We start from the raw sequence: 72,089 nt of genomic DNA, 5'->3' as shown, positions 1-72,089 counted from the left end.
TTTCTTCTTCCTCCTTTCCACATTTTCCATTATTCTTTTATATTGAAAACGTAAGCGTAATTTCAAAAGAAAACAGCTATGTTAAAAGCCTTATCCCTGGTTAATGAGATCATGGGTGATATTTATGGGTGATATTTATGTATTTAGCTGAAACTATCTTTCAAAATTTTCCATCACAGCATGTATACCTATTTTATTAAAAGATTTTCAAAAGGGCTGGTAGCTCAGGGGAGGAGTGCATGCTTAGCATGCATAGGCTAGGTTTAATATGCAGCACTGAAAAAAAGGAAAGAAAAAAACCAAAATTTTCTAAAATAGCAGAGCAAAGAACACTTGGCAGTAGAACCATTAAAATTCACATCTTGGACTGGGATGTGGCTCAATGGTGGAGCATTAGCCTAGCATGGATGGCATTCTAAGTTCAATCCCCAGCACTACAATAAATAAGTAAATAAATTTAATGTCTTGCCACCACCGCTACACCCTAATGGTTTAGAAGATCCTTTAAGTCAAATATAGAAAGTTCTCTATGGAATTGCTCAAGATATTGCTTGGTCCAAATGATGGATTATTTGACAGGTATCATTGTTAGGTTACGAGGCAGACAGACTGTGAATAATTAAAGCAACAATAAAGTATAGTTATTTAATTCTAATGCTGGTTTGGTTTATAGGAGGCAGAAGCTTTCTTACATCTGTTTGTTGTAAGCTGTACAATCCAGGCCACACTGTTAGACCTAACAGCTAAATTTGATCTACTTAGAATTAACAGTAAAACATTTAGCATGAAGGCAGCTGTCAAAAGTCTCCACTCAGGGTTCCCTATGGAATTTTTCTAGCTTTTTCACCTCCTGACCACCTCTGAAGTGAAGGGCACTCCTGTTTGCCCTGCCTGGTCACTTGCTTTTCCCTCTGTTTCTGTCTCCCCACCACTTTTAGACTTCATAGGCGCCTTGCTTCTTGCTTGGTTGTTTCCCACAATTCTCCTGAGATCCATTGGCATCCTTTACTGCAGGGCCTCCTGTGAGCAGACAGTTCCTGTCTTGTTTTAAACAATCCTCTTTAAGTGTCTACTTTGCATAGCTCCTGGGTTCAATTAACCTTAATTTTTCTGGCAAGAAATCCACCCAGATCATTTCTAGTGGGATAAAATGGAACTTTCCCACTGAATAATAACAGAATAATAAGAAGGGTATACCCTAAAAGAGCATTAAGTTCTTGATTCCGCACAAAACAGAGAAGATTATTTGCAAACTTTAGGATTAATAATCAATGAATTAGAAAAATTCCTGATCCTACCAGAAATGCTAATCTCGTGAGAACAGAGAGAACCATTTAGGAAAAGAGCTAAGCTGCCAGGCTGTGCCTGGTCCCAGTGTCCTGGCTCTGAGAGCAAGGAAGGGGGAGGGGGAAGAACACTCACTGGGCACCCACTGCATTCCAGACATTGGGCCAGGGGCTCTCACATTCTTCAGGAAGTTAATTCTCCCTGCAATCCCTCAAGGCAGCATTATGATTAGCCCTTGTGTTTCCTGATGGAAAATGTAAAGATCCGTGAGATTAAGTGGACTGACCTGGGCCACACAGGCAGGAAATGGCACACCTGGAAGTGAGGACTTGAACTCAGGACTTTATGAGTCCAAAGTCTTTCATGGTCTTTCATTACAGCAGTTGCTGAGCTTCGTTAGATAGCTGACAGCAACATCTCAGGCTATAAAAGGTCAAAAAATGAGGTCCAGATTATTTCTCAGAGGTTGGTTCCTGCTCTCATAGCCTCCGGATTCCACCCCCTCCCCAACCATATCTCATACACCTGGGAGGAAAAGGTTTGTCATCCCTGATTGATTCCAGGAAGTCATAAGGTTAAGAATCAGAATTTATGGCCTCTGCCTTAGTCCTAACTGGCTGAACCCCTGTTGTGTGAGTAGGGACTGGCCCCCATGAGTAGAAGGGGCTTGAGGGCCAATGGCACTTTCTCTATCCCTAACTGTGTCTCTATTGGAAATTCCATCATTAAAAATCATTCCTGAGCACCCACTTTTCCCTTTTCAAAATAGCCTGTTGAAACACATAAACCCTTTAAAAGGCAATACTGGAAACTTCTTTTCCACCCAGCAACTTGGCAGAAGACAGTTGGGTGACCATAGCCCAGGTGTTTGAGTGGGGAACCAGGGGAGTGAGTTCTAGAAGACAGATTCTCCACGTTACCTTGCCTCTCACCTTGTATTGAGGCCGAACTTAACGATTCAATTTTCCTCTTGATAAAATACAATGATAATGAGACATCAGGAACAGGAGCATTAACCGACCATAAATTGAAACCTGAAATGAGCCCAAATTATTGGTTTTGTAGAACCTTGAGCCAAACCAACTTGGGCACTTATTACTAAATAAACACCTAATTTAGAATACTCAGATTTCACAGAAAAGTTGTGTAGCTGGCACTGAAGGCTTCCATATCTCCACGTCCAATCTGCCTATCGCTAACCTCTTATAAGTATATGTGCATTTGACACCACTAGAGAACCCAAACTGACACACTATTAGAGACGACAGCCCATATTTTATTCAGATTTCCTTAGTGTCCTTTTCTGTTCCAGGATCGCATCCAGGACTGCACATTACACTCAATTGTCAGGCCCTTAAAGCGCCTCAGGACTGTGACAGTTTTTCAGACTTCCTTTGTTTTGGGTGACCTTGAGGAACCCTGGTGAGGTAATTGGTAGAATGTTTTCCCATATGGGTTTATCAGATGTTTTTCCTCACAGTTAGACAGGGGTTATAGGTTTTTGAAAGGACAACTACAGAGGAAAAGTGACCTTCTAATCACATCCTATCAAGTGTATATTCTTATCACTGTTGATTTAACATTTATTTAAAAAAAATCATGGGAGCAAACCAGTCTGAGCCAGAACTGGATCTGTACATTTTCTCCAATAATTGAACTGCACAAAATCAGATTGCCCAACTATCTTGAAACAAACCGTGTTTCATTTAGTCCAAGTCACTGGTTGTAAGGTTGATGCAAACTTCTTTTACCAAAAACATTTGGAGTTCCTTAGAGAAAACGGCTGTCTTAAATATAGAATGTAGTTAGGAGGCCATGTATGAAGAATTTTACTGAACTGAGAGGGAACGAATGCTCAGTCATTGCACAATACCAGCTGTGGAACCCTGCCTGTTCAACCTACAGGCCCCAAATCCCCGGAAGACAATCTTAGCAATGAACCAGACTTTCACATTTCCTGCCTCCCCTGAATTCATAACATTTCCAAACGGCTGGGCTGCTCCTAGGAGCCTGCACCATTCATTACCTTGTAGGGAAAGCACTGGCAGAATTGCTTTCCATTTGTTGTATAAGAACATCATCTTCATTTCAGTGATTTAACCCTGATTAAATTTAGCTGTCAGCCTTTAAAGTTTTCTAAGAAGCATTCCAACTCAGAGGGAAGAGGCATGCCAGCAGGTTCTCTGAATCCTTTCCCTCCTACCTTCACACAAGTTCCTTTCCAAGCAGCTGGGCCAGACGTCATTGAGAGAGCAGTTCTTAGCCAGGCCTGGAGGTGCCTGGTATGAATGGATCCTCCCACGCTTGCAGCCCCACTGGGGAAAGTGATGGGGGCTCCCTAGACCGCCTGCCACTTTTACACCCTTCTAGTTTAAATTGCTTCCTTTACTTTCTTGTTTCCCAGGTAAATGCAGCCCATGGTATTTTGTCTTGTATTTTATTTTTATGTTTCCATTTTAGGGAGGCTGTTTTCTATTTTTGCTTTTTGGCTAAACCACCTTGTATTTTTCCCCTGTCTTCCTATTCTCTCTCTCTCTCCTACCCCCAGTCCTTTCACTGAATGTTCAGTTTTAAACATTGAGACTGAAAGAGCCGTTTCCCTAATGAGTGTCTTTTTGTGTGCTTTCCGCTGTCCTCCAGCCACTGGAATGAGTGCAGGGAAAAAAGGACAGGAGCTGGCATGTGGTGGGGCAGCCTTCCTGGAGAGGGCTGAACAGTCCCATCGAGGGGAGGCACACACAGTTCTGCAGGCCTTCTATCACATCCTTTTGAATTTGTTCTTTTAACAACTCCACGGGACTTACTGATGCAAATTTTGCATTACAGGTTTTTATTATTGTTGTTGTTAACCCAGGTGCGCTTTGCCACTGAGCCACATCCCCAGCTCTTATTTATTTATTTATTTATTTATTTATTTATTTATTTATTTATTTATTTATTTTTAAATTTTGCGACAGGGTCTCGCTAAATTGATTAGGACTTCTCTATATTGCTGAGGCTGGCCTTGAACTTGTGATCCTCCTATTTCAGTCCCTGGGATTACAGGCATGTGCCACCGTGCCCAGCAAGGTTTTCATCTCATGCTGTCCGTGTGCTCACTTTCTGGAAAATCAAGCTTAACAACTGAATGACCTAAACAGAAGTTCCAAGAATCCTTGAAGTGTACTATGGCCATTACAGACAACACTGTCCTCCACTCAATACTTATCCAAAAAGAATTTATAAGATAGCAGTTTGTAATCAGGTCCAGGCTTGGTTGGTTATCAGGGCCTATCTTAGATGTTACACAATCACCAACTACTTTGATCTTCTCTGTCCTAGTCAGGATACCCAGCTGGATAAATAACATTAGTCCAAGCACAGCTTTCTGAACAAATGGCAAAAATTGACAATGTCCTTTGTTTCTAGAAGCATAGGTGCTTCAGATCAATAGGGTTAATCTTGTGGGAAAACCCATACAAGACCTTTTTATAAAACGTAGCTTTTGTGCTTACAGATTCAGATTTGAAAACAAGCAGGAATTTTCTTGGGGCTAAAAATGTTTCCTTCAGAGCTAATGGATTGTTAATATTCAGTGTGGTTTATTGAGCTGTTAAAAAAAGAAGAAAAGGGGAAAAAACAATCAAAACAAAAGTAATAAAAACCTGAATTATCCCCATCAGCTTATTACAGCAGTTAACTTCCCGCTTATGAGTTTTTCAACGATGACTCCCCTGAAAGCTTGAGATAAATACACTATTATGAAACAGATAATCGTTCTCCAAGTTTGCTCTTATCAGAACAGGCCCAGGTGGAATTGGAAGCTTCTACTGGAATATGGCCAGTTTTTAGTCCTTTGGAAATGTTTCCTAGGATCAAATAGATAACCTCATAATTGAGTTTCTAAGTACAAGTTGGTCAAGATTCTACTCTACATTCTCTACTCAAATTCTCAGAAAATATTCCTCTGTACATTTACAGGCAAATAACCAAAAGACCCATTGTAGCTTCCCTCTGGTTGGGAGAGGTAATGTAGAAGCCAGTCTTTCTTTGATGATTAAGATATATCATGTGACTTTAAGTAGACCTTTTACCCACTAGCTAGTTCCTCTGCTCTGTAGTGTATAAAATAGGGATTCAAACTAAAGTTTGACCCTACAGAATGGCAATTATCAAGAATACAAATAACAAAAAATGTTGGCGAGGATATGGGACAAAAGTACAATCATACATTGCAAATTGGTGCAACCAATCTGGAAAGCAGAATGAAGATTTCTCAGAAAGTTTGGAATGGGGCCACCATTTGACCCATTGCTTGGTTATACCCAAAGGACTTAAAATCAGTATACTACAGTGATAGAACCACATCAATGTTTATAGAAGCTCAATTCACAATAGCTAAGCTATGGAACCAACCTAGGTGCCCTTCAACAGATACATGGATAAAGAAAATATGATACGTATACACAATAGAACATTACTCAGCCATAAAGGAGAATAAAATTATGGCATTTTCCAGTAAGTGGATGGAACTGGAGACTAAGTGAAATAAGCCAATTCCCCAACAAAACAAAGGCCAAATGTTCTCTCTGATGTGCAGAGGCTAACACACAGTAAGAGGGAGGAGGGAAGGGAGGGAAGAATAGAAATTCAGTGGATTATACAAAGGAGAATAAAGAAATGGGAATAGAAAAGACAATAGAATGAATTGGACATAACTTTCCTATGTTCATATATGAATACATGACCAGTGAAACTCCATACCACATACAACCACAAGAATGGGAAGTTATACTTCATGTATGTATAATATGTCAAAACACACTCTACTGTCATGTATATCTAAAAATAACAAAGTTTGACTCTAATATGAAAATGAATAGGAAAGAGGATTCTGCAATCAGATAGTCCTGGTTTCAAGCCCCAGTTTCACCAGTAATTTTTCTCTTACAAATAATAATCTCTGAAAAATGATGGTAGAAAATGTCACGCATGTGTAGTTTGTATAGGTATGTGTATGTCTATTTGTTTCCTAATCAAAATATTATGGGAACTGGGGATGTAGCTCAGGGTAGAGAACTTGCTTAGTGTGCACAAGGCCGTGGGTTTGATCCCTAACATTGTAAAAAATTACAAAATGCAAAATATGATAACTAATACAATCAAATTCATAGCAGCAGAGCACTTAATTATAGATGAAAAAGATGGAGAAGAAGTAAGTGGAAAGAGCTTCTAGTTATACTAAGGCAGCTGAGTGCATTCGAACCAGTCCTTTGAGTCTTTTTTCTCCTCCGTCAAAAGAGGATAATACCTACTCAGACCTTCTCACGGGACCAGATAAGATTATGTGCAGGAAGGGGCCTTCCGCAATCATAGAGTATTGCACAAATGCAAGCTATTCATTAAAAATTCCAAGTGAGAAAGAGGAAAGAAATACTGAAGTCCACAGAAATGAATGCTTCCATAAAAGATATTCTTTCTGTGAACTTACTTGAAATTCGCAATTTCCTGATTTGATTTTTCCTTGTCTGAAGCATGTGTCTAGTTGCTATTGTATACAAACAAACATTTCTACCTGGGAAGTAAGAATGTCAGAATCCCCTGCCCGTGGGTTAGGCCCAGGGGCCGCCTGTGGGATGAGCAGATCTATAATTATGATCTTTCGGTCTCCCTTGCTTGGAATGGAAGCTCCTAGAAGGCGAGGACTTTGCCTGCTTAGGTTACCAGTGCCTGGCACAAGAGATGGTGCCCGCCCTTTAATAAGCATTCAATAAATGTTTGTTGAGTGAAATTATACACAGGTGGCTTCCCCATCAGAAAGCTAGAGTGGTGCTCACAGCAAAAACAAAGAAGAGGAAGAAGAAGGAATGTCAAAGATGAAGGAAAATTCTAACGAATGCTTCGGGGACATCCATTCCTGTGTGTGCCTTCCCCTCTCCCATTTATTCCCCAAACTCCATGGGGAGAGGGCTGGAGATTGCTGATTTAGGATACTTTTCAAAGCAAAACTGAAAATAACTTCCAAAGACGGTGACATTCTAGGAATACAAAGTAGTACAACCTTGAGCTGCTGCTTAAAATAAAAGTAAAAAACATTCTAATTTTTTTTTTTTGGTTGCTTTGACAAAGACGGTAATTTTAGTTGACTTTAAAAACTGCTGCCCCAAACAAAAAACTGCCACCTAAATGAAGGGATGAGGATCTTCAGGAACATGTAGAAACCTCATGGAGGGTTGAGATCTGAAATTTTCCCATGCAGTGATTTTTTTTTTTTTTTTAATGTCTGTTGGTCTGACTACAGTGGTTGATTCTCCATCATAATTGGTTCTATAAATACTGTGTAACTTTGTCACTGCCTCTTACAAGACTTATTGAAACTTACCTACCTAGGCCAACATCACTGATATTGTTCCAGAATATGGGTCTCATTATAATTGAATTGGCAGAACCAGGAAATCTGGCTATTACAACTGAATTATTCCCAGGAAAATTAGCTCAGGGGTTCCTTTTTCTTCCCAGGTTTGTGCGGCCACCACTCTGTAAAGCACATGGTAAAGCCAACATTTGAGAGACAAATGGCTGGAGAAAAATTGAGTCTGGTGCATTAGTTAATGTTTCACTCCTCTCCCCACCCCTGAACTTTGACCTTAGCCTTGCACATTGGAGCCAGAAGCACGTGAGAAGAGAATTCTGGAATGTGAGTAACAGAAGCAGACTCTGGATATGTCAAGCAATCAAAAGTATTGAAAGTTTCTAGAGTCACTCACAGAGCAGAAGAAGCTAGAGTCTGCTTTATATAAAAGTACAAGAGAGGGGCTGGGATTGTGGCTCAGTGGTAGAGCATTTGGCTAGCAAGTGTGAGGCACTACATATAAATATATGAATAAAATCAAGGTCCATCAACGTCTAAGAAATTTTTTTAAAAAAAATGTGCAAGAGAAGCTAGGAATTTGGGTTTGGAGAGCAATGCAGTTCCTTTCCTACCAGAGTAAATGAGTTCCAACCATTCTTAGGTTTGGGTCACTTTGACATGAAAATTCCAGGTCAAGAGTATCTGATAGGCTATCTATAGGTAGGCATCTAGCGTCTCTTTGTCCAAGATAGTGGAAAGCACTGTGATGGACAGTGGCTTTTCCTAGGGGTAAAAGTGGGTCCCCAATGAAAAATCAAGTCTTTCTTTCCTCAGCCTGTTGTGGCATGGTGGCTGCCTGGAGGCTCTGTGCTGAAGAAAGAGGCATGGAAGTGGGAGATACTGTCTTCCAGTTCTACCTCTTACCTTCCTTCTCCTCCAACTGCTAATGAGCATCCAAAGGTATTTCACTCTGGGGAGAAGAACCAGAAAATCTGTCTCATTCTCCCCAAGAACAATCTTGGATGTGTGCACAGCTTAGAATTTTGGAGATGCAGAGGTAGAAGGGTTAAAGGTGTGGTGTGGGTAATGAGAGAAGGGTGGTTATCATGGCCTCCTTCTGAGCAACACCTGGTTTTACTTTTCACCCAGGACAGCATGGCTTTTGACTTAACGGAGAGAAACTTGAATTAGATTTCTGCTGATATACCTTGTTTGTGAGTTTTTTTAAGTGTGAAGGTAAAGCAAAGACATGATAAGAACAGACACTATTTCTTTCATTCCTTTTTCTAGAACTGACTTCTCTAAATTTTTTATTACATCATGTAGTATAACTAATTTAACATGTTCTTTTATCGACTGCACAAACAAAAGATAAAGTTAATAATTGATTCAGCCTGGTACAGTGGCACACACTTGCCATCCCTTTGGCTCAGGAGGCTGAAGCCAGAGGATCCCAAGTTCAAAGCTAGCGTCAGCAATTTTGCAAGGCCTTAAGCAACTTACTGAGACACTGACTCCAAAAAGAAAAAACAAACAACAACAACAATAACAAAAGGCTGAGAATGTAATATCTCTATTGTAAAGTGCCCCTGGTCTCAATACCTAGTGCCCCCCCCAAAAAAATTGAATGATTATGTAAGAGCAACTTAGTATGTTCTTTTTTTCTTTTCCTTAAAAAAAAAATCCCCCTTTCAGTTCCAATCACCTAATCTAGCATGCAGATTTCCCTCATGCCTCTATCTGTAAGCCACCAAAGCAGAATGGACCTGACACTCACCAAACCCCTGTTATATGTCAAGCATTATGACAACTGTCTTTGCATATGTTATTTCATTAACACCTGTGGTATCTTCAGTGGACATATGTGTAACCCAAGACTCAGAGAGGTTAAAAAATGTACCCAAGGTCACAAAGCTAGTAATTAGTGTGTTCATATTAGAACCCACATCTGTTTTCAAAGCACATTGCCAAATAAGAGAGATATTAGTTCATCACGAACTTCTAAACACCCCAGGGACAAATGCACATTAGGAGTCTATAAAATAGTGCTGGAAGAGAGAGAAGAATGTTATTGTAGGGCTCTTGTATGTGACTTGTCTCGTTGAACAGCAAGAGGGAGGAGGGAAAGAAGGCTGCTGGGCTCAGTGTGGGGCAGATCCAGGGAGAAGGGAGGATGACTGAAAGCTGAGGTTGGGGGACCAGAAAGTAGTTCTGAAAGCTTACAGACTGGTCAAAACAAAGCATTCTCTTACAGGAACATTGACTCATTCTTTCATACAATGAATATTTATTGTATGTGTCTATGAGTGTCTATGAGAGACCAGGCATACAAAGATGAACAAGGCATCATCTCATGAAGCCTTAGGAAGACCTTTCCTTCTTCGCTATTGAGAAATAAGGGAACCCACGATTGGAATAAATGAGATAAAATATAATGTCTACTGCACTTAGACGCCCCTTTCATAATCAACATGTTGTGGGCATGTGCTGATTTTTGACAATTCAGCATCTACTCCATGTTGATTTCTGATGACACTGTTAAATGTAGGTCCCCTCCACATTTCACTCATCAACAAAGAGCCATCTGACCCAAACTGAAGAAACTGTCATTTCTTACAGGGAGGAAAGAAGAAAAATCGGTCAATGCCAGGAGTGGTGGCGCATGACTGTAATCCCAAAGACTGGGGAGGCTGAGACAGGAGGATAGAAAGTTCGAGGCCAGTTGCAGCAACTTTCCTGTCTCAAAAAGGATTGGGAGCACTGCTTCTATAGCTCAGTTAAAAAAAAAAAAAAAAAAAGGATTGGGGATTGTAGCTCAGTGGTAAAGCATCCCTGGATTCAATCCCTAGTACCAAAAGACAGAGGGGGGGAGATAGAGAGTGGGGGGTGGGGGAGGGAGGAAAGAGAGAAACAAACAAACTTATATTTGGGACAGGAAACTGGCAACACTGTTGAATGGTCCCTAGATCTATCCCATTCCTACCCTACCAGTTTCTCTCTGAGTCTTCTGGTGCATCCTAAGAGCTGATGAAAATATCCCCCCCCCAAATTTCTATGGCTAAACAATGGAAAAATATAAAGATCCTCTTGGTGAGAAGTACACTGTTAAGGGGAGACTGAACACAAGGAGAGCAGATAGCAGCTATTGCAGTAGTCCGGGTGCATGATGGCAAGAGGCTGCACTCCTTGGCTGGAGAGATGGAGAAGGGAGGAGACTCCACAGTCAGACCAGATGGACCTAGCCAGTCTTGGGGATTTCTGGAGGCAGCAAGCCAAGTATCTAGACAAGTAAGGTGAGGAGTTTTTCAGTGAAACAATACTGGACGGCTCCCTTGACCTCCTGACTTTGAGTCGGTCTCAAGGTGCACACTGACCTGGCCTTGGTTTGGGTGGTGCTTTCTCACTGGCTCATCCGTCTTCTTCCACCTCCACCCTCCCAGCCCTGTAATGTACACGTCACTTCCTCCTAAAACATTATTTTCATTCCCTAGGAAACTTGGCAGGGACACCAAATTACTCTTTTATCTTGTCTCATAGGGCCCAAGGATACATGTTCAAGTAGATTCTTGGAAGCAGTCCTGACCAGCACATAGCACTCCAACATAACACGCATGCTCTAATGATGACTGCGTGTCACAAGGAGACTTAGTGAATCCATGATCCCATTTATACGGTCACCTTTGTGACCACTGCCCACACAGTTCGCACAGCCTCTTCACGTCTCTATAGGGATTCCCAGGGTGCTCTGTGCTGTCAGCTCTGCCACAGAGCAAAGGTGTTCAGGTACTTGTGGTCATGTGGAAAGAATTCAACAGTGCTTGGGCATGCAGAGCTGGACTTGGTGAACTGTGTTTTTCCCACCACAGAATCTCACAGGGCACGAGCAGACAGCAGCCCCTGTGAGTCAGAGCCCACTCTGCCTACTTGCCCTTTGCACCATGTCTTTTGAACCAATAAATACAGTAACACCCATATCTACAGCCTTTTGTCTGCAGGAAAATAGTCCCCTAGCCTATCTGTGTTAGTCATTGAACAAGCATCCACAAGAACCCAGGACTCTACCTTTCCTAGAAAGTCCCTAAACCCTGGATTTGAGAGACTCACCTTTGAGATCCAAAAGATCCATTGACCATCTGTTTGGGTCTTTCTCTAGTTTGTTATCTTAGAAGAGACCTTGGAAATTGGGTAAGTTAAAATAAAACACAACAACCAAACATTTCAACAAACACATTAGGGATATTTGGACTATTACATTATTTTTTGGGTGATCTTTTGAAATAAAAACAAGATGTTAGTGTAGTCTAGTAACTTTCAGAATCACAACATTGTCAAAATCATGCTGTTGAAAATCATATATATGGTTGCACAAGTAGACAATATGCTCTGGGTATCCAGGTTGTAAAGGAAATCTTGATGGATGATAGGGGGGAAAATAAAAAAAGAAACAAAATTTGTGCTCTCACACAATTTTGGTAGATGAGTAGATCATTGTATTCATTCCATTTTAATCACCTGTATTTCATCTTAAATAAACTTTCTTCACTTTCGTTGCCAACAGGGCATATTTGCTGCAAATGCCTCAAAATCAATTTATGCTGCTTCGCCAGTTTTATGCACTTTAAAATTTAAGGAAACAACAATTAGGATATTTTCAATGATGAAAAGAACTCCATTAAGCTGCCACAAATGTCAAAAGTTCCTGGCTATGCTAACACTTATGTAATTGTTCTGGAAACCCCACGCACTGGAATAGACCTACAACACCAAACATGACTCACTGAATATTTCTATGCACAAACTCTCTCTAAAATTCTCTCCAGTTGGGCTTTTTTTTTTCAAAGAAAAAAAAAATTACAAAATATGGTACATCAAATCAAAAATTCTTTCTGTGATTTTTTGGGAAGTTCTGTTGCCTTACACAAGAGCATTAGAAGATGCTGCTGTTTTCATTAATAAAGCAGCCAGATGGGCTAGCCTTAAAACAGGTTGAAACTTTGAAATTCTTTAAAAAAAAAAATAGAGAACATGTGGGTTCTCAGATTTCCAAATGGTCCTCTTGTGACTTTATTCTGAAGTTTGTTTTTTAAAAGTTGTGTCTGGTAGCATATGACTGGTGTCCCAATCTCCTAAGCAATTCTAAAGAAAATGATATGCCATAAAAAAAAAAAATGCTGATCAGCACATGCAGGCCTGGACCTACAATACCAAGTCTCATGGGTAGCATGCCCTCTAATAACTTTTATTAAATACCTTCTATATGTCTAAACACTTGGGGGGAGGGCTCACCCAATTATTTTGGCATTCTGATAGCCTGTATTCCCAAATGCATGTTTGGTGCAACCTCCAATTCTAAGGAACTGCATTTTTCATTAGCAAGATTCAGAATGGAGCTCAGAAATTCCATCAGTGGTGAGTCAAACCAGGCTTGACAAGGCAGTTCCGACAGGCAGCTGAAACAGGTTATAGATGGGAATTTATGTCTGGGCAGTAATGGAGGAGTTCAGCCATATGGTTGTTATCATGGACTTGCAACAAGAAGTCATCAGCCTGGGCTCCACCTGCAGAAGGGCAAAGAAAAGGAATCTGGCAGGCAGAAACAGCACTGGACAAACCAGTCTTGATGGGGCCCCTGGGACAAGGACTGGGTTCCATGCTGGACCCAGGCTCTAGGAAGGATTGATTTAAAAAAAAAAAAAAAAAAAGGCAGAATTCCAGGCTTAAGGAAATTGAGAGGTAGCATGTAGAGGAAGAAATAATCCTAAATCCCAATTATGGGATTTAGAACACAAGGTAGAGCTGTGGGGACTCAAGTGCAAGCCTTGAAGCTAGCAATGAAGAGGAGCCTGGAACAGACCCCAGAGCCTGGCTGACCCAGGACTGAGTGATGTGAGCTGCTGACATTTTCTGGCACCAAGAGAAGCTGGACTAGCACTCAGGGTAGGACTAAGCTGCAGGTAGGTCTACATACCCACTCCCTGAGGTTGAGCCTGAGCTCAGGAATTCGGGGGTTGGTTCCCGGAAAAATGGCCAAATACCACCCACACTAAAGTCCTCCTGGTTCCCAGCCCTGTTTGTCACAACTTAATCACTTTTTGCAAACTAGTTTTGTTACTTGGAATTCCCCAGCCCCGTTTTTTTGGGGGGCTGCTTATCCTTCAAGATCAAGTTCAAAAAGCAGCTTTGTTGGGAGGCACTTCCTGGTTCCTCTGGTTCCAAGAGTTTTATCCTGTCCTGTTTCTCCTCATATATCCCTTTCCCTGCTTGGCCTTGAAGCCTTTTTTTTTTTTTTTTTTTAAGAGAGAGTGAGAGAGGAGAGAGAAAGAGAGAGAGAATTTTTAATATTTATTTTTTAGTTCTCGGCAGACACAACATCTTTGTTGGTATGTGGTGCTGAGGATCGAACCCGGGCCGCACGCATGCCAGGCGAGCGCGCTACCACTTGAGCCACATCCCCAGCCCCACCTTGAAGCCTCTTGCCCAAGCAACTTCACTATCTCCTGAGTCTACCTAGCACCAGCATAGAAGAGGATCTCAAAAAATGGCTGATGATTGTCATGGTTTGGATCTGAAATGTCCCCCAAAGGCTCAGGTCTTGAAGGTTCTGTCTCCAATAAAGCAAGGTTCAGGGGTGGGGCTCTTGGGAACAAGGGCTGTGACCTCGTCAGTGGACTGATCCATTGATAGCTGAATGGACTATTGGGAGGTGGTGGAAATTGGAGGTGAAACCTAGTTGGAGGGAGTGGGTCCTTGGGGGTCTGCCTTGGCTACTACAGGTAGTCCACAGTCCCTTCTTCTCTGTCTGCTTCCTGGGCCCCATGAGATGAGCCACTTTCCTCTGCTCCATCTTTCCACCATGATGTTCTGCCTCACCTCAGGCCTAGAGCCATGGAACCAACTGACCTATATTTAAACTTCTAGTAAAAACATATCTTTCCTTTCTTAAATTGTTTTTATCAGGCTTTGTTTTCACGGTGATAAAAAGCTGACTAATGCAATGATAAGTAAATGAATGGAGTGGTTGAGAAAACAAATGGTCATCAAGTGAAAATCATTTATTGAAAAATCCATTTATTAAATGAAAATCTGTCAATTAGCAGGTTAATCAATACCACATATTGACTTGAAGTACAAAGTAATAGCAATAGATAACAATGTATGGATTATGGACTGTCCTGGGCCCTGGGCTCAGTCCTTTCCATAGGTTCTCTCATTTCATCATCATAACAACCTAAGGCAAGGGTGCTATTCTAACACCCATCTCACAGATGAGAAAATGTAGGCATCGTACCAGAGTCATGAGGAGCTTGGTCCGATCTGGGATCTGTGTGCTCTCCTTAGCAATAAGACCCATCCCTTGCTTTCTGCAAGTGATATGGTCACTATTGGGAGGGATAGTGAGGGTGTTATCTGGCTCTGTTTGTTTCTGGTTTTTTTTTTTCTTCTCCCCTGTGTCTTGGATTACAAAGGAGTGTATGTCCCATGCAATTCTATTGTCAGGTCCTACATATTTGCCTTTCCTCTGATAATGATAGAGGCCATTCTAGAATGGGACAGAGACCCCAATTCTCCCTAAAGCACTTTGCTAGGCTCAGGTTGTGGGATATGGCAGAAACTGAAGTGATAAGGAAATGAAAACACACACACACACACACACACATAGAAAGAAAAAAATGCAGGATTGGTGTGTAGCTCAGAGGTAGAGCACTTATCTAGCATGGTACAAGTCTCTGGGTTCTACCCCAGAAACAACACCAAAAAAAGAAAAAAAAACTCATATTCACCTGATAGTTGCTTAACTACCTTGTTTAAAGGATCACACGAAGCACTTTACATACATTATCCTCTTTAGTTCACTCCATTAACCGAATAGGTTTCCTTATCTGACGGCCTACATAAAAGGCACTTGATGTCCCCAGAGATTTTGCAACTTATCTAATATCCTAGAAGCTGGAAGCAGAACTAGGATTTGAACTGAGGCCCATTTGGCCCCATTCAATGCAATTCAATACCTACCAAAAACCTTCTCATGGATATACTCTTGTTCCTTCCACACAGAATACTGTCACCAATAATCCTTAGTGCCGGAGACTGGGCCAAAATCACCTTTTCTGACTTTTGTTCAAGATTTCCTTAAAAAGCATAATGTTAGTGGCACATTTTTGGTCTGGTTTTTTTTTTTTTTTTTGGGGGGGGGGAAGAAGTCACAAAGACCCCATTCGTTGGTTTCAGCATCACTTAGAGACAGAAGTGAGAAGAACAGGAGTTCCACTTGGAAAATCCAGGATCCTTCTGCCTTGCTCTCTTTTGCTCTTTAGCAACTCAGGTGCTCAATTTACATGCAGCCATTTTTGGTGACCTGTTCGTGATGGATGTTAACCTGTTGAAATGAGGCACCAGTAGGAGAGACAAGAACCCTGTCTGCATCCTACACTGTTTGCTTTGTGAAATTCCAGACTGTTTAATCTGCTCTACCTCATCCTAATAACTCCAGATTCCTCTTTTCTTAATGACTTTCCCCTCCTTAAATGCCTACACAGTTATCTTTGAAGAAGGAGAAAAAGCATAGATGAATCATGAGCAGGAAATGGGGGGGGGGGGGAGAGACATGTGGTTGGAACGGCAGATGGCTGAGCGTGTGGGCACATAGCTGTCTCTGTTGTTCCTTCCACCACCCTCTGGAAACAAGTCCTTTGGAAGTGTATATTCATTCCAGGGTGGGGGCTGCATCCGCTTTCAGGTACTAACATGTAAATCCACATCCGTTCGGATTCATCTTAGACATCCAAACTCCAGACTCCAGCCCAGGTTGGGCTATTTATCCTCTCCTTGAAGTTTTGACACTAAGCCTTCAAAAGATAAGGTGATAAACTACTTCAATGAGTGGTGACAGAATTTCTTATGCTGTCTGTTTTTGTTCCTACAGGATATGAAGTAACTATGTGAATATTCTTCATGTGCCACAAGCAAGCTTCTTGACCACATAAGGGCTGGGAGGTTCTTAGAAGCCAAAGGAAAGAGACGGTACATTCAGAGAAAAATATGGTTGAGCAGGAAAACAGATTGTTCTTGTTGGAGCTTTTGGTGATGGGGGTGTGGAAAGGACATAAAGAAAATGTACAACAGTCTTGGGGACAAGTGTCCATGTGTTGTTCCCCTAGGTTAGCTTTTTGCTACTGGGGCAGCAATAATTATGGTCATTTTGCTCAAATAATTGAAATAAATTTCTAGAATCTAAAAGAACATGAAGTTCAAAAGACTAACTTTCTCAGATGGTTTTATTCAATTCATTTAGTTTCATTTAAATTTCCAAATATTATCTGATTGTATTTGCTAAGAATTTGTTATCTTTACATGTATGAAACCTGTTTTATTTATTTATTGAAACTTATTTTATTGACAGACAGTGTTTCATTGTTTTTTTTTTTTTTTTTGCCCCATCATAATCTCTCAAGACTGCTGTCACAGCACACAAATATGCAGAAGAAGCATTGGTGATTTTTATCCTTAGTGCAATAGGTGTTTTAGTGAAATACATGCCTAGAAGTTGGGATACATGTCTTGGCACAAGTTATTATATTTGAGTTGGAATAAAGCACTGTGGTTATGAAAATTTTTTTTATTAATGAACACTCCTTTAAAAATCACTTATAATAATAAACACTGTCTGAAAAAGCATGAGTAAACTCAGCCCAGAAATCAATCTGAAGAATCGTAAAAAATATTTAAGCAATCATAAATCTTGTTAATAATACAATTAACACCGGTACCTATTATGAGTTGGTGATTCTTTTCATCTGAAAGTCATTCATGATAAACTCCACAAAACTTCCAATCCTTGGATCTTAAAAGGTTTTAAAATGATTCTTTATAATTTTAAGATAAAACTATGCCAGACCAATTTTTGTGCCTCTCAGATTTCCCAACTCCGGGGTCTGGGGATATAGCTCAGTTGGTAGAGTGCTTGCCTCACCTGCACAAGGCCCTGGGTTCAATCCCCAGCACCACTAAAAAAAAAAAAAAATTTCCTAGCCCCACCTGCCCATGATCGTTAGCCACTTCCTATGTAGACCTCTGCCCTGAAGGAGAGGGTGATAAGACCACATCTTACCTGCTGCAAAAGGAACCTCAGAACCTCAGTGGCTCTAGGCCATAGGCCGACCTGTACATTCCACTATGGCTGCCTTCTTCCCTGCTCCTGAAGGCAGTTTGGAGAGACATGGAATCTAACTTCTCCACAGACTCCCTTATGAAGTGACTGAGTTACAACCCGAAAGTGCAGGGAAGTTAAATTTTGCATCAAAGAGCTGGTAGCCAAGAAGATAAATCTTTCTTTGTTTCTCCATTGCCCCTTCCCATCCAGTGGTTGCAAGGCCACATGCAGGAACCAGCAAGTAGCTGTTTCCTTGTGAAGTTATGACCAGTTCCTTAACACACCACCCAGTATTTGCATTCCTTCCCTCCTGTCTCACCTCTCTCCCTCACTTTTATAGCCTTGAGAGACTACACCCTCCCTACTTAGCCTTAGCACATAATCTTTGCCTCAGGTTTTATTTTCTAGGGAATTTGGCTGATATATATATATACACACACACACACACACACACACACAAACACACACACACACACATACATACATATATACATACATATATTTAAAACCCAGGTTATACCTTCAATTTGGCTTTTTTTCTTCTTAATCAGACGGATAAATGAAGATCTATCCATCTTATGAAGGGTAACAAGAGTGGTTCCAATGAAGTGTCTCTGGGTTAAGAACAAGTTCCCTGATTCTCATCTAATTTTCCTGAATTTAACCTCACTACAGTATGATTGGATGTTTGCTGGGGGTGTAGGTCAGTGGCAGAGCATGTGCTTAGCATGGCCAAGGCCCTGGGTTCAATTCCCAGCACTAAAACCAAACCAAAACAAGAAGATCAAACATGATTTGATGCTAGCTGTTATTTTCTTGGATTGGTTGCTTTTGTCCAGTCTGGCATGGAAGCCATATCCGACTTGCAGGTGTTCACAAAACTGTCTCCTGGTCTCCATCTTGCTCTCTGTGTCACTGTCCTCTGTCTTCTTGGTGTCCTCACCACCCATTTCACACTTTTTCAAGATAGGTACCTAAGACAAAGCCAGTTCAAACTAATATTCACAAGCCTTTCCATGCAGTATATTCTACTTTGCGTAAAATACATTATCTGTTAGTCACCAGCTGAGAAATATCAGCTGCCAAGAGCAATGTGATATTTAGGGGTTGTAAACAGGCACTTTAAACCATCCCCAGACTGACAAAGCGGCAAAGGGACTTTTCCACTTCTCTCTTTAATGGGCAAGGTAATCTCTCCTAATGGAGGGTGGGAAGTAGAATAAAGGCTTTCAGATATTTAGTAGTATCATTTTCTTTTTTTCTGTTCATGCAAAGGCAGAAACTGTGATACCATGAAGGAATACTAAAGCTACTTTTTTCTTTCATAGCTTTTTATTATTCATCAGAGAACCACTTTTTACAGAGATGGCACTTGCACAAAATAGCCTTGGAATTCCACTGAATGAATTTTTGTTTGTCTGTTTGTGGTGCTGGGATTGAACCCAGGGCCTCATGCATGCTAGGCAAGCACTTACAATTGAGCCCAAGGCTTTATTTTTTATTTTTATTTATTTATTTTTTTAATATGGGGGATTGAACTCAGGGGCATTTGACCACTGAGTCACATTCCCAGCCCTATTTCGTATTTTATTTAGAGAAAAGGTGTCACTGAGTTGCTTAGGACCTTGCTAAATTGCTGATGCTGGCTTTGAACTTGTGATCTTCCTGCCTTAGCCTCCACGGGACACTGAAGCTACAGGTGAACTATGGGTGTGTGCCAACATGCCTAGCCCAAAGTTTTATTTTAATCACTCAAAATTCCTCAGAAAATGTGCTTAGATAATCTATTCCAGAAACAGTTTACCACAGATAACTCTTCCGGGATTAAAATAAAACAAACAAAACCCACATTCCACCCCCATGAGGACAGTTTTCTTTACAACTTAGAGGTTTAGAATGAGTTGAGAAAGACGATTCGGGCATGAGTACATTCTGTCTGAAGGTGTGCTTTTAGTCAATTGAGTGACTCTACACTTTTTCTGTGTGCAACTACTGACAAAGGGTACTTGAGTTCACTGGCTATAATGAAATTAAAGTTATTGTTGAAAAATAAGGTGTGAAAGTAGGATGAACAATCCGCTTTAAAGATGGGTCAAGAATGTAAATAGCTCACAGGAAAGGAAACTTGAATAGCCTTTAACCATATGGAAAATGGTCAACTTGACCCCTTAACAATGCTACCAAAATCTTGGTCCTTGTGCCAGATGCCAATCCAGGACATGGTTTTGAGTAAAAGGAAAAAGAATGCTTATTGCTTTGCTAGCAAAGGAGAAGCACAGAGGACTGACTCCTGTCCCAGGTGAATAGGGGGCTTTAAAGAGGTGATTCAAAGGCTACATTCCAGTATTCTCTGTCCAGAGCTGTAATTCACTTGTTAATTTGGAAGATAATCATTTCTGGGAATCTTCTGGTGCCATGCCCAAATTACTTCATTCCTGTGCTGGGTCTGTGCTCAAGGACAGATAACTCTGCTTAGAATGAGGAAGAAAGGTAATCCTGTTTCCCTGAGATTCAGGGTGGGGGCAGGGGTGTGTGTTTGTGGGGGGGGGGGTTGGGGATTAAGGTGGAAGAGAGAGAAAGCTAGAAAAAGAAACCTGTCCATTTAAAAAATAAGTTGCAGTAGCAGAGCAGCAAGGGCGACTTGCAAAACAAAGTGGACCACTGTTACAATAAAAGAAATGCAAATTGGAGTTGCCAAGAGGTATCAATATTCACCCACCAGATTAGCAAAAGAGTTTTGAACACAGTGTGTCACTAGGGTGTTGAGGAAATACATTACTGGCGGGATGCGAACCAGCAAGTTCCTGAAGAGGGCTCTTGGATGATACCCATAGCAATTATAAACTCACATGCTCTGACCAAACAATTCCACATTTAAGACTTTATCCTGGGCTGGGATGTAGCTCAGTGGCAAAGCGTCTGCCTTGCATTCGCAAAGCCCTGGGTTCGACCCCCAGTTCCAAAAAAAAAAAAGACTTTATCCTAAAGATATACTTACATAAAAAAGTGGATGAACGGGCTGGGGATGTGGCTCAAGCGGTAGCTCGCTTGCCTGGCATGCGTGGGGCCTGGGTTCTATCCTCAGCACCACATACAAACAAAGATGTTGTGTCCGCTGATAACTAAAAAATAAATATTAAAATTCTCTCTCTCTCTCCCTCTCTCACTCTCTCTTAAAAAAAAAAAAAAAGTGGATGAACATGGGGCTGGGGATATAGCTCAGTTGGTAGAGTGCTTCCCTTGCATGCACAAGGCCGTGGGTTCTAATCTCCAACACCAAAAAAAAAAAAAAAAAAAGTAGATGAATGTGTAAAAATGTCGTTTTTCAGTCATTGTTTGTTGTAGCAAAGCAGATTATGAGAAACTTTAGTATCCATCAGTAGGAAGACCGGGTAACTTTTACCTTTAATTGACACAAATTAATTGTCCATATTTATGGAGGACAATGTTATGTTTCAATGTTGCCCTGATTAAATCAGGTAATTAGCAAACCTATCACCTTAGACATTTATGATGTCTTTGTGGTGAGAACATTCAAAATTTCCTCTCTTCTAGCTATTTCAAAAATAACATTTTTTTAAGAGAAGAAAAAACCAGCATTATATGTGAAAACATTTGAAAGGGGCCTTCATCTAATTTGTGGGTAAATTATATTCTGTAGTTCCAAGTATCCTGGCAGCAGCAGACATATTTAAAAAAAAAAAAAAAAAGGAAATACTTAACTTACCTTTAAAAAAAATGTGCTCTCTCCTTATAACTGATTCTTCTTCTTAGCAGTACCATGTTTTTAGTTTCTTTCTTTCAGCTCTTTGCAGTAAAAAGGGATCTGTTAAGCTCATGGAAGAGTACATGCGTATGTGATATTCAAACTGTCCGTAAATTAAGAACTGAGTTGTGAAAGGATTAATAAAAGGTTTATTTTTCTGTACTTTGTAATCTCTCAATTGGTTTGTAACAAATTTCACCAGTAAGTTTTCCAAGAAATGCATGATAACAAAATAAACGAGAATCAGAATAATTTATTGCCATAGAGCAAATATTTCCATTTGAAAGAACTAATCATTCATTACTCATGGAAATGTACCTCAGAGAGGAGCATTATTATCTTCTTTGGATGTGTTTCTGGCACATGTCCTCTTTATATCACTGTAATACATTTTGTTATTTTATTTTATTATTATAATTTTGTGCTGGGCATGGAACCCAGGGTCTTATGCATGCGAGGCTTGTGTTCTACCACTGAGCTATACTCCCAGCCCTGTATCCATTTAGTTTTTTCATATATAAAATTAATCATCCCATATAGGAAGGAAGGACTCCATCAAGTCATCCAACACATCACCCTTGTGGGTTTTGAATATTGATGCTGTTTTAACACGGCATTGTGTGTTACCCTTATAACTTCTTGCTTAGATACAGTCCTACCTGTTAGTTTCTTGATGGCAGTATCCCCATATGATCTGGATTTTTTATTTTTGATTTTTTTTAATCGCTCAGAATATCTTTCCCCAATTCAGAAAGTATATTGAACAGTGATTTTTTTTTTTTTTTTTTTTTTTTTGGTGGGAGAAAATACTAGGGATTGAACCCAGGCTTACTTGACCACTGAGACACACCCTCCCATCCCTTTTTATGTATTTATATTTGAGATTAGGTCTTGCTAAGTTGCCCTAAACTTGTGATCCTTCTGCCTCAGCCTCCTGAGTCACTGTAATTACAGGGATGCTCCACAGTGCCTGGCTTGAGCATGGATCTTTTAAAAGGTAGATGACAAAGTCATTTTGGCAAAACTTAAAGCAGTTGCAGTCTGTTGCACATTTTGCAATAGACATGAATGATACTTTGCCAAAAAGAGGAGAGAATTCCAATGCAGTCCATGGCAGTGAAATGGAAGTCTAGTTGTGGGAAATGGCAGCAGAGGGCAAAGGCATGACCAGCTGCCCCTGGCTGTCAGAATGGACTCCAACCTTAAGGCCAAAGTGCAGTCTGAAAACATTATGCCCAACTCAGTGTGCCAACCTCCTTCTAATATATCCCCTCAACTCAGCAATAGGAATAACAGAAGCAATATCCCCCATACTGTTTTTTTTCCCCAGCAAGGTCACTTAAAAAATATTTTCAAATATTTTTATTAGCTATAGATGGACACAATGCCTTTATTTTATTTGTTTATTTTTTACGTGGTGCTGAGAATTGAACCCAGTGCCTCACACATGCTAGGCATGTGCTCTACCATGGAGCCACAACCTCAGCCTCCAGCCCCCACACTTTTGTTCGTAACTGAAAACAGCCCTTTCTTTTTTCTTTCTTTAATTTAATTACTTTTATTTTATTTTTTACACAAATGGAGCATAACTTTTCATTTCTTTGGTTGTACATGATGTAGAGTCATACCATCGCGCATGCTACAGTGATGCAGCCACCTCAGTGTTTATAGTAGCTCAATTCATAATAGCTAAACTGTGGAAACAGCCTAGATGCCCTTCAATAGATGAATGGATAAAAAAAAAACAGTGGTATATATACACAATGAAATACTACTCAGCCTTAAAAAAGAATGGAATTATGGCATTTACAGGTAAATGGACAGAGTTGGAGAATATCATGCTAAACAGTTCTTTCTTTACAAAAGCTCACTTTGGAGAGCAGTATTTCTAACCAAACAGACTACACTGGCACTTTCATCCAAAAGGCAATAGGCCCTGGGATTGAAAATGCTACTTCCCAGGTGGTGAGTACTGGGTATTTCTGTTCAAGCCCCTCTGCAAAGAGTTCCTTTGATGCTTTTACTTCCGTTGAAATTTTTTTTCTGTAAGTTTGAAATTTTTATAATAAATATTAGTGGGGAAAGCAGTTTCTTTCCTCTGAGCAGAATTACTGGGACTGGCATTTACAATAACATTTTCCCTCTTTTCCTGGCTGTAATTACAAGCATCTCTCAGTACCTCTCTGCATGAGGTAAGATAAGTATTTTGTCATCTCCTATTAATAGGGAGGGATTCTGAGTCACAGAAAGGCTAAGTGACTTTTCTAGCCCCAGAAATAAGAAAACAAAAACTAAGCAGGTTGATTACTAAGTACATTATTTTAGGAGGAGGACAACCGTGCCAAGATAGCCTCATTTTCCTGGACAATTATAATTGCTTCCTAATTGGCTTTCCTACCCTCAGTTTCTCTCTCCAATCTTCCCACCCCCTCATTACCAGTATTACATTCTGAAATCATGTCACACCCTTGTATAAATATCTTTGATGATTTCTCCCTGCCCAGAAAGAAAAGAAGGAAGGGAGGAAGGGAGGAAGGGAGGAAGGGAGGAAGGGAGGAAGGGAGGAAGGAAGGAAGGAAGGAAGGAAGGAAGGAAGGAAGGAAGGGAGGGAGGGAGGGAGGAAGGGGTCTTCCCAGGGCTCTAAACCACCTTGCCCATGCTCAGCTGTACTCCAGTGGTCATGCATGTCCATCACTCCAAACCTTGGCTCATGAAGTCTCTCTTTTTTGTGGAGAGTACATTTCTTCTCTTATCCCTCAGTGTTATGGTATAGATCCTGAATGTTCCCCTAAAGAGCATGAGTTAAAGGCTTAGCATCCCAGCCTATGGTAGTACTGGGAGATGGTAAAACCTTTCTGGTGGGGCCTAGTGGAAGGGAATTAAGTCAACAGTGCTTTTGAAGGAGATACTGGGATCCCCGCATTATCCCCCTCTACCCGCTCTCTGATTCCTGGATGTCCTGAGGTAAGCAGTCTCCTCTGCCCCACACTCCCACCACAATATTCTGCCTCACCACAGACCCAAGAGCAAAGGGGGCAGCTGACCATGATCGGAAACCATGAGCCCAAATAAACCTTCTCTCTTTTAGTTGATTTTTCTCAGGTATTTTGTCACAGTGACAGAAAGCTGACTAATACTCAGGGATGGGGAATTGGTATCTGCTTACTAATAGGGATCCAACTCAGATATTGCCTTTTCTGGGTCACTTCCCAATGCTACCCTGACTTCCCCATGGTAGATGAACTACTTCCTCCTCTTGTCCCACAGCACTTCCTTTCTATTGCAATTGCCACATACTATGTTACATTCTAGGTACCTAGGCATATGTCTAACTTCCCCAATTAGACTTTTTTTTTTTTTTTTTTTTTGTAACAGCAGGGCCTGAATCTTACTGATTTTCATTTGCTCTAGGAGTCAGTCACTTCAGTCCTAGTCATCCATTTGGTTCTCAATAAACATTTGTTCCTGTTATCTAGAGAGACTTTCTTTCAGTCAAACACCACAGGCAGATCTGGGTTGTTTCAGCCTTCCTGAATGAACTCAGAGCATATGTCAGTTCCTGAGCTGTACCTTCAAGGACAAGTGGATGACATCTGTTTAGCACTGTTTTCCTGTTATGAGGTTCAAGTACTTCTGATTCATTTTTCAGTGGACCTTCAAGAAAATTTCTATACTTGCTGACCAGAACTGATGGGTGAGGAATCCTAATGTTGGGGATATCAAAGTGTGGGCCACCTGTATAAATATTCCTGGCTGCTAGATAGGGGCCCTCCCCAGTTCTTCCGAATCACAGCTCTTGTGAGGGAGGCCAGGATGTGGACTGGAAGCAGGTACCTCCAGGTGCTGCTAGATATTTAATTTTGAGCCCCACTTGAGCCCCATTACTAGGAAGCTCTCATGCTCACTGGAGATGTCCCCCTGGACAAGAAATGAATGTAGATGAGTATCATGAATCTGCCTCAGTCAATGGTCTCAGCTCAGGTCACGTTAGCATTCTGCAGGAGCTTCTAAAAAGTACCTATATCTAAGATCTGCCATAGAACAATTTAATCAGAATTATTGGAGATGAGATTTGGGCATCTTTATTTTTTTAAATGCTTTTCTTCTGAGCTGATGTGGATGTAGGATAAATATGATTCTTCTAATCAAATTCAGGGTCCTTGAACTGAAATGGCTAGAGGTTCCAGATTTAGGTTATGCTCCACACTGTATACTGCCTCACTCTAAAAGTAAATCTCATAACAAATTTAATTGAATTTTTAAAAATTCCATCAGAAAGGTACGACCATATAGGTGGCTGGGAAACTGTCCTTCTCTGTGCCTCAGCACTCTGATTAACAGCTCTTTGCACAAAGAGCCCTGCTGAAGCTAACAGAGCAATGTTCCAAAGTCGAAGTTGAAGTCTTTTGGTCTCATTGGGGAAGGAGTCTAGGCTCCAAGGCCAGAGGCTACATTGTTATTAACATAGGTGGACTTATATCTGGTCATGTCACGTGTCATAAGCCCATCTATTTCCAACAATAGAAATGATTCTAACATCTTTTATGTTAAATTCAAAAGCCCTCAGGTCATCAAGCTGATTCACATTAAAGAATGTCATAGCTGGACTGGGGTTATAGCTCAGTGGTAGAGTGCTTGCCTAGCACATGTGAGGCACTGGGTTCAGCACCACATAAAAATAATAAAGGTATCATGTCCATCTACAACTAAAATATATATATATATATATATATATATATATATATATATATAGTTTTTTTTTTTTTTTTTAAAAAGAATGTCATAGCTAAACCAGGTGTGGTGGCCTATGTCTATAATTCCAGCTACTTAAGAGACTGGGGTAGGTGGATCTCAAGTTCAAGGCCAGCCTGGGCATTCATTGAGATCTTAAAAAACAAAGGTGGGTTCCAGGTGGGGTGTTGGGATGCAGCTCAGTGGTATACTACCACTAGGTTCAATCTCCAGTACCACAAAAGAAAAAAACAACTTTGAATCACATGAGTAAAAATTATTACAGAAACCACACGAAGCAGGTGGTTTGTGTACTTGAGGTTGGGGAAGCTTTAACATCATGGCTCCCAGCAGTCTTCTTCACCCACAAATGGAGAATTCCTTCCAGTCATGGGAGAGTGGTTCTCATACCCAGCTCTGAACTACCTCTTCCCTCCCCACCTACACCTGAAAAGCTTCTGAAGAGTATGAGGTCAGAGGGAGGAAGGAAATTCCCAGAGGGTGAGATTACTTATTGGCAGAACTAGAAAAGCTTTGTGTGCTCTCACAAGCAAAGGCGAACCCAGATCACTTAGAGAGGATGGACGCTTGGTTCAGGCCATATTTTCAATTTCCCTCTTGTAGAACATAAGAGTTTACAAGAGCATCTCTGAGCCAGCAGTGATGGAGGAGGGACAGTGCCTGCTACTTCAGCAGGCAGGTTTTTTTTTATTTTATTGATTTTATTTTTTTAAATACACGACAGTGGAATGTATTACAATTCTTATTACACATTTAGAGCACAATTTTTCATATCTTTGTATAAAGTATGTTCATACCAATTCATGTCTTTATACATGTACTTGGGTTTTTTTTTGCATAATTCTTGTTACACATATATACCACAATTTTTCATATCTCTATTTGTATATAAAGTAGGTTGACACCCAATTCGCATCTTCATACATGTACTTTGGATAATGATGTCCATCACATTCCACCATCCTTGCTAATCCCCTGCCTCCTCCCTTTCCCTCCCTCCCCTCTTCCCTATCTAGAATTCATCTATTTGTCCCACGTTCCCCCTTCCTACCCCACTATGAGACAGCCTCCTTATATCAGAGAAAACATTCAACATTTGTTTTTTTTTTTTTTGGATTGGCTAACTTCACTTATCATTATCTTCTCCAAAATCCGCAGGCAGTTCTTAGACAGACAGCAAATCTTTGGGTGCAATCAGCACTCTCATTGTTCCCAATTTCTAGGCACACTGAGAAACCCTGATTTCCAGACTGCTCACCTTAGCAAGTAAGAGGGATGGTAATAAAGTCAATGAGTCTGTTCTTTCTTTCCCCCAAATTTAATGTGGATTGATTTTCTATTCCCAAGAACTAAATTGACACTAGGGTTTTTCATGATAGAATCCTTTCCAACAAGGTTTATTAAAATGTAGTAAGAGCCATGTGTGGTGTTATCAGTAAAAACAGGTAGCAGTCAACAAGTTACTGTTTTAGGACTGTTCTTACCACTGTACCACTATAACTTATCAACTACCAGTACTTCCTGGAATCATATTCCCATTTTACAGATGAGAAAACTGAGGCATGGGGAGATTAAATATTTCTTTTAGGGTCATATAGCTAGAAAGTAGGTGAGCCATGATTAGAATCCAGGTTAGTTTGACCCCAATTTGGATTAGCAAGAGGAAATTTAATGAATTTTATAGAAGCTGCCATTATATAACAGGTTACATTCAGAGTTGGCTGCACAACATGCTCTAGGTCCACTCTTATAGAGGGCAGTATGTACTAAAGAGGCTTTAAAGGGATGGAGGTATGAATTTGGGTTCCAGCATAACTCTCTTGACATTTGAATGCTGGGTTTTCCCACTGTAAAACTATAGTAATATAAACCCACTTTGCAGGGTTATTATGATCGATTTAACATGTATTAGGCAGGGTTGAATAAACTCTAACCATAACATTGCTATGTGCATGATATATCAAGATATAACTTTCATAATTAATCTACCAATAGCCTAAAGCAGTGTTGCTTAGACTGGAGTCCAGGGGCTCCTGGGGTTCCACCAATAAATTCTTGAGGGATATGTGAGTTAAGTTTGAGAAACTGAGCTAAAGTACCCTTCATTTTGCGGCAGTCATTTCCACTGACTGCTGAGACAGGGTGGCAAGAAAACATTACTTAGAAAAATAACGAATTCTCTTACACAATAGCTGTATGTGTGGCTCACGGATGTATAAAAAAAGGAACAGAAGAAAAGTCACTAAACATGATCCCACAAGAAAGCACTAGGCAAATCTTTGGCCTGTAGATGCAGCATGGCTAATGTCCAGGATGCCACACACATGGTCCATGACCAGGGAAGGCTTTGCCTGGAAAGCATTATAAGCCATGTTTCCACTAAGGACTATCGCTGGGCCTTCAGAAATAGGACAATGGGAAGGAAGGTACTTTTCTAATAAATAAATAAAAGGCAAATAAGTTCAGATGTACTGCAGAAATGTCAACATCCTGATGGTTTCTTATATATGCATTTATATAGGCTTTTACATTTCCTACTTTGTGAAAATAAAGGATGAAAGGAAAGAATCAATAAATGTTTTCCCAGTGGAAGAAATGGAACTAAGACATCTGAAAGAAGAAATTAACATTATCTTTAAATGAAGTTCCTTGCAAGAGACTATCCACTTTCAAAAGCTTATTCTGAAAAACAGAAATGTAAGATAGCTGACAAAGACTATTACCTTCAAAAAAGCTTAGTCAAATTGGCTAAGGCTTTAATTTCACAATATAAAAGTTTATATTTTTCTTCAGGCTATACCATCCTAGCAAGGTGGGAACGTGCCATCCTGTTTGTAGGAAAATTCTCATTACTCCCCTTAGATGTGTCTATGGATGGGTGACTATGGCGCAGCTTAGCAGCTACCTCTTCTTCCCTGCATTTTAACCTAACCTACTTTTCTGCCCGCCACTCCACTGTTTGACTTGACATCCTGAACACTGCTCAGTAAGTGCTCAGCAAGAGCACAAGAGTAACTTGTGCTCAGTAAGACCCCGCAGCTCCTCACCAAGATGCACGGAGCTTTCACATGAGAAGCACTTTGATTGTAAAGCAAGATCTACAGTTCTGAGATGTTCTCCTGGTACTGAGTTAGGGGTTATCTGAAACTGTTTTTACTCTGTGCACAGCCTATCAAATACATATAATCAGTATTTCCTATTGTAGTGCCTCAGGCCTCCTGGGTTCCTCTGTTCAGACTTTTATCTTTTTTGTTTGTTTCTTTGTTTTTAGTACCAGGGATTGAACCTAAGAGAGCTTAACCACTGAGCAACACACCCTTCCTTCCTTCCTTCCTTCCTTCCTTCCTTCCTTCCTTCCTTCCTTCCTTCCTTCCTTCATTTGAGGTAGGGCCTTGCTAAGTTGCTGAGGCTGGCTCTGAACTTGCCATCCTCCTACTTCAGCCTCCCGAGCTGAGCTGTTGATATTAGGTGGGAACCACCACTACTGACTCTTGCTATTTTCTTCAGGCATTTGTCAGGAGACCTCAAGGTAAAACTAGTACACCCCGTATACCTTTAAGTCAGACTGTTTCAAACTGTATCCTTTCAAATACTGTTAAATTTGGTTCTGAGGTCACTTTGAGGGCCTTCCTGAGACCTCCAACAGTAAATCTTAAATAGGTTACAAAACTACTTTTGAAGTAAGACCTTCCAAAATACCCTCTTATTTGCTGAAAATCGGTTTAACTATTTTCACATGATATGTTAATAAATGTCATTCTATTCAGAGATTACTCCAAGAAGATTAAAGGTCATGCTAACTCATGTGGGTTTTGTAAATCCCAGTGTCCTTAAACTCAGAAAAATTCCTGCAAACTTGGGCTGCTTCCCAGTGGAAATTCATAACCAAAAGAAGTTTTACTAACAACTTTTAAGCTTTCCAGGGAGAAACACCAGGAGGAATGAAAAATCAGGTATACCTTGCATTCTCACGAATGCAACACAAGGAAATTAGGATCCATGAAACTGCACCTCTGCATTTGAGAGAGTGGGTCAAGATGACTTGCTGTATTCTCTAGTCCTTAAAGACAGCCCCCTACACATGAATGACATCCCAGAAGGAAACTGAAGCCTCTGAAATTATGGAGGCCTGTGGGTCTTCCTATCTCTAGCACCATTATCTCCTGAGAAAGCTTTTCCTGGGAGCATGTCCAGAAGGACCTTGATGGTGACATTCAAAGCAGGATAAACAGCAACAGCTTAATGGAGGAATGAAGCAGTGATTTTTTTAAAAATCATTTTTTGTACTTACTTTGTAACCTACACTTTTGAGATGTCATTGTGGTTGTTTCTAATCCTCAGTCCTTTAGGGTAGGTATACATATTCCCTAGGTTTACACATTTCTCAGTTCCTTTCCTTGCTTAATTTTTCTCTGTAGCACTTTCACTTGCTAACATAATTGTATAATGATTTAGTTTATTATTTGCCCTTACTAGAAAGTTAAGTTCCAGGAAGGCAGCTTATTCTTGTCTGTTCTAGTCACTGCTTCTTTCCTGGATCCCTAGAATAAATGATTGCATGAATGGAATGAAAGTGAAACCCGGAGAGGCTTAGTGACTTTCCCTCTGTCAGACCATTAGCAAGTGACAGGAGAGAATATGTGAACCCAGGCTCATGGGGGTAAAGATAGTTGTGAACTAAATCTAGGACATATTTACTAATGAACAGATCACTAATAAAGAGCTCTGTGCAGTTGAGAAAAACCACTGGAAGATAAAAGGAATAGGTAAAGAAGCCTAACTTTCTCTTTGACATTTGTGGGGTGGGTGCAACAGGCTACAACGAAGCCTGGCAGTCAAAATTCAAAATGCAGTCCTTGAAATTCTTCACCTTCTGGCAGAAACAGCACCTGAAGGTGAGTGAGGAGTCCACACACCTCTATGTAGATCCTTTATGGTCTACAAAGGGGCTGACTCCAACATTTGCTACTGTGTAACCTCAGGCAAAAAACTCTGTGGATGGGCATAATTTTAGATGGGTTTTCTGAAGACTGGCCAATTTATGCATGTAAATAGAAATAAGGCTGTGCCTACCTTGTATTAATTGTCCCATTTACACTATTTCTATTATATCAGTTTGATGTGGTTAAAAAAATATTTAAAAGGAGATCAGCAAGAAGTTAGAAACGTAGCTGGGACCCCTTTGTTAACTTTGCTATGAAATTCTGAGCCTGATCTAGGAAAGCTCCTACCTTGCTTTATAGGTAAACTATTATGGATTAAAGTGATTGCAGTAGTCCCTTCGGAGAGGTTTCTGGCAGGTGAGTGAGATTCCGAAGGTTGTTAGGCCTCAAAGGGCATATTTGGGATGGAAAGAAACGTCCCAAAGGGCTCAGGCCACTTTGCAAGTGCTTCGTTCAGAATAAAAATTAAATCGACAGTTAATGGCATATCACCACCTCACGGCATTTCATTGCACCCTATGAAATAAAAACATACAAGTCAATGTGTAAGGCTAATTTACATGAGTTAAGATGAAACAAAGGTCGCACTTCTGGGGGGTGGGATTCAAACTGGGGTCGCCTTACTTCTCCTGACCCAAAGCCCTTCATGCCACACTTAGCACCGAAGGATCTGAATGTTATTTAATAAAATGTGCCTGGAAGGGCCGAGGTTCCCGTTGTCATAGGGTTCAGAGGCAGGTAAAACTAAATGTTTCCATTATCCGGTTACCCAGTGTTGCAATTATCCTCCCAAATCCATGCTCTACTCAGGTAACCGTACTTTAAAAACAGGTAAGCTGAAACCCAACTTCCCTCCTTTCTTGTTGCAGGTCCTGGGTTGAAAGGTGTGCTGTTCTCATCCCGGGGTAAGGCATCCTATCTCTTAACTCCCAGGACTGAAAGGATTTGGGGGTGGGAACATAACAGATGCAAAAGAATGTGCAGGGAAGGGCCTAAACTCGCGCAGACCGCCCCCACTGGAAATGGAAGTTATCCAGTGAAACATGGGCGTATTGTTCAAAGGGCTGCCCAAAAAAGGCGCGGAGAGAGGCGGCAACCCCCACCTATGCCGAACACGCTCCCCTAGGAGCCGCCTGCCTGCAGCGGAGCTCCAAAATTGGCAACTTGGGCCTCGCAGCCGTCTTTTTTAGTCCACATTTCCCAAACCAGGGAAGAGGCGGGTGACTGAAAATGCAAACTGCAGCGGGGGTGTGCGCAGGCAGCTAGTGGGTGCGGGGCATCGGACGACGGGAGACCCAGTGACCTGAGGCTTCCTCTCTGCGTTCGCGAAGGCTGCAATGCGAAGGGAGGGAAGCTCCTGGAGCCGCGGGCTGCGACGCCCGCTTCCGCCTCCCAGGCAGCGTTTGGACAAAGCGTGGCCTCTTTTCCGCCCGGGGTTAGGGAGGGGAGGCCGGATTAGGACTCGCGCCTTCCGGCCACAGCCCTACGGCCCCTCCGCTCCCGCCTGCCCTACACAGGTGGTTTTCCGCTCGGGAGGGGCAGGCCTCGGCACTTTTATATAACAATAGAGCTCTGCGCTCTGGGAATGCGACTCCGGGCCACCGCGGCCCCCGCCTGGCCACACCTCCATCCGGCTCCTAATCGCCCGTTTTGCTCGCCAGCGCCTCCGCTGAGGGCAGCAGCAACCCCCCAAGTTACCTGCGGGCTGTGCAGGGCAGCAGCGAAGGTCCCTGCGACTCCCCGCACTACTTGGGAGCCAAGGGTTCCCCATAGATTTCTTACTCCCCTCTCCCCCTCCCCAGTCCCTGGTCTCCATCGAATCCAGAGTTAGGCACTTAGGCCCGCACGTGTCCACCGGGTGGTACAAAGCCCACTCTCCCGCCCCTCCCAACTCGCGGGTGGGAAGGCGGGGGCAGTGGGGCGGTGGCAAGGAGCGCAGCGCGCAAGCGCGAATGGTTCTCCTGTGGCGTTCTACGCGGGACAGGGGAGGGGGCGGCAACGGGAGCAGAGGAGCGGGCGGTGGGGCAGGGCAGGAAGGCACCTCTTTGACTTGCCCATCTACAGTATCCAGTCTCTAAACCAGCGTATTGAGCCCCCGTAGCCTGCGGGCTTTGCTGGAGTATTTCTCAATGCCTCGCCGGTGGCGGGGAAGGCTGGCTGTGCTCGGCGCATTTTAGCGCACTTAACCCAGGCAGCCCTGCTAGACCGGCTCTTCCGCCAGAAGCCGAACTCCTTGCCCAGAAATCGTTAAAGAGCACGACTCCCTCAACGCGTGGTGGGTCACTGTGGCGGGGCGGGAGTTTGGTGACTTGGGTCCCCAGAACAATAGCTCATAACGCTTCAGCTGCCAGAGAGGAATAAAAGCTTCAGACTGCCCAAAGAGCTTTACCCCGCGCTGCACTCCCTACTGTTTAAAACAAAACGCTGGGGGCGGGGAGGAGGCTTTCGATTTTCTGGATAACCAGACGTTCGTTTGGTTGCTTTAAGTTGTTTCAACAAAATCCCGGTTTGTTTCTAAAGATGTTGGATTAGCATTTAACACATCGTCGGTCACTAAAGCCCAGGCAGTTCACCAGCCCCAACACAGCCTCAGCTAAAAGAACATCAGAGCAAACAGAGCCGGGCTTTTAAAATTGGCAAACAAATGCCACACACCGCCAAAAAAAGAGGGCGGGGGGTTAAGGCGAACTTGGGTCCAAATGAGTTTGAAGGGAATAAAAAGGAAGAAAGTCGGTACAAGTTTTCCTAAAGCAGGCTGGAGAGCACGAAAGTCGCAAACAGGGGCTTTTGTGCATGCTAATTGCACCATTTGTGTGCAAAAGTTCCGACACGAAGTGTGAACTCTCAACAGAAGGAAACATGAGACAACTGAAGTGCCCTGGTTTATGTGCCCTGCTCCTCCTCCACCGCCGCCTCCTCTTCTTTCTCCTTCCTCCCGCGGAGCCCGCTGTTGCAGCTTGTTTGCACTGGGGCTTATCCGGAGCGGAAATTCCTTTCCGTTTTTGTGAATGACAAACTCATTAACAATTCATCAACACAACCTGTTCCAACCGGCCCGTCCCCACGGCAACAGCCCCTTCCGCAGCGCGCTCATTGGCTGGCTGGGAGAATGTATCCATTGAGACGCTCGCTGTTTGTATCCATTGAGGAGCTGCCTCGCGCTGGGGGTGTGCGAGGACTGAGTCCTAGGGACAGTGAGCAAATCGAGTCTTGAATAATCCTGGGAGAAAGGCGCCTGGGTGGATTTGAGGTGCAGTCTTGTAGGGAGGGATTAGGAACCTCTAGACTTTTCCCCTCCTCTCTCAGTAGCGAGGAGTCCGAATTAATTGGATTTCATTCACTGGGGAGGAACAAAACTGTCTGGGCAGCTTCATTCAGAGAGATTCATTGACTCCGAGAGCGAGCGGCTGCAGCCGGCTACAGAGACTGCGGGCTTCACTTCAGTCTCGCTTTCTCCAACCGCTAGCTAGCCTCGGTTTTGGAAAGGTGAGGCTGAATTAAACCCCGCTCCGAGAGCGGCGGCTTTGCTCAGCGCGCTCGGCCTATGCCAGCCCGGAGGGGCGTCTGGTAGGCACCCCGCCCTCTCCCTCAACTCGACCCCCATGATAGATACGCTCAGACCCGTGCCCTTCGCGTCGGAAATGGCGATCAGCAAGACAGTAGCGTGGCTCAACGAGCAGCTGGAACTGGGGAACGAGCGGCTGCTGCTGATGGACTGCCGGCCGCAGGAGCTGTACGAATCGTCTCACATCGAGTCGGCCATCAACGTGGCCATCCCGGGCATCATGCTGCGGCGCCTGCAGAAGGGCAACCTGCCGTTGCGCGCGCTCTTCACGCGCGGCGAGGACCGGGACCGCTTTACCAGGCGGTGTGGCACCGACACCGTGGTGCTCTACGACGAGAATAGCAGCGATTGGAACGAGAATACGGGCGGCGAGTCTGTGCTCGGGCTGCTGCTCAAAAAGCTCAAGGACGAGGGCTGCCGGGCGTTCTACCTGGAAGGTACGCGTCCCGGGGGTTAAGCGCGTGGGGCAGGGCAGGGCAGGGCAGGGATGCGGGGCTACCAGCTTGTAGGCTGGGCGCGCGGGTTGAATGCTTTTGCTTCGCCAGTTTGGCGCTTGAGTCGCATTGAATTAAGATGTGCAGGACCAGAGAGGTTCCTGGGGGTGCATGTTGGCCCCTGCCAGCCCTCTCAATACTCGGAAAAGTTGCCATTTTATGCGTTTCCCGATTCAAAAAGATAAGGTTTTCAGGGGAGACGACCGGGACCCTTCCTTTCATTCCCAAAGGTCCACACTGAAATGTCTTCTCTTACATTTGACTATGCACGTAGGTGATTCGTAGGGTGTTCCTGGTGGTTCCTGCACCCAGCTGCGGTTCTCACAAGCTGTGAAAACTACTACAGCATCTCGGGTTACACTGTTGCTTTTCTCCTTCTGGCAGGTGGCTTCAGTAAGTTCCAAGCCGAGTTCGCCCTGCACTGCGAGACCAATCTAGACGGCTCGTGTAGCAGCAGCTCGCCGCCGTTGCCAGTGCTGGGGCTTGGGGGCCTGCGGATCAGCTCCGACTCTTCCTCGGACATTGAATCTGACGTGGACCGAGACCCCAATAGTGCAACGGACTCGGATGGCAGCCCGCTGTCCAACAGCCAGCCTTCCTTCCCTGTGGAGATCTTGCCCTTTCTTTACTTGGGCTGTGCCAAGGACTCTACCAACTTGGACGTGTTAGAGGAGTTCGGCATCAAGTACATCTTGAATGTCACCCCCAATTTGCCCAATCTCTTTGAGAACGCAGGAGAGTTCAAATACAAGCAAATCCCCATCTCGGATCACTGGAGCCAAAACTTGTCCCAGTTTTTCCCCGAGGCCATTTCTTTTATAGGTGAGACTAATTAACTGTCCTGGCTTTTGACTTTTAAATGCAAAACCATTCGTAGAATTTGAGCTGTTAATTGTTCTTGGCTATTTGCTAATTTGTCCCAGGCAGGTATCTAATATTCCTCGGGCGTTCTTAATTCTGGTTTAGTACTCGCTAAGGAGAGAAGTATCTTTTGACAAGTCTTCAGACCTCAGATCCATCTGAAACACTCTTTTGAAATGCTCATGTTTCTTGAATCTTTCAATTCAGGCATTTAACAGGAATCAGACAACAGATTTTGCCCACCGTCTTTTAACTGAGAGTGAGGATGGAAAAGACTGGATAGAAATATTCACTGTAGATGTGTTGCTTTGTAATTTAAAAAGACCTAGGAGTTGTTTTAGGACACCAAGTTAGTGGTTGGAAAGCCCTATGAATGCTAAATGTTATTCAGTTGAGTGATACTGTGATATGGGGTAACAGTGAGACAGTGTGGGTAACCTGATCCCGGCAGGAAGAACTGTGGGCTGGAAGCCTGGGAGAAGTGAATCTCCAGGCATTGTAGTGCATTTCCTATTACAAAGGAACTCATTTTCAGGCCATGTCGACATCCTGTTCCTCCTAATGGGCTGTCCCCTGTGACTTCCCTCTCTCTTTTAAAATGCCTGAATACCTCCATTGTTAGCTGTACAACAGTTGGGGAATAATTTAATAGACCCTTGCACTCTGCTTGTCTGTATAAAAGGCATTCATGAACATATTGCAGGGTTTCTGGTATTCACATGCTGAGGCAAAGAATGCACACATTAAGGAGTTTTTTGTTGGTAGAAACTTAATACAAAAGCTCTCTTTTCAGAAAATATCTGAAATATGTAATTGTGTTCAGTGTACATGTTTATTTCAGTAATACATTTTCTGCTGCCTGCAGGGCTCAACTGCCACACACGATTGTTTTATAACCCCCCCTCCACATTCAGGTTTTAGACTCATTGACAAAGGGTGGTGTTCAGCCTACTGAAATATTGCTTTTCTTTTTGTGTTCACAGATGAAGCCCGGGGCAAAAACTGTGGCGTCTTGGTGCATTGCTTGGCTGGCATTAGCCGCTCAGTCACTGTGACTGTGGCTTACCTTATGCAGAAGCTCAATCTGTCCATGAATGATGCTTATGACATTGTCAAGATGAAGAAATCCAACATCTCTCCTAATTTCAACTTCATGGGCCAGTTACTAGACTTCGAGAGGACGCTGGGACTCAGCAGCCCCTGTGACAACCGGGTTCCAGCACAACAGCTCTATTTTACCACCCCCTCCAACCAGAATGTCTACCAAGTGGACTCCCTGCAATCCACGTGAAAGGCCCCACACATCTTGCTGAGATGTGTCTGTTCCTTCCGCAGTTTCTCTTGGCAGCGTCAGCTGGGCTGCTTTCTTTGTGTGTGGCCCCAGGTGTCAAAATGTCACCAGCTGTCTGTATTAGACAAGGTTACCAAGTGTGGAATTGGTTATTACAAAAGGAGAGATTTGTCCATTCTATTTGGAAGGACAGGACTCGCTGTCTAAATACAGGCAGTAGGTTTGCTCTGCACCCATGTGTACAGCCTACCCATGCAGGGACTGGAATCAGAGGACTTCCAGGTATATAGGGTAGGACCAAATGGTAGGGTTAGGAGCATGTGTTCTTTAGGGCCTTGTATGGCTGTTTCCTTTTGCATCTGGAACTAACTATATATTGTCTTCAGTGAAGACTGATTCAACTTTGCATATAGAGGAGCCAAAGAGAGATTTCAGCTCTGTATTTGTGGTATCAGTTTTTGGGGAAAAAAATTTGATACTTCATTTGATTATTGTAAATATTTGATCTTAAATCACTTCACAGAATGTTTGTTTGGATTGTATTTTTTTTTTATTTGATGGGTTTAAAATGATCCAAAGGGAGAAAGAGCAGTATGCCACTTCTTAAAACAAACAAAAAAAGGAACATTTTGCTCTTTTCTAATCCAAAGGGTATATTTGCAGCATGCTTGACTTTATTGTACCAATTCTGATGACATTTTCATGGACATTATCACTAAGACCTTGTTATGGTGCAGTCTTCAGTCTTTCATATATTTTCCTTGTGATTTTTTTCTCTTAATGTAGTTTGACTATGCCTTATCTTTGTAAATATATTGGCTTATGTTGTCTTAAAAGGGGATATCTTGGACAGACACCAAAATCATGGGCTCACTTTTTTTTTTTTTAAAGTTCAGCTGTGCTAAACAGTTTATTACCTCTGTACAAAATTCTTCAGGGAGTGTCACCTCAAACGCAATACTTTGGGTTGGTTTATTTCCTTTTTTTTTTTTTTTAATTTGTATAAAACTGGAAGTGTGTGTGAGAGCATGGGTACCCATTCAATAGGTGGAATGCATCTGATTGTGAAGAAGGGAGAATTAAGTTGCTCCATTACGTTCGTGGTGTAAAGTTTTGAGCTGGAATTTATTATAAGAATGTAAAACCTTAAATTATTAATAAATAACTATTTTGGCTATTGAATGTGTTTCTAGTTGTATCTACATATGGAGTGACTTAGAAAATTTTCAGCCAGGGCCTGATAGGGCCTGATAATTAATTGGCTTGTAGGAATAGCTGGATAAAGTTTTTATTTTTAAGCTGTTTCTAGCCTGTTTCTTAGGTACAGTTTATGAAATTCATGTTTTGCTTCAAATCAAAATGGCATCATAGAATGGATTGACTATATCATGTTTATATTTTATACTGAATATATTTAGGATTATTTCAAATATTATTGCCCCCAAAGAAAAAGGATGTCATGGCATATACCTTGCTGAGGTCTACAATTTGAATATTCATGAACAGCCATAAGAAGGTGTGCCAGAATAAGGTGATAGCCACATGTTAACCTGTCTGATCCATATTGTCAGAAAGATGTATGGGTAATCATTTTTCCAGGCTGTTGTTACTATCTGGCAATTCTACAAGTTATCCTGGCATAGGCACGATGAATCCTGGAATGTGGTCTTACTTTTTCCCTTATATGCACGTGGTGCATTCTGTTTTCTCACTGAGCCTGGATGTGACTTTGAATTGCACATTGGCATTTGAGATGAAACTTGGCCACCCTTGTTTTAATGTGCTTTTGTGCTTAACTGGTTTAGAATGTAGGTCAGAATCCCCTATTGAACCTTTGATAGAGGTGATTTTGAATAGTTTCTTTCCAAGCTAAAGACTTAATATCCTGTCATTGTCCTTGACTTGTCTCCCCACCCTGATTGTAAAACTTACACAAGCCAAAATAAAGGTGAAGGTGAATGTATAGAATCAAAACAACAAGAACATAACATTTTGGGCTTTTTCAATATGAGTTCAGTTCCTTCCTCTGAAGTGAAGAACATGAGCACATGTGACATGTCAGTTGAACTTTTTAGTAGTCTATGTGTTAGGAGGCAAGTGGCCCATACTCTGTAGCAATTGCATCAAGCTGCCCAGCATGATTTTTAAGCAACTAACTATAAAAAGCAAACAGACACTGCGGAAAAATAACCAAGTCAGTCTCTTATTTGGGTGTCCCAAGTCAGCAGGAGCACAGAAAGGAGAAGTGGATTGCAGTTCAACTTGGCTCCTGTTAATCCAGTTCTGAACAGTTTCCGCTCCTGGCATTCCCTAAACTGCCTGTTCAAAGTAGGGATTTGCAAGCAGCGTTAGCAATTTCCTGTCCAGCTGCAGCTCAAGTAGCTGGTTGCTTTCTCTCTCCTTTCTTTTCTCTGATTTCTTTCTCTCTTCTTCTTCTTCTTCTTCTTTTTTTTTTTTTTTTTTTTTTGAAAATATGGGCTGTGGATAATTTTAGTGCATTTCCTCTTTGTGGATTATCATCTCTTTCCTCCTTGCCTGCATACATTGAGTTCCTACTGCTGGACTCAAACCCACAGCTGGCCTCCCCAGCACTTCCTCTCATTTCACCGTGGGTTTGTTGTTTGTCAGTCCACTTCTGAAATTAATAATGTTTTCTGGCCAAGTGCCACAAGCCATTACCACAAAGGGGAAGTAACACATATGAATAGCAGGAAGCCATGCAGGGTCACAGTGTGAGCTGAACCTGTGGAGGAGCATAATTGAGCCTGGCCCATTCAGCAAGTGTCTGAGGGCAATTTGGGGAGAGGGAGCTCACAGCATTTAAGCAGCTCAAGCTGTGAAAAAAAAAAAAAAGTTTCCAATAAATTGGGAGCAAATGGTCTTTGTCACCAGTCTGAATAAAGGAGCCCGGAGCAAGGAGAATTTAGGGCTCTCATAAAGTTGCAATGTTTGGGGTTTCTCCCCTCTCTCCGGGCATATTGTTTCATAAGCTGGTGAACAGAGGGGTGCCTGTTTCCCTCTCTCCCCACAAAAGGACTCGTGTTAATGGGTGGTTTTTATGGTTCACATAGGCCAGAAGATTCAAAGGGCTATTCTCCTTCCTTCCTTTTCTTCTCTGAAAGGTGGTAGGTTGTAACTGACAGCATGGACCCCCACCTCGCCCTGTGTGCGCCTCCCTTTCTCCCAGTCGTACCAGTGCTCCTCTGGCTCTTTTGTGCTTCAGGAGCTGCATGAAGAAGATCATTTTGCATCTTGGAGTTGGGCTGGCTTCCTGAATGGAGCCCCCGCTTGGTTACTAGGGCAACCTTTGCTAGCAGCTGCAGCTGCACGGCCTCCCTCCTCACCTGCTGTCCCCATTAGAGGCTTCCACAGGTCTCAGAAAGCGCTACCTTTCTTGGCCTTCTGTAGGGGACTAGGGGTGCCCTTGGGGAGAGAACATTATCTGCAGGTTTGTGGGGGATGCAGGAAACTTAGGGCAAGCAGTAATTAATGGCATGAACTAATCTTTGGGTTAAAATTGGAATGAGGAAGGGTTATCTGGGGATAAAAATACCAACACAGTCTTCAAAGAAATGAAAATGGAGTTTTGGCTTGATGGTACAGTAAGCAGACCTGAGCTGTAATCTGCTTTCTTACTAATGAATCAGGTAGGTCAGGGCAAGTCACCCCGCCTTACTGAGGTTGTTTTTTTTTTTTTTTTTTCTTTCTTTCTTTTCTGTAAAATGGGGAAATGTTTATCTCTCATTCTAGGATTCTCTTATAACTCTAACCTTCTGATCATGGATTGGTGGCACTAAATGATAAAATGAGGTGCAGAGTGAGTGAAGCAAATATTTACTATGGATATCAGATATTGTACTTTGTAGACACTAGCATCTCATTTGATCCTCAAAACAGCTCTGTGAGAGAGGCCCTATTGTTATCCCTATTTTCCAAAGTGGAAACGGAGCAGAGAAAGGCTAATGTTTAAAGCCCACCCACATGGGACACTGTTAGGGAAGGCATGTCTGTTCACTGTCTACCACTGTCGGGGACTGAACTTTGAACCATTAGTTCTTTCTGTGGCAAACTGCTTGTCATCTGTATTTGCTCCTCTTTATGAAGTCCCGTGTAGGAAGTGGTATCCCCTATTTTACAGATGAGGAAGTGAAGGAAGCAGAGTTATATGACCTGTCAAATTAAACCTAAATTCGAGTGGTACTACGCATATTTCAAAACAGATTTCCCTAAGGATCTCTAACCTGGCAAGAAGATACAGGGCCTAGCTCTGACTCTTGCTCACACTGCTTTTTCAAGATTACAAAAGAAAGTCTCCCCAAAGGAGCTCACCTCCATACTCTGATCCCTCCAGAAGAAATGTGGGAGAGGGAGATGGGCAAGGGAAGGTGGGCGGTGGGCTGGGGAAGTGAGAGTAGACAGAGTGGAATTGGGAAGACATATGGAGGGCAGATCATATGGTAGCTACCTGTAAGACAAAATCCTTGAAAAGTCCTCCTTAGAAGGTCAGTCTAAAGTGTTGAACTGCTTCACAAAGATTATTTTAGGTATAAGTTTACATACAATTCCCCACATGGCCATAATTGTTTACCAAAAGACCCTGCAACACTTTCAAATGCCCTTGCTCCCGTATGTCCTCATTACTTATTTTGCAATTGGCTCTGGAGCAGCCAGTTTTGGTGAATGAATCTTCAAACTTCTTTAAAGTTAGTAAATTGATTTCCTAAGAGGATTGAAGGGCACAGAACAAAGTTCAAGCAGTTCACAAATATTTATCCAAGCCTTGATGTGTGTTGCACTGGTTCAAAGAAACAAGGTGAAAATAAAGGGCAGCTAAAGACTTCAACAGGATCCCTCAAAGGTGGGGGTCATGTTGTATTTCTAGATATAGCTACTCAATCTATCTGACAGTGCCCCAAATCAAAGAGGGATCCAGAAGGACACTTTCTGTATGTCCTTCTTTGCCTCAACCATCCAAATAACATTTTAGACTCTGCATTTGTATGTTTATGTGAGAAAGGATTAATAGCCCACATGTATGCCCTTGAACTCATCCATTTCTCTACTTGTGGAAAATACCATTGAAGAAAGTGTGCATATCCATTGCTTTTTATTGCTGGGATTGGTGGTACACACCTGTAATCCCAGAGACTGGGAAGGATAAGGCAGGAGGATCTCAATTTCAAGGTCAGCCTCAACAACTAGGGAAGCCTTCATAATTTAGCAAAACCCTATCTCAAAATGAAAAATCTAAGACTGGGGTGTGGCTCAGGGACCTCTGGGTTCAATTCCCAGTGCCAAAACCAACTATCTATCTATCTGTATATGTATATATGCATATATACATATATATATATATATATATATATATATATATATATCTCATATATATTATATATGTGTGTGTGTGTATATATATATATATATATATATATATATATATATATATATATATCTCCTATCAATGATGTACTAGGAAAGTTTCAAACCAGCATTTCTCCAAAAAATGAACTCAGACACATAGGAAAAATGAAGAATAGTACATTATTTGATAATTATATTTTAAAAGACACAAAAAGGAAAGGAAAAGTTTATTCCTTCACTAGAATCACCCCCTACCTGCTTTTGAAGTACATTTAAGAATTTGTTACATTAACTCTTTGTGTGTGTGTGTGTGTGTGTGTGTGTGTGTGGTCTTCAGAACTGAACCCAAGGCCATGTGCATGCTAAACAAGAGATCTACCAGCTAGTTACATTCTATATTATTGGTTTTTATTAGGTGCAGTTTAAGTTCTATTATAAACACTAACAGGAGAAAAAGGAAAGAAATCAGGACTCCTAGAGAAGGCCCATCTCTGTTCAGTGTAGTGTCATCTGGGGCAGTTCAACTTCAGGCCAGAGGACCCACTTCTAAGATCTGTCTTAAACTTCACTGGCAAACTGCTGCTGGCTGGTCACTGGAGCTCAGCAGGGCTGGGGCCCAGGACTTTCATTCTTCTCCATGTGGTCTAAATTTCCTCAGATTACCGTGGCTGGATCCCATGGATGCCATCCCAGTGAGGGTGCCAGGTGGAAATCATATTGACTTTTATGACATGGGCTTAGAAGTCACTTCTGCTGTACTGAAGTTTAAGAAGAGGGGACTTAAAAATACACTTTTAATGGAGGAAAGACAGGACTCTGAAAGCAGTTGGAATAGAAAATGCTATTGCAGTCATTGTTGGAAAATACAGTCTGTTATATCTTGCACAGAATATATTTGAATCTAGGACTGTAAGAAGTAGCAGTGCTGGGCACAGTGGTGCGATACCAGTGGCTTAGGAGTCTGAGGCAGGTAGGGTTGCAATTTCAAAGCCAACCTTAGCAATTTACCAAGGCCTAAGCAATTTAGTGAGATCCAGTCTCAACAAATAAAATAAAAAGGGTTGGCAATGTGGAACAATGGTTAAATGTCCCTGAGTTCAATCCCTGGTACAAAGGAGAAGGAGAAGGGGGAGGAGGAGAAAGGGGGAGGGGAGAGGAAGGAGGAGAAGGAGAAGAAGAAATAATGAGGCTAGGCACAGTGGTGCAGGCCTCTAATCCCAGTCAAGGCTGAGTCTGGGGAACTTCCTGAGACCCTGTCTAAAAAAAAGGATGGTAGTGGGTGGTGGTGCTGGGGGTGTAGCTCAGTAGTGGAGTGCCCCTGGGTTCAATTCCCAGAACTGAAAAAAAAAAAAAAAAGTAGTAGGTCTTAATGAGATAAATAAAAAGAAGATTTGCTGTATTGGTCTTATGGTCCCATCTTGAAAGCATCATTTTCAACAACCTCTGTCAACATTCTTTAAATTTTATTTTTTCTTCTATTTTTGTGTTAACAATAGAGCAATGCCATCAAAACATTTATTAGATTGGCCCATAAAAGAGTTTTTCATTAAAAAAATATTTTGATGGAGAAAATGTTATGTTTGAGATTTTTTCCCTCCAAGTTATTGACTCAATAACTTTCTTTTCTGGAGAAAACTCTATTCCCACTATAGGGAATCATGTAAGACCCTGGTCAGGCTCCAAAGTGCCTAATTTTCTGATGTCACTATTAGTTTGGGGATGGGACATGATTGAAGTCCAGCTGATCATATCGAAGTCTGAATTTACCTATGAAAATGACTTTTTGTTGGGGTTGCTAAGCTACAGACTTACTGAATCAGATGATTGGAAATGAGGCCTAGGAATCTGTTTTTTTTTTTTTTTTTTTTTTTTTGGTAAAAGATCCTTGGTGATTCTTTTGATTGTCCATTTTGGGAATTACCAGCTCTGCTATGTATATCAAATCAGCCGTTAATTTATTCTAGCATCTCACCTCTCAGTATTCACAAAGAATAATAAAATGGATCTTGCTAAATATCTCTCATAACACAGACATCAAAAGGTTGAGCATGTAATTTTGAGGTATCTATACCATAAGCTATGATGGACTTAACAAGTATAGACTTTATTCTATTTTATTATTTGACATTTAGAATAATGCTTGAAAACATGAATTTTCCTATAAGCACTTGATTTTAATTTCACCAAGGCTTCTGTGTCTTCGCTAGTACTTGGTGTTACAAGCTCCATAGACTGTTCCAGTGCCCCTTGTGATCTTAGAGACTCTAGCCCACTGCTCATATTTTGTCTTTCCAGGGTAAATCTTTTTAAAAATCTTGTTAGTTTCTTTTCAAATCTTAGTCATTTTAAGTGTCTCTGGACAGCTTCTAGTTTCATTGTGGTATTTTTGAGGTTCAGTGACTGGAACAATATGCTATATTTCTGGAACAGATGAATTCTGGTGTTTATGAGTGTATGTGTGTGCGTGTGTGCGAACACGCCTAAGATTGTACTTTCTATTTTGTTTTTAACATCCTTCCTGATGATGCTTGCTTTTGTGACTGCCACAATACATTGGGCCGACCTCTTCAGGGAATGGTCTACAATGATGCCATTATCCTTTCCTGGATCACGTCTGCACTTGGAGGCTTCCATTCCCCTAGTGCAAGGTGGGCTCTCTTCTGCAGCCACGACTGTAGCCATGACCATGCAAGTGACTCCATTGATGTTTATTTTTGTCAGGTTCGTGTTTTAAGTGCCAGAAAACCTAGTGTCCTCTGCAGATTTGAAGTTTACTTTACTGACATTTAAATTGTTTTTGGAAATTTGTAAGCAAGACTGCTCTATGCATGGATCATTAAATACACTATTTATTTATCTAATGATTTATTTATTTTCAGTGCTTGGGATTGAAGCCAGGGATGCTTTACAACTGAGCTAAATCCCCAGTACTTTTTATATTTTCATTTTAAGACAGGGTCATGCTAATTTGTTGAGTCTCACTATGTTACTGAGTCTGGCTTTAAACTTGCCATCCTCCTTCCTCAATCTCCTGAGGTGTGCAACTGTGCCACTACACCCAGCTGAATACAGAATTTTTAATATATTCTTAAGGAGGACAGTGATTATACTATCAATCTGCCCTTAAAATACCCATTTAGGGGCTGGGGTTTTAGTTCAGTGGTACAGCGCTTGCCTAGGATGTGTGAGGCACTGGGTTCGATTCTTACCACTGCATATAAATAAAATAAAGGTCCATTGACAATGAAAAAAAAAATACTCATCCACATACCATAGTAGTACTAGAGTACTAGGACTTTATTTAGAAAAACAAACAAATGTACTTTTATGAAAATAGAGCTTTATGATAATTTCAAAATCCTTATCCTTCTCCTCCAATTCCAATAAGAGCGCTCTTCCCAAACCTTTCTTATAAGGAAATTCAGAATTGATACAGATCTCTATCCAAGTTTAATATTCTTAAGGACCTTATCATTCCTTGACAAAAACAATTTGAATTAAAATGTTTTCAAAAGAAAGACACTGGGCTAAGGGTGTGGCTCAGTGGTAGAGCTCTTGCATAGCATGTGTGAGGTCCTGGGTTTGATTCTCCAGCACTGCAACCAACAAACAGATCACACAATGAGAGCAATGAGAGAGAGAGATGGAGGCGGGGGTGGGGGGGTGGGAGGGTGGCGGCAGGGGAAATATGTCTGTGGTTTGCTGAGGCCATCTCCAGTCAGATCTTATTCTCAGCCCTAGAGTGATGATCAGGTGATGATTTACAAGCTGGGTCAGTGGGTTTGGTATTCCCAGATGTGAACTCAGATCCATCAGTTGTGTTTGGCCATGAACAAGTTACTTAGTCTCTCTGAGCCTTGGTTTTCTCTTCTATGCAATGGGAATAAGAACAATTGATGGAATCCTGAGGATGCAGTGAGATGATTGATAATAACGCACTTAGAACACTGCAAATACAGCATGAATAATGAGGCTTCAGGAAGTGGAAACATGCCGTATAATGACCTATTCATTAGTTCAATAATATGTAACCCATCGTATTCAGAGAATATTCTGGGAGTTTTAAAAGATAAATTCAATGCAAGTCTTGATCCTTTGTCCTTGATATGAAAACAACAGACACAAATCATTATATGATGTAGAATGACCAGTAGAATAAAATTAAGAACACAGGTTCTAGATTCAGATTCAAACATTAATTTTATTTGTATTTACTGGTGCAACCTTAGACCAGTTGTTTAATCTCATTAAGTTTTTTCTTCTTCTCATCTGTTAGAAAGTGGAGATAATAGCAATATTTATCTCAAAATGTTGTTCCTGGGATTAAATAGGAAAATCTGAGTAAATTGTTTGGTACTTTGAGTGACACATTGAAAATCATGTTAACTATTTCCATAAAGCATTCAGAAAAAGTTTTGCAGAAATTCAGAGGAGCAGGGGAATTTCCCCTCTGTTTTGGGGAAGGTAAAAAAAAAATCATGGAAGATTCCCTGCAAGAGGCTGATAAATTGCAAAGCAAAATTTGAGTTTGCTAAAGAACATACGTTCTCGCATATGCAAGCTGGCCCAACTACCCTCAGCGGTAGGTTTCATAGGAATATTAAGTCTTCATCTTTCAGATGAAAATAGAAATTTACAGAGTTTAAATTAAGCAACTTGCTGAAGTTTCCCCAGGAACCTTGTGATGAAGCTGGTTTCTATTCTCAGGTCTACTGTAAGGCCGGGGTTCTCAGCATTTGCTTGGTGCTCTCCTGCATACATATGGGGGATGCTCATCTTAAAAGCTTCTCATTTCCCTAGGATTTGGAGGAGGGTGGCCTCAGACCTGAATTTGTCATCACAAGATTTAGGGTCTGGGGAGTTTGTGGTATATGTCCAGGTTATATCAAGGTGGAGACCAATCTTAATGTTCTATGGGAAAATAAAAACCAAACTCATGCCTGTTTTTGGGTGTGTGGGGGTTACTGGGGATTGAACTCAGGGGCACCCAACTGCTGAGTCACATCCCTAGCCTTGTTTTGTATTTTATTTAGAGACAAGAGCTCATTGAGTTGCTTAGTGCCTTGCGGTTGCGGAGGTTGGCTTTGAACTCTCTATCCTCCTGTCTCAGTCTCCAGAGTGGCTGGGATTACAGGTGTGTGCCACTGTGCCAGGCTCAAAACCCATGGCTTTTTAATCACTGGAATGTTGATGTGATGCTGGACTATTCTGACAATAGTCCTTTTGACAATAGTCCTTAGGAGAAACTTTGGGTCTCTTATCCTTGCATTTTTTTCTGGAACTCCAACATTTTCCACACTGATTGTTCAGATGCAGCTAATTAAAACACAAATTAGTTATGTTGTTCATAGATTAGATTCCTTGCTTTACCCTAATCCCTAGATCAGAGATGAGAAATATACTAATTCATCGACCACAACTGATGGATGATTTTCTAATAGTTAAAATGAAATTTGTTTGTAGAGCCCTTCCTTTGTGCCAGGAAGGATGCTGCATGCAGATTATCTCATCTAACCTTTGGAATGCTCAAGTGAGGCAGAAGTTGCTCTCATGTAATGATTAAGTGAAATTAAGGACTCTGAAGCTACACTGTTAGGTTCAAATCTAGGCTCTACCACTTCCTCACCGTCTGACATTGAGCAAGTTAACCACTCTATGCCTCAGTTTCTTTACTTCTAAAACAGAGAAAATAAAAAGTCACAGAATTAAATGAATTAATACACTCAGGGTGTCTACAACAGTGCCTTGATCACTGTAAGTAAATAATACATGAACCCTGTTGAAGAGGAAAAACCTTTCCTCTACTCTCTTGGGTCCAGTTTCAGGGGCCTACAAATTAATCTGACAGAACCCTAAAGAGAGATATAGAAGAAGACCTCAGAAGATGGAAAAATATACCCTGTTCATGGATAGGCAGAACTAACATCATCAAAATGGCGATATTACCAAAAGTTCTCTATAAGTTCAATGCTATGCCAATCAAAATCCCAACAGCATTTCTTATAGAAATAGATAAAACAATCATGAAATTCATATGGAATAATAAAAGACCCAGAATAGCAAAAACAATGCTAAGCAGGAAGTGTGAATCAGGCGGTATAGCGATACCAGACTTCAAACTATACTACAGAGCAATAGTAACAAAAACAGCATGGTACTGGTACCAAAACAGGCGGGTGGACCAATGGTACAGAATAGAGGACACAGTAACCAATCCACAAAACTACAACTATCTTATATTTGATAAAGGGGCTAAAAGCATGCAATGGAGGAAGGATAGCATCTTCAACAAATGGTGCTGGGAAAACTGGAAATCTATTTGCATCAAAATGAAACTGAATCCCTTTCTCTCGCCATGCACAAAAGTTAACTCAAAATGGATCAAGGAGCTTGATATTAAATCAGAGACACGGCGTCTGATAGAAGAAAAAGTTGGCTATGATTTACATACTGTGGGGTCGGGCTCCAAATTCCTCAATAGGACACCCATAGCACAAGAGTTAACAACTAGAATCAACAAATGGGACTTATTCAAACTAAAAAGTTTTTTCTCAGCAAAAGAAACAATAAGAGATAAACAGGGAGCCTACATCCTGGGAACAAATCTTTACTCCCCACACTTCAGATAGAGCCCTAATATCCAGAGTATACAAAGAACTCAAAAAATTAGACAATAAGATAACAAATAACCCAATCAACAAATGGGCCAAGGACCTGAACAGACATTTCTCAGAGGAGGACATACAATCAATCAATAAGTACATGAAAAAATGCTCACCATCTCTAGCAGTCAGAGAAATGCAAATCAAAACCACCCTAAGATACCATCTCACTCCAGTAAGATTGGCAGCCATTATAAAGTCAAACAACAAGTGCTGGCGAGGATGTGGGGAAAAGGGTACACTTGTTCATTGTTGGTGGGACTGCAAATTGGTGCAGCCAATTTGGAAAGCAGTATGGAGATTTCTTGTAAAGCTGGGAATGGAACCACCATTTGACCCTTCTCGGTCTATTCCCTAAAGACCTAATAAGAGCATGCTACAGGGACACTGCTACATCGATGTTCATAGCAGCACAATTCACGATAGCAAGATTGTGGAACCAACCTAGATGCCCTTCAATAGATGAATGGATAAAAAAATGTGGCATTTATACACAATGGAGTATTACTCTGCTTTAAAAAATGACAAAATCATATAATTTGGAGGGAAATGGATGGCATTAGAGCAGATTATGCTAAGTGAAGCTAGCCAATCCTTAAAAAACAAATGCCAAATGACTGCTTTGATATAAGGGGAGTAACCAAGGTCAGGGTAGGGATGAAGAGCTTGAGAAGAAGATTAACATTAAACAGGGATGGAGGTGGGAGGGAAAGGGAGTGAGAAGGGAAATCGCATGGAAATGGAAGGTGATCCTCAGGGTTATACAAAATTACATATAAGAGGAAAGGAGGGGTAAGAGAAAAATAATACAAGTGGAAGAAATGATTTACAGTAGAGGGGGTAGAGAGAGAAAAGGGGAGGGGAGGGGAGGGGAGGGGAAGGGGGGATAGTAGAGAATAGGATAGACAGCAGAATACATCAGTCACTAGAATGGCAATATGTAAATCAATGGAAGTGTAACTGATATGATACAGCAATCTGTATACGGGGTAAAAATGGGAGTTCATAACCCACTTGAATCAAACTGTGAAATATGATATATTAAGAACTATGTAATGTTTTGAACGACCAACAATAAAAAAAAAAACAAATTAATCTGACAAAAGACAAATTAGCAAGAAAAAAAGGTTTTGATCACATATGTTTGTGGAAATTCACGGAAAAATATGACTCAAGGAAGTGCTTAGAATTTAGGTCTGATAGGTGAGGGAGAGAGGGAGAGGGCTAGTCATGGGAAAATAAATGACTTTGAAGAAAGATAAATGGGCACTTGGGAGAACAGATGACAGTCTTGTGACAAAGCTGTTTAGGTTATTTCTTTTCCTTCTACTCTCTGGTGTTAAGAGTCACACTTTCTTGGTTACGAAATTTCTGAGAGGAGATTTATGACATTTGACCTTCTTTTTTTTTTTTTTTCAAACTACTGGGAATTAAACCCAGGACCTCATATATGCTAAGCTACCACTAAGCTACATCTCCAGCCAGTCCCTTTCATTTTGAGACACAGCGTTGCTAGGTTGCCCAGGCTGTCCTTAAATTTGTGTTCCTCTTGTTGCTGAGGCTACCTAGCTGGATATTTGGATACTCATGGGGGAACTATGCTTTTAAGCAGATCAGAGAAGTTTAGCAAAAAACTCCTCATTCCCAGTAGTGTATTTTCAATCCCCTTCAGGGAGACATCCCTTTCACTGATGGCAAAATGGAGGCTGAGAGATAAATTTGCCTCACGTTTCCAAAGTGGTAAATAGTGAAGCTGAGATTTCAACCCAGGCTGGTCTGATGTCAGAGCCCTTTGATATTTCCACTACAAGAAATCACAGAAGGGGGTTGGTGTTGTGGCTCAGCAGTAGAGCACTCACCTAGCACGTGAGGTTCTGGGTTCGATCCTTAGCACCACTTAAAAATAAATAAATAAATTAAATAAAAGTATTGTGTCCAACTACAACTAAAAAATAAAAAGAAAAAAGAAATCACAGAAGGAGTTATTAAATCTAGACTCAAACTTTTGGGGGGAATATATATTCTTCAGAATAAATTGATACCCGGCCTTAGGCTCCATCATTTTTGCAAAATGAGAATGTTGAACAATTCGAATTTTGAAGGCCTTTCTACTTTCAAAATGATTGTGACAAAGCTGTTTAGGTTATTTAATTTATTTTTTCCTTCTACTCTCTGGTGTTCTAAAGAGTAGTATTTTGGGTGTTCTATGCGTAAATCATCCGTGGAAAAGAATGTATGTTTGGTCACGTTTCAAAGAATATATCAAAGGGACCATTGCTGTCTGTGTGTGTAGAACCACGTCGGTGCCTGCGTACCTGCGTATGTGCTTCAGTTGTTCTGAAAAGAGTGATTGTCTTTGGAAGGAAAAGGGAAGATCCAGAGCTGCAGATAGTTAATTGTTTATTTCTGCCTCACATGCTGTTGACCTAGGATTCAGCACGTCCTCAGGGAGTGTCTCTTGCAGGCCTTTTCCAAAAGGTGATTGGCAAGGGAAGTCCTTCTAAAAGAGATAAGTGGCTTCTTAAAGTAAACCCAGAATAAATGGAGTACAGATTCTGTTTACTAAATATTTCCTGGTTGATGGCCACTAACGTGCAGCCCTGCATGGCATGTTCTTTGAGGAATGGAAGACGTGGAGCTGAATCCTGTTTCTCCATCATCACAAAATTCGTTAAATGCATTCCTTGTAGTTGATTAAGTTTGTAGAATTCTTTGCACAACCACAATTTTTTTTTTCTGTGCACTTTACTTCCTTTCTGCCAAATACCCTTTGCGTTTTCAAGGTCGCCTTTGAGAATTGTGGTTTTGTTTTGTTTTGTTTTTCTCCTGGTGGTTAATCTTACCAAAAGCTTTTCTCTTATTCTTCCAAGGGCAGTTAGGAAAGATGTGTGCTTGAGCCAGCTGACTTAAACATTCTTTTCTTTTGTTCCTCTTCTTTCTAAAAAAAAAAAAAATAATAAAAATAATAATAATAATAATAAAATAAATTTTTAAAACTTTCTTTTTACTTTGTTTATTGGCTTTGTGTCTTAGCAATGCTAATGCAGTAGTATGATTCTTGTATTGATTCTGGCTTTTCAAAATGAATTCTTCAACCTAAGGATTCTCTGTTGTGGCCAGGCCTATAATTACACTAAAAACAAAGGCTAATCTAGGAAGAGAAGTCAAAAAGATTCGGAAGCATTCTTCAATGACACTGAGCTGTAGTTATAGAAAGAAAACAAAATCTGGCTTCTTACTTCACCATGAGAAAAAACAAAAACAAATAAAAGGAAACCAAACAAAACATAAAGAGAACTGTAAATAAATAAATCACCATTGACCCCTCCCACCCCCAAGAGCCTGCTTGAATGGGGAGGAGAGGTGGGCTGTAGCCCATTAGGCCAGAGAAACAAGAAAGGAAGTGGGTGGGATCACTAAATGAATCAGGTTTGAAGGAGCCCTAAAGAATCCCACTGATGTGTAGATTTGAGGCTCCGAGAGGCCTTAACTAAAGTGGGTGGAACTCACAGGTCATCAGCAGGTCACAGAAGGACAGAGGAAGCTCTGGCAGCCTCAAAATCATGCCATCCAAGGGAAACTAGGGTGAGGCCAGTCATTTGCTTAGTTAAGGAGAGTGCGTAAATCCCTTGAGGGGAGAGGGAATGAGTTTAAGGAAAAGAGGATTTTCATTTAAAATTTTTGGAGTCTAATCTTTAATTTGAAGAGATAATCAGCACGTTAAGGGTTTATTATTTTATATTAAGTATCCCTATAGTTACTTTGGTTGGAACAGAGAGGTTCTCCATAAGTGCCTAAACAAATGAATTTTCTCCGTTGCTTTCTTAAAGTCGCTCTCCTCTTCAGAACCCCAAACTTTGCACTGGTAAATTAGAAAACTCTAATGGAAGCTACTTGGGCTTGGGAGTAAGGCTGCAGTGCGTGTACACCCCAGCTTCACCGCTCATGCATAAACTATTGCCCAAACCTAGGCAAGACCCAGGGGCAGTAGTGTTGGTGGTAGATATTTCCAAGCCTCAGGTTTGTCATGCAGTCAAAGGCCATGAAGAGCTCAGCACAGATCCTGGTGTGTGCCACAGAGTAACTGTCAGCTCCTGGACAAGTCCTCTCATCTCTCTTGACCCCAGTCTTCTCTTCTATTGAAAGAGCCCTAATAGTCACCTCCCCAGGGACATTTTGCAGCCTAAATGCAATGCCTTCTTAGCAAATGTCTCTGTTTCCTTCAAGTCTTAGCTCAAATGTCACTTCTCTTGGGAAGCTTTCTGAATTCTCCAAGCAGATTTAGGAGTTGATTTTTTTTTAAACATGGTCTGGTGACAAATAGTCTTTATTACTATTGTATATACCTCACTTTCTATTATAAATGTTGGTTCAACTGTGTCCCTTCATCTTTATGGCATAGTCTTTTCATGTAGTGTAGTGGTTAAAAACTAGGCTTTGGCATGGGTTGAAAAATCTTTGCTCAACTCTTTACTCTCGGATGCTGAACTAGTTACTTAACTTCTCAGAATCTCAATTTCTTCAACTCTAAAATAGAAATGATAATCCCTGTCTTATAAGTATATTGTTGTTAACCTGTAACCTAGAAGGGTACGTACCATATGCTCAGTAACTATTGGTTGAGTGCATGAACAAATAGCAAGGTTGTGCATATTTATGAAATACATATATAAAGCACAGTGTCATGGACTTTGCAGACTCAATAAATTTATTTATAAAGTGAATGTTTATTTATTTATTTATTTTGAGAGAGAATTTTTAATATTTATTTTTTAGTTTTCGGCGGGCGCATGTGGTGCTGAGGATCGAACCCGGGCCGCACGCATGCCAGGTGAGCGGGCTACCGCTTGAGCCACATCCCCAGCCCAAAGTGAATGTTTAAAAGGGTCCAGGTCACTACATTTCATTAGATAGGAAACGTATACTTGCTTATGCTCTGAGGATATAAAGGAACATGTCTTGCGTAAGGTTTTGCTTAGGTGAAAGGTGCAAATAAATGAATGTTTGCTAAATATGAATCACCCAGAGATAAGAAGAAAGCCTTTGGGAATTTGATATCCTTAATGTACTTAGAATTACAAAACTTTATGAAAAGAAGGGCACGTTGAGAATCTTTATCCAAGCTTTTTATTACTTTGATTTTTAGTTTGTTACCATTTCTTTGATTTCTGCTTTTATTTGAATGTTTCCTTCTTCAATTTATTTTGGATTTACTTTTCTTTTTTTTTTTTAGCTCCTATTTTATTTTATTTAATATTTTTGTGGTGTTGGGGATTGAACTCAGGGCCTTGGGAGAAACTCATTGTAGGAAAGCATTCTACCACTGATTTACACCTCAGTCTAGATAACAATGATGTCTCCTTCTTTCAAACTGCATAAATCTGTTTATTTCTTTCTTTATTTTTCTTTCCTTTTCCTTTATTTTTCAGTACTGGAGATTGAACTCAGGGGTGCTTTACCACTGATCTACATCCTCAATCCTCTTTATTTTTTATTTCAAGACAAGATCTCACTAAGTTGTGCAACCTATACTCAAATTTATGAATTTACAATCTTCCTGCCACCTTCTGAGTTGCTAGGATTACAGGCATGTGCCACTGTGCTTGGCTTTTTCTATCTTCTAATGTAGGAAACTTGGATCCTTAATTTTAATCTCTCTCCCTTCCTCCACATGTTTTTTTAAAAATATTTATTTTTTAGTTTTCAGTGGATACAACATCTTTATTTTATTTTTATGTGGTGCTGAGGATCGAACCCAGCGCCGTGCGCATGCCAGGCAAGCACACTACCGCTTGAGCCACATCCCCAGCCCCCTCCACATGTTTTGAAGCTATGATTTTCCCTTTAGACACTGCTTTAGCTGCATCCCATGAAGTTTTTCTTCTTCAACTTACTGCCTTCAAGAAAATGAACTCCCTACCCTATAGCAGCACACTTAGGTTTAATACCTTAAATTTAAAAGAAATATTGCCAAGGGCAAAAGGTGTCCAGGATGGGCAGTGGTAGGAGATAGGATAGGTGTTTATTGAGCACTTGCTTTGTATATTCAAGAGGCATTACATATATTATCTCATTTACTCCCTCACATCAGCCCTGTAAGTCAAGCAGTGGTGTTATCATTCTCTTTAAGAGAATGGGGAAGCTTAAGCTCTCAAAGGGCAAGCACACCCTGTCTGACATGGCAGTGTTCTCTGATGCTAGATCTGTCTGCACTGAGGAGCATGCTTCTGATCTCCAAGAATATGCCATGGACAGCATGTGGGACAGGCAGGAGCAGCAGGTGGAGCGTGGGACAGACCTCATTCACAAGGGGACAAGTGCCTTTGTGAGCCTCAAACCTGGGACTATGTTCAGAGATCAAGACTCAGAGCTGTCCTAAACTGCCCTTTGCTTTTGGCAACAGTAGGGCTTATGTTTGTTTCCAGAAATCACAGTAGTGATCACAATGAGGCTGTGTTCATACATAATCTGGTTTGACAGAAATTAATATTTAATAAGAGGCTCCATTCAGTCAAACAATTGCCCTTAGGGGCCCATGTCAGGGTCGGTCACCCAGGGCTTGGCGCTGGAACAATGTGTGCTCTTGGCTGGGGCTTGGGGAGAGAGTACGTCTGTGTGTGTGCACATGTGTATGTTTATGTGTGTATTTGTGGTGGGTGTTGAGGGGAAGGTTCTGACTGGTCTTAGTCAAATTTTAAGCCAGGATCATAAGTTAGTCTAGGAAGGAGGCAACTGGACTTTTTTTTTTTTTTGATATTAGGGATTAAATTCAGGGGCACTCGACCACTGAGCCACATCCCCAGTCCTTTTTTGTATTTTATTTAGAGACAGGGTCTCACTCCATTGCTTAACGCCTTGTTTTTTGCTCAGGCTGGCTTTGAACTCATGATCCTCCTGCTTCAGCCTGGAGCTGCTGGGATTACAGGCCACCGCACCTGGCAACTGGGCCATTTTTGATTGTCAAGAACAATAAATGAAATGCCCCTTTTGGTTCCTGATTCTAAGTACATTTTCAACTAACTGGAGGTCTGGCAGGTGCCCAGGGCATGCCCTTTGCTGTAGATTTTGTAAATGTCATCTATTCTCTGCTATTATTTAATCCTAACAACAACCCTTGAAGGTACAATATCATTAACTTAATTTTATACATTACTTATAAATTTTTAACTTATTAATTTATTTTTGGTAGTGGGCATTAAACCCAGGGATGCTTAGCCACTGAGCCACACCCCCAGCCCTTTTTATTTTTTATTTTGATACAGGGTCTAGGTTGCTTAGGGCCCTGCTAAGTTGTTGAGGCTGGCTTTGAACTTGCAGTCATCCTGCCTCAGCCGCCCTGAGTTGCTGGGATTGAAGGTGTGTGCCACTGTGCCCGACTGTAAACTGCATTTTATACACAAGAAGAACTGTGGCTCTGAGAGTTTAAAGGATTCAGAGGACACAGGCAACTAGAAAGTTGGAAGGTAGGACTCTATGATGCTTGCGCCGCATTGTCTTGTCTTCTCCCTGCAGAGATGAGCCTCCATCTTTCACTATTCCCCTGAGGGGTAGTTCAAAGGCTCTGTTCAAATTCTGTCTCATTTGCTCTTTATCAAGCGATTATGTGAAACAACCATATCTATGCCCACTACCAATTTTTCTATATACTATCAAGCTGCATGTCACACATATCTTTTCCTTGTTAGCAAAACCAAGAAGGTGGTTTTTATATCAATTTCAGAAGCTCTGTGGGCTTCTGTGTTTGTTCTTTAGGAGACTGCTTCCATTTTTCTGTGCATTTTCTCGGGAAATATACACTTTTTCTTTTCCTTCTTTTTATTCTGTGAAAAGACAGAATCTTGCAGCTCAGCCTGTTCAGCGTGGGTGTCACTGCCATTTCCAGTACCGCAAACTTATCCTCCAACCGCCCCCGAAGGCTTTATCAGGAGACAGGGTGACTTCTCTCCTAAATTACACAGATTGGTTTAAAAATAGAGTGCAGGGGTTCCCTTGTCAGGAGCGCTGTCAGGCTGCCCACTTTTGACAGTCTTTTCTACCTCCCTTCGTTGGTACACGTCAAACCATTTTTATTTTTATTTTTAAAATGTTCTGCTTAAGTAATCTGGAGGTCTGAAAATACCAAAACAGTTCATTTTAAAGCATCTCAGAGTGTCTCCAAAAATGTTCCCTGGCTTGAAATCATGCACAATGTGATTTTCTATGCCTTACCATCTTTGCAGGGGCATTGTGAGCATGGAAATGAATTTTAAAAATATATTCTTGCGGAGGCGAGAGGGCTGACTTGCAGAGATCTGATCTGTGTCAAGGTAGGCTAAGTTGGGGGCATGAAGTGGCTTTTGTGCTCGGGTATATGTTAGTCTGCATGCATAGCGTAGCAAAGGGAAATAAAAAATTAAACAAATCAATAGAAGGCAAAGCAAAAACCAAAACACCTAAAAATACAGTCTGGAAGTAAAATAATGATGATGATGATGATAATGATGATGAAGAAGAAGAAAAAAGCCCCATCACACATATGAGATGCTAGGAAAGGGGACAGCCTGCCACTTAAATAAATATTCTTTAGTTAATTCTTTTCCAAAGTTACAGGATTTGCTGAAACATCTCGTCCTTTGTGTGAGGGAATATAAGAACCTCCATTTTTTTTCTGTAACCTTTTGCCTCTTCATTCCTCTCCTCTTATCTGCCCTGTCTGTTCCTGCCTTATATGGCTGTCCTCGGAAGTCCAGGAATTTGAATGTTATGTGAAAGGCTAATTCTAATTGGGCTCAGTGACATTCATGTCAAATGGGAGATGTATGGGGGTCACCCAGCAAGAGATCAACAAGGACCCACATCTGCTGTTCTGCATTGCTTCTTTCATTCCTTTCTCTCTAAATACCAGCCTTCACTCAATGGCCCAACAGTCCTCTGGCCCCTCCAACCAGACCCCCCCTCTTGATCCCACTGTTTTCTTAATTAGCAAGACAAAGACGATTTCCTAGCTATTCTTTAACGTTTCAGCTTTGCAAAAAGATGTTTACGTTTATGATCTCGGTTTATTACACAGAGAAACCTGTGAGATAAAGAGGGCAGGCACTATGAAAGCATGCTCATTTTATAGCTGAAGAACTGGAGACTTTAGTAGGTTCTCCTCATTGCTTGTGATTGCACGGCTCATTAAAGGCAGAGTCCACTTCCCCTCACCCAGCCCCAGGCTCCTTGGCGCCCTGTTTGGGTGGATTTCCTTAAACAGAATGCTTCCTGACTTTGAACATCAGGCACCACTTATGGATCCAAGGGAGAGATAATTCTGTAATATGAATGCTCATCCAGATGTATGCCTCCGCATTCAATAAGCTTTCCTTATCTCAATCTAAATAGCTTCATGCTTTAGGAAGTATATTAGCTTCATTTATTTAGCAAATATTTGTACTAGTTCAAGTGTATAGCAGCGAATAAAACAGAAATTCTCTGCCTTCATGGAGCTTACATTCCAGTGGAGGACACCAAAAACAACAAGGATAGGTCTGGTGGTGAACAATGCTAAGGAAGAAAATAAAGCAAGGTGAGTGTATTGTTAGTTTTATATGAGGAAATCAAGGAAGTCAGGGACTTTTGGTGAGATAACTAAAGATTCAAAGGAGTGGGTGTTTCTGATATGTTCGGGACAAAACAGTTTTAAGGAAGGGTGTTGGTAATGTGTAAAGGCCTTGGGGTGGAGAATGCTTGTCAGGTTAGAAAAAATGCAAATGAGATATGAGGGAAGAGGTCAGATAAGTGGGAGGGGCAGGTGTTGGAGGGACAGAGCCATAGTGAGAATTTTGACTTTAATTTGGAGTGACATAGGACACCCTTGAAGGGGCTGGAGTGAGGGATGTGGGATGTTGGTATCAAAAAGGGCATTTAGACAAATGTCTGCATCCTGCTGGGCTATGGCCCAGTTCTGACCCCTTCCATCCCAGCCTCTATCCAACTCAGTCCCTTTTCATTGCTCGCCAGGGGTGGTGACATAAGTTGCATGTCCTGGTTCAAAAAGAATGTGATGCTTCCTGTTCAAATAGCAGGAAAAAGGGTACAGTTAGAGGTACTAAAATATAATGAATGCTTTTTCCTTTCTTCTGCAGTATCACCTTCAACTTGGTGTTTAAAATTTGCTATGATGTTTTAAATTTGCTATTTCATTAATGCTAAGTAAAGAAACATTAACATTTAAAATTATTAGCATGAATTTTATGGTTCATCTTTATACTGTGTGATGCCAGTTTTCAATGCAAACATAAGCATGAGCATTTTCTGGTATGCAGAATCATCAAAGTGATAGATTTCTTATTTCCTAATTCATTAATGCTTCTGTATTGTGTGTGTGTGTGTGTGTTTTTAAACCAGGACAGTGTGAATGCTGTACAAAATGAGCTCAGTTGTTTTTCCTTTCTGATATGCAGCATTCTACCAACACCCTACCATTTGCTGGCTGATGAATAAGGGAGGATTAAAAAGAAAAGGAGCTGTTGGTTTCCCGTTTTTCTATTTTTTTTCTAGGTCATTATTTTAAGAGTAAGTGACTAGCTGTCATAGGGAAGGATCAGAGAGCAATGGAGGATGTGAAAGAAGAACCGCTAGAGTGTTCTTGTCTTCTTTCTGCATTTGAAGCAAGTTCTGGTTGAAATGGAAAATGTGGACCTTAAGTGTGGACAGCATTTCCACCCAGTCACTGAGGTGACATGCTTGCATTGTACTAGCTTTCTGTCTTGCTAAATTCCCAAACATTATAGATCCCTGAATTCTGTGCATATGGAGACAATGGTACTTGCTTAGGATAGAAAGAGTTATATCAGACCCCCCTGAGAAGGGTTCTTCTTAGAGTGTTCTAGTGACAAACGAGGCAAGGCACCGAAGATAGCAGGAAACAGTTTTATTTGGCTGCAGCCAGGTTCAGAGGGCACAGCTTTTGCTATAATCAATCAATCCCCTGAACCCCAAGTTCAGGTGTTTCAGAATTTTATACCCAGCATGTAAAAGGAGGGGCTCAGAAGTTCATAGTCTGCAGAAGTTCACATAAAAGCAGCTTTTTCTTTCAATGTTTTGGGCAAGTTAACCCTTCAATTGACAACACCTGAGAAGGGGAAAACTTCTCCCCTTTCTTTCCTCCCCCTGCCAGCTGTTACCATGGAGCCCAGTTGGTAACTTTTCTTATCTTAAAAATGTAGACATCTCTGTGAAGCCCAGCTCAAGGCCAGAGGCCTTGTTTGCACATTTCTACAATCTACTAAACTGAATATGTTTGTGAAAAACTAGTAAGGAGGTGTCCAGCACCTGGGGTGCTGGTATCTTCCTGGCCAGTGGTCAAGTAAAACAGGGGGACATGAAAATAGGAAGTTTATCTACATTGAACTCTTTTGCAGAGACTCTTTTGCTGACAGTTCTAAAATCAGCCATGGTGAAGATTTCTGGAGAAGCCTAGTTAAGACTTTTTGTAGAGGAAGGGGGTGCCACTTCAAGAGAAATATGAGAAAAGTGGGTGAAGGAGACAGAATTTAACATGAGTGAAAGGAAAAAAGCAGTGGAGAATGGATGAGGAGAAAATGGCTGATGGTGAAGGCAGCCATATTGAGGGTTCTTCAATAGCATTTTTTGCCAAGGACTGAAAAATACCACTGGGCTCAGAAAGAGAGGTGTCACAATGGTGACATTGGTGGTTCAGCTGGAGATGATTTCAGTCTTAAGGCTCTTGGCTGGCCTAATCTTAAAAAAAAAGAATGCTAATAAAATAATAGGAAATAATAGGGCTCAGGGATGAGGAGGCAGTGGGTTTGAGTTAAAAAGAGGAACGGAGCACTAGTCCCCTGATTTCTTCAGGGAAATGAGGGAGGAGGAGTATTGACTTCAAGATGCTCACTGGGTATGATACATATCTGTCCTCCCCACTTCCCCTTGGGGGAGGATTAAACAGTAGGATCACCTTGGGGCAGGATGAAATGTCAAGAAAAGACAAGCTTTCTGAATTTGGAGAAAATGAGAAACCCGGCTTTCATTTTCACACTGAAGAATAATGTCAGGAATGAGACATTGGAAAGAAGCCGGCTCCCTGACATTTGTTTGTGACTTATGGGTAAGGTGGTGGGGGTGGAGGCATCACCCAAAAGTAGTGAGAGCACAGGGGACTTCTGCAGAGTCCATGGGTCTGTGTGAGAAGGAACAGATGGCATCTCAAGGTCCCCTGGGGCTAAGGCCTGAGATGATTTACAAGAGAAGGCTGTGGTCTGTTCAGTGTTGTCCTGAGACCTAGGCAAGATGTGCCCTTGCCTTGGGCCCCACCATTGAGAGGCTCCTCTCCTGACTTCCCTGGGGATAAGTGGAAAAGGCCTCTAAAGACCAAAGGGGCTGTCTGCAGTCTGTTCTCTTTCGAGACCATATTCCTGACATCCATGGCCATCGACCCCCCCGTAGGCTTGATTACAATTCCACGTACAGATTTTCCTCTTCCCTGAATTTGTCCCCCAATTAGAGGACTATTGTACACCTGTGGGCTTGTGGGATTGCCAGAAGCCAACCATCAGGCAGAGTGGAACTGCATGGCTAGGGGGATGCACGTGGGAGGGGGAGGGGGGTAGGAGGGGGGAGGGGTGGGAGAAGGGCCATGGAAGCTCTCCCCGTGTCCCTATGCTCAGGCCAGAACACTGTGAGTTCAAGAAGACTGTATTTGAAAGTGGCTGTCCTGTGTGTTTTCAACTTTATGTCACTGTGATCAAAATACCTGACAAGAACAACTTAAAGGAGAAAATATTTATTTTGGCTTGTGATTTCAGAGGTTTCAGCTCATGGTCAACTGGCTCTAAAGCAGAAACATCATGGTAGAATAGCACAGTAGAGGAAAGCTACTCAACTCATAGCAGCCAGGAAGCTGAGAGAGAACGACCGAGAGCCAGAGAGAGTGAGTGAGAAAGAGAGAGTGTCTAGAACAAGATACAGTCCCCAAGGGCATGCCCTCAGTGACTTATTTCCTCCAATCATGTCTCACCTGCCTGTAGTTTCCAATCCCCCTGAGTAGCCCATTCAAATGATTAATCCATCAAATGGATTAATCCACTGATGAAGTCAGAGCACTCATGATTCCCAAAAGCCCCATCTCTAGACATTGTTGTATTTTGGACCAAGTCCTTAATGACCTTGTGGGGACATTTCAGATCTAAGTCAACACTTTGTAACTAAGTAGGTATAGCCATTAAAGCAGGAGAATCCCATGTATTTTTTTTCTCCCAATTGTTCACTTCTTTTTATAACTCTTACTTATTAATTCATTTGATACATGGGCCTCCATTCGTTCCCCACCCTGGTTGTGTTCCCCATGAATTCTTTCTTGGATAGTAAAGTTTAGAAGATGGGAGGGTAATGAGATTTCTCTTCCCCTCCTGCATTATTACTATTGTTATTATCCCTAGTAATTACATTGGAAACCCTTAAAGACAGAGCAGCATGATATATTGCTAAGAAACTCTTAATTACTTCTCATTTTAGGAATGGATATAGTTATCTTTAGGTGAAAAATAAAAATATCTTTTTTAGCTGTCATGTGTTCTTTTGATACATTGTACACAAGGGAAAAAGGTGGAAAGACCAGAAGTACTGGTTAAACTGATTATCCCCTTTCAGAAGCTTGTAAGACATTCTTTACTTTGGGAGCGGTGGCTAGAGTTCCTCTGTAACTTGGGGAAGAAGTCAATGTTAGTCCATGCAGCTTGTTTTCCCCCACTTTACTTTAAGCTCAGATTGTGAGTCCTTTTTTTCATTCCTTAGGTTTGGAATTAGGGGTTGGGTGAGGGGAAAGGAGGGAAGCAGCTTGGGCAGGGTGAGATGTGAATCCAGAAAGTTCTGTTGAGTTGGATGTAAAAGTTCTGAATTGTTTCCAAAATATGCAAGCAGAGTTGGAGTCTAAGCAATTGATAGGGAAGGAGGGAAGCAACATTGGTATTCCTTTATTGTGTTGGGATTTGAAAAGCATGTCAACAATAAGACATTTCCTGAACACCTCCTACTGTGCAAGCATATGATGGACACATTGTGTAATTAATAGACTCTAATATGATTTTGTTCTCATTTTATGGCTGAGGAAACTGCAACTTTGGGAATTTAAGACACCTGTCTCCAATTTTATAGTCAGTTATCGAGCTGGACCTGAAAATAGTTTTTCTGGATAAAAAAGATCACGTTTTGACCACAATGCTATACTCACTGGCTCTCCAATAGTACTTGGCATGAGGTTGGGATAGTTTTGTCATTTCATTTGCAGAAGACCAGCATTTAGGGAGGTCCAGCTCATCTGACCTTTCCAATTAATTAGTTGTGAAAGCACAGACCTAGAGGAGTCAGATGATTTGTTTGAGGTCAAACAGCCAGTTAATGGAAACATCCCAATCCAGATGTGCTGTATTCTAGGTTGGTCCTCTCACTGCTATATTCTGATGAAGGACTAGTTTGGAAATGCAGGTTGAAAAATGGCTATGGGTGAAGTAGAAATGTTTCCTTTTAAAGTTCAAACTTGGTGCAGAATTGCCAGCCTCTCCTGTTTCCCTGCTTTTTTTTTTTTTTTTTTTTTGCTTTGCAACCTGTTCTGTGAATTCTGAGAGCTTTCATAAAGAAATACTTTGCTTATGGCTTGGCCTCACTATGTCATATTAACAATGAAGGTACAGTGAAGGTACAATGAATTAATGAGAAGGGTATTAATTACAAAATTAATGAGAAGGGTATTAATTACAAAATTAATGAGAAGGAGAGACATTCCCCAATTTTTAAGTTACATTTATGCTGTGGGAGCAACCTTTTGTTCTCTATCATGCCTAATAGAAATGGTGGGGAGAAATCACAGGGTGTTGCTAATTTACTTTAACATACTCCAGCATAAAAGAAAAGTAAAAGGTGAGTTTAAAAAAAGAAACCAAAAAAATTTTGTATCTTTTGTCTATCATCTGGGGTCAGAAGTTGCTTTAGTTAGTTTGGGCAGTAGAACAAATGTTCCCCAAATTTAGTGACCTAAATGATAATATTAATTTATTCGTTCACAGTCATGTAAGTCAGAAATTCATGTTGGTCCCAGCTGGTATTGTCACCTCTGTTTTCACTATGGCCAGTGCTGTGATGTAGTAGTAGATGGTTTGCAAAGATGGCATGACCATGCCTTCCATCTCTGATCAACCCTTTTGTAATATGACTTTGAAACTTCTCCATCAAATAGAAGAGATGATTTCTCATTTCTCTACTCCTTGTATCTACATTTAACCATGTGATTTATTTTGTCCCACATATTTGCAAATGTGACACAGAAGATATATGAAAAGTACTTGCACGTTGGGTTTGCTCTCTTGCAGCAGTGACTGGGGAACCACCTTTTGATAAATCCTCAGTTTGCTTTTTTGGAGTAGGATAAACTATGTTGATATGGTTTGGATGTGAAATGTTCCCCAAGGTTCATGGTTAAAGGCTTGGTCCCCAGTGCAGCAAAGTCCAGAGGTGGGGCTTTTGGGATGTGGTTGGATCATGAGGGCTCTGATCTCATCAGTGGATTAGATCTATTGGGCTCCTTCCATGTTCTTTCTCTTTGCTTGCCAGTTGCTCTGAGATGGACAACTCTGCTTTGCCACCTGTTCTGCATCATGATGTTGTATTCCACTACATGCCCATGGTGATGGGCCTATGCTACTAAAGACTGAAACCTCTGAAACCATGAGCTTAAATAAACCTTTTCTTCCTTGAGTTGATTTTCTCATATTGTCACAATTATTGAAAGCTGACTGACACATACGTGGAAAGAGAGACTAAAGATCTCAGCTATTCTGGCTAAGACCTTAGATATGTGAGTGAAGCCACCTCAGACCTTCAGTTTGCATAAAGTTGACATACACCAGAAGAACTGATGGAAATAATAAATCATTGGCACTAATATTCATTATTATCTCCTCCTCCTCGTCCTCCTCCTCCTCCTCCTCCTCTTTCTCCTCCTCCTCCTCCTCTTTCTCCTCTTTCTCCTCTTTCTCCTCCTCCTCCTCCTCCTCCTCCTCCTCCTTTTTCTTCTTCCAGGGATTGATCCAGGAGTGCTTAACCTCTGAGCCACATCCCCAGCCTCTTATATGTTTTTTTTAGAGACAGGGTCTTGCTGGATTGCTTAGGGTCTCTCTAAATTGTTGAGGCTAGGCTTGAACTCGAGATCCTCCTGCCTCAGCCTACAGAGCCACTGGGATTACAGGCATGTGGTGTACCATCACACCCGGCACTGTGTATTCATTTTTGGCTTGCTTGTTTAAAATATTATATTTATTGCTCTTGATCAAGTCTGACATACAACAGGATTAAAAAATTTTTTTTTGCATGTTTAAAGAGTCTGAATAACCAGCTAGCAATCTAAGACAGTTTCATAAATTTTGCTTCATAAAATAGTATTATTGATATATATCATAAAATAGCAGTTGTTCACAGGTAATGAAACTGCTAACAGGAAGTCCTTGCTGGCAAAGAAACTCAATCAATGAAAGGAAAGTCAAGATATTGTTCTGGTGCCATACATTGTCAAGTAGGTCTAAGTAAACTCACCTCTCTCATGTCAAGAGAATCAAAATCTAAAACTACCTTCCAAAATCAAGTGACACCTGAATATATCCAAGTTTTGTAAGCTAAATTAACGGAGCTCATGATTTAGAGAATTAAAAATAAAAATGGAACCTGGTGAATATTTTTACACATCCCTCTTGAGAGTTTTCTTCAAGTTGGAGCAGGGAAATCCCTTTGTACTCTCACTTACAAAGAGTTAGTAGGTAGATTATAATATCTGGTCTAATCACATTAATGTCTTATGAGAAAATAATTCTATTTACTTTCAACAGACATTGGTGCATAACAATCCACTGAGAAACACTCTGCTGATAGACTGTGGGTAGAGACCTAAAGGGAAGTTCTCATTCTGTCCATGTTTTTTTTTTTTTTTTTTTTTTTAGAAATTTTTTTTAATATTTATTTTTCAGTTTTCAGTGGACATAACATTTATGTGGTGCTAAGGATTCTGTCCATGTTTTCCAAGTTCTTTGCTATTGATTCCAAGTCCACTAGACAAAGTAGCTCTTAGAATCTGTACTCTTTGAATCAAAGCCAACTGGATCCAGGACCTACCTGAGCACAGCTTGTGTGGCTTGAGACTGAGTAGGTTCTGGGACACAGGATGGCCACCCTTATGGGACATAAGGATTTAGAAGAGCTGTGAGCAGTGCTGAAGCTGGTAGGTCAGAAGGCTTCTGGGTCATGAAAAGCTCAATCCATTTAGTTTTGGAGAGGTTTGTTTCTCAATAAGAACTAACCTATATAGCCACATCAATGTTTATAGCAGCACAATTCACAATAGCTAAACTGCGGAAACAACCTTCGATAGATGAGTGGATAAAAAAATGTGACATATATATATATACAATGAAATATTTCTCAGCAATAAAAGAGAATAAAATCATGTCATTTGCAGGTAAATGGATGAACTTAGAGAAGATAATGCTAAGTGAAGTTAGCTAATCCCAAATAACCAAATGCCGATTGTTTTCTCTGATATAAGGAGGCTGATTCATAGTGGGGTAGTGAGAGGGAGCATGGGGGGAATAGACAAACTCTAGATAGGGCAGAGGAGTGGGAAGGGAAGGGAGGGGGCATGGGGTTAGAAATAATGGTGGAATGTGATGGTCATTATTATCCAAAGTACATGTATAAAGACACGAATTGGTGTGACTATACTTTGTATACAACCAGAGATATGAAAAATTGTGCTATATATGTGTAATAAGAATTATAATGCATCCCACTGTCATATATAAATAAAAAATTAATTAAAAAGATATGAAAAAAGAACTAACCTATAAATGAATAGAGCAACTTTAGAAGCCTTCTCAGAGTTGGGTACCCCTTTGAAAAATAGTGCTAATTATGCTCAACGTTTTTATGGAAACAAAGCTTTCCAGAGAAGAATAGCACAAAATTACTGTTATTAATACTAATGATGGTGGTGATAACTCTGACAGCCACAACGTCCCTTATTTCCTATAGCAATGGTCTATATTATGTATTTTGCAGTTATGTATTTTATATATATATATATATATATATATATATATATATATGTATATATATTAGGCAATTTGGGCATATACAGTATGTTAGATATGGTATTGCTTTCTGAAAGTTAATTGGTACAATGGGAAATATAAAATTGGTGCACAAAAGCACTATATAGAGTGGGGTAAGGACCATGTGTTGTGGTTTAGATGTGGTGTCCCCCAAAAGTGCACATGAGAGACAATGCAAAGTGTAGAGGATAAATGACTAGGTTACAATCTTAACCTAATCTGTGAATTAATCCCTCATGGGATTAACTTAGTGGTAACTGGAGGCAGGTGGGGTGTGGCTGGAGAAAGTGGTTCATTGAGGGTGTGGCTTTGGGGCATATATTTGTACAAACTGAGTGGAGATCTCTCTCTCTGCTTCTTGTTCATCATGTGAGATGATTCCCTCTGCCATACTCTTCTGCCACGATGCTCTGCCTTATCTCAAGCCCCAAGGAATGAAACTGGCCTTCTATGGACTAAGACTCTGAAACTGTGAGCCCTCAAAATGAACTTCTCCCCTAAAATTGTTCTGATCAGATGTCTTAATCATGGCAGTGAAAAAGCTGACTAAAACACTACATCAGTAGGACGCTTTCACTGGCGGTAACAAAACCCCACTCAGTGGCTCTAATGATGAGAAAATGATTGGCTCATGTAATCGAAAAGTCCAAAGGTAGATCAGACTTAGAAGCTTGCTCTATTGAAGCTCTGTCCATTTCTTCAGTTGTGCTTTCCTCAACTTCATCCTCAAGCTGGCTTCCTTTGTGGGAACACAATATGCCCATGGCATCATGAGCCATATAATCTCTATTTTCCAAATGCAGAGAGAGAGTGTTCCTGCCCATGACCACCAGTTGATAGTTCTAAGATCTGGGCTGATTGGATCTTTCCTGAACCAGATAGTGTGGTCAGAAAAGTGCCAAATGCCTATTGGTCAGGTCTGGACTACCTAGACCAGTGACTCAGTCAGAAGAGAGAGGATTATTCTGTCACAGATCCCATAGGAAATGAGCGTTGGCTCAATCTCACTCAAATCCTATAGCTGTTACCACAGGTTAGAGTGGGTAGAACAATCCTGGGAGTGGGGATAACAAAAATGTCTACTACAGAAGAGCCATAGGGATCACCACCGGAGTTCTGTGGATCCCAAGATTGGTTGCACTGGTTGGGAATCTTGGTTGATTTGTGTATGGGCTGGTCATGAAGAGCATGAATTGGCCTTGGATATGAGAAAGAGCAAGGGTAAATTGCATTCCAGGAGAGGGAGCTGCTTGAGTCAAGATGGAAAGGCCAAAGCGCACAGAGCGGGAGTGAAGAGCTGTTAGGCAGATGGACCCAACATGGACTATGGGAAAATGCATTCGGCAGTCCAAACACTTAACAAATGAGGTTTTGAAGCACAACCCATTGGTGACTGGGTTCTCTTAGTGATAGTGGTAGCCCTGTTATAATTTATAATGCTTATGTTCTAATAATAAGTGTAGAGTTGGCCTTGCAAAATTGTCATAGAAAAACCATAAACTTGTTTGAAAAAGATGCCAGGTTAATCCAAAGTTAAACAATGACACATTTTCATAGCACAATATTTGTTGACATGTATAAAAGAAGGATTCCTTTCTTCTCTGAGGACCCTTTGTGGACTATATATTAAGGAATAATTTAGATTAGAGATAAAATACAATTTTAAAAGTCAGATTTTGAAAAGAATGCTATCAATCTTCCTGTTTTGTTCATCACTTTTAAAAAAATCACTTTATTTGGAATATTTACAAAGATTATTAGATTCTTAATTTAATATAAATTCCATGACAAAATTTCATTGCAGTTATTAGAGCAAAGTCCATTAACAGTGTGAGAAGAAGATGAAGAAAAGGAGAAGGAGGAGGAGGAGGTGTTAATATGTACCAGGAAACTAGATAAATGGGCACTTATCAGTGGAGGAAGACGAAGTTAGTTACCGGACCACTGAAAGTTCTAGTATCTTTTAGGGCTTTTAAAATGTCCCCCTTACCTTTTTTTTTTTTTCATTTTTAATTAATACATTTCTTCCTTTCCTTAAAAGCTTAGCCAAGCATTGTACCTAGCTTGCCGTGAATCAACAGAAGGACATTTTTCAGGGTCCTGTGTTAGTCCTGGTCATTCCCTTGAAGCACATTTGGATCCTTCTCTAAAAAGCTCCAAGCTTTGTTAGTGTTCATTGACTTCCCCACTGGTTGAATCTGAATCCGCAATGACCTCTTGCTGGAGAGGAGAAGAAGATTAACAGACCTTACCCTAATTGCTTGTTTTTGTAGAGTTGTTAAAAAAGATTTGGGCTCCAGAAACAGAGGGTGTAGCCAGACAGAAGGCAGCCTGGAGTTCAAAAGTCTTGTAATCTTTGGCTCCACAGGCCTATAAAATGGAAGTGTTGACTGAATGTGAACAGCCTGCAGTCTGAGTGGACCAGACCCAAGAAAAGAGAGAGGCCCATCATCAGTTGAAAAGGCAGGGGTTCATAATGACTTGTTAATGGATGGCCCATTTGATTTCCCTTCCCCATGAATGCCAGATCTGGAGCTGTCTGCCACACAACAAAGCACTGCTTAGGTCCCCGTGTTCCTGGAATTTAAGAAGAAATGAGGCCTCTTGCAAAGGCCCCACGTGAAAGCAGTAAATTGGAAATATTAAGAGATGGCGATGCGGTCATAATACACCCTTGTTTCCTGGTGTCCCTCTTGAGGTAATGGTTATAGGCTTGTAATTTGTGAGCAAGATTAAGCTCAATATTAAAACATTATTATAGGCAAGTTGGAGCCAGGGCTCTTCTGGGAAAGTGCTAGTGATCATTCACCTCCTCACCTGGAAGTCTTAAGGTTACCGGAGGTTATAAGGTTTAATGAGTATGGAAAGTTTTGCTGGGAGAGGGCATTTAAAAAATTCAGCTTCCTAAATTGGAAGTTCTTTCAAGTGAGTAACTTCACAGCAAATCCTGCTTCCTTGCTCTCCTTGGGGTTTTTTATGAATTGACTGGATAGCTTTGCAAGGAAAAATCTTGGTTTTAAAAGAGTAAACTACATGTTCTACCTGATTGGTGAGTGGAATAAAGGATAGATATGTGACTTATTTAAGATGATGCAACATAATATCACATCAATGCTGGTTATAAAAAGATGTTGTTAAAACAATAGAGATAGACTTTTAAAATTCTTCTGTTTTAACTAGGCAGAAACAGGAAAGGACAAATGACAATGACTTTCTTTTCTTTCTAAGTTGCATTTTTATCAGTAAGATAACATTCAACTATTTTGGTAGAGGTCTATTTTATTTGAATTTGAAGAAAATGTAAGTGGGAATAAACATTTTAAAATGATTTCAATGATTTGATCTTTTTCCTCTGTCCTCTTTAGAGGAAGAATCTTTAAAATTTTCGAAAATCCTCATTTTATTTTCATATTTTGCTAAAAGACCCAAAACTTTTATCTCCATATTTGTGCTTTATAAAATCAGGTGAGTTCCTGTAATCTTATTCACTAACCCCATTCATGATTGTATTTAAATTTCTCAAAAAAATTTCCAGGGTTTGCTATTTGAGAACATACTTATTTACTTCTTGAACTCATCTGTGATCTTTTAAAACTAAAATAAGTTGAGGTCCAAATTTATGCAAAGAGATACTTGTTATGGGAGGTTTATTACCATAAATTCTCATAAACAAACAATTCTGAATCCATAGTTACTAGAAGACACTGTCTCTTTGATGCTGTGCATTATTTTGGCAACCCTCTGACTTTATGATCTCTGGAAAAAAAATTTCAACACCTGTGAGTCAATGTGGCCTCAGAAAGTAGTTACTTTGAATTGTCTATTTAGAGGGTACTTCTTAATTACGAATAGAATGGTTTATTACCCTGCAAAGTATTGTGTCAGTCTGTATTTAATTTTTTTTTTAATTATTTTTTCGGTCCTCGGGATAGAACCCTGGATCTTTTACCCCAAGGCAAGTGTTCCACTACTGAACTACATCCCAGCCCTTTTTAACTTTTTATTTTGAGACAGGATCTCACTAAGTTGCCCATGCTGGTCTTGAATTTATGATTCTCCTACTTCAGTCTCCTAATTGCAATTCTACATATTTTGGACTTAAGTCTGGAGCAGTTGTTTCTCCAACCCCAGAACATCAGTCCCATAGGCAGGCAGTATGGGAGGATGGACAAACCTTGTGGCTTGTGTGGCAGAGTTCAGAACCTGTCTCCTCTAGGAGTTCTTACCTGTTGGTTTGTGGGAAAATGCAAACATATTTCTAATGTCTTAAAATTTGTTTAATCTGCTGTGTGTGATGGTGTAGTCTTGTAATCCCAGTGACTCAGGAGGCTGAGGCAGGAGGATCACAAGTTCAAAGCCAGCCTTAGCAATTTAGTGTGAACTTGTCTCAAAATAAAAAATAAAAAGGGCTGGGGATGTAGCTCAGTGGTTAAGCACCTGTGAATTCATTCCCCAATACAAAATAACTAACTAACTAACTAACTAACTAACT

The 72,089-nt window shown here is 41.1% G+C and overlaps 1 protein-coding gene across 2 annotated transcripts; it reads left to right on the top strand.

The window, feature by feature from the left end:
• Window positions 1-34,363: 34,363 nt before the first annotated feature.
• DUSP6 (dual specificity phosphatase 6) lies at window positions 34,364-38,622 on the top strand. 2 transcript variants are annotated; one of them, XM_081311522.1, is made up of 3 exons: window positions 34,364-35,231; window positions 35,673-36,110; window positions 37,133-38,622. In XM_081311522.1, the coding sequence occupies exons 1-3, from the start codon at window positions 34,832-34,834 to the stop codon at window positions 37,438-37,440; spliced, it is 1,146 nt and encodes a 381-aa protein (XP_081167648.1). In that variant the 5' UTR covers window positions 34,364-34,831; the 3' UTR covers window positions 37,441-38,622. The 2 variants fall into 2 exon arrangements, with proteins under 2 accessions (XP_081167648.1, XP_081167649.1); XM_081311523.1 differs by lacking the exon at window positions 35,673-36,110.
• Window positions 38,623-72,089: the final 33,467 nt, after the last annotated feature.

The sequence above is a fragment of the Spermophilus citellus genome (assembly GCF_964194105.1).
Source record: "Spermophilus citellus genome assembly, chromosome: 10".
Classification (NCBI taxonomy): Eukaryota; Metazoa; Chordata; class Mammalia; order Rodentia; family Sciuridae; genus Spermophilus; species Spermophilus citellus.
This window is presented reverse-complemented; position numbering and strand designations above follow the sequence as displayed.

Coding starts and splice junctions, on each gene's coding strand:
- DUSP6 (XM_081311522.1), top strand. CDS start 34,832: ATGATAGATACGCTCAGACCCGTGCCCTTCGCGTCGGAAATGGCGATC. Junction 35,232..35,672: donor CCGGGCGTTCTACCTGGAAG/GTACGCGTCCCG, acceptor TCCTTCTGGCAG/GTGGCTTCAGTAAGTTCCAA. Junction 36,111..37,132: donor CGAGGCCATTTCTTTTATAG/GTGAGACTAATT, acceptor TTGTGTTCACAG/ATGAAGCCCGGGGCAAAAAC.